The sequence below is a fragment of the Cyphomyrmex costatus genome, unplaced genomic scaffold (genome assembly GCF_001594065.2).
Source record: "Cyphomyrmex costatus isolate MS0001 unplaced genomic scaffold, Ccosl1.0 scaffold5, whole genome shotgun sequence".
In the NCBI taxonomy this organism is placed as follows: domain Eukaryota; kingdom Metazoa; phylum Arthropoda; class Insecta; order Hymenoptera; family Formicidae; genus Cyphomyrmex; species Cyphomyrmex costatus.
In genome coordinates, this window is record NW_017279267.1 from 2,820,341 (window position 1) to 2,892,429 (window position 72,089).

A 72,089-nucleotide genomic window follows, 5' to 3' on the forward strand; every position below is an offset into this window, starting at 1 on the left:
TGCTTGAATTTCGTTATTGGTGCCAAAATGATTTTTGAAGTATAATAAGCGGAAATTAAGTATGCAGGAGTCTCTTATATTTTTTTAATTAATTTCAAAATTAAAAACACATTAGTTATCGAAACTTAATAATACAAGTCTATTTCGCATATAAATGGTAATTGTTAAACTCATCTAAAAGACGCATTCAAGTAATAGATTCAATTCATTATTGACTTTTCACGAAGTAATTAAAGTAGTTTTTAGGCATTTTAACATTATGATATAAAGAAGCATAAGACATTTTTTATTCAAAGAATTCATAATATATCTATTGCATTGCCTAAAAATGTTAACTATTCTATCAAATACAGTAAGTCACAGGATGATGCCAGGTTTTCATGCAAGGTTACAGAACGCACGCAAGCTGCAATCTAATCGATGTTATACTCGTAATTCTGAATATGTCGTAATCCGGAAAGCGAGCATGCAAGTCTTTTGAATTTATTTTCTCATTTCCCAACGATCAATGATCATACAAGCGTTTATATATCATATGTGCCTATATTCATACATTTTTCACAAATTTGCACATGCGGATCTTTTCTATTATATCCTTATATTTTAACTATTTTAAAAATTATCCAAAAAAAAATATTAAAGAACATATTTAAAAAAAATATCATATATTAAAAAATATTAAAAAATATGTCTTCAAGCTTTATTTCAAAATTACACGATATGTATCAACAAAAGGTGATTTTAAGCCATGTAAAGATCGAAGATTCCCGCAAGCTTTCAGAGATAATGTTTCCTAGAAATTTGAATAAAGTACACGGACAAAGTGATCGAAATGCCTCGCGAACTATCAAAGTGTCACCATACAATGGCGCGACTTCAGCAAATCCCTTGATCGCAGTCGATCGGTCTTTCGTTATGACACTTCCAAATCGATGGTTTCCGAGCGTCGTCCAAGCGATTTGCGCCAACACGAACCGTCTATCACGTCGAACACCTTGAGATATTCATAGTCCTACGTATCACCGTCTCGCTATTAATACTTGAAGCAATTTTAGTTTTCAAACGTATGCCAAGAATAAATACACAGTTGTGTCGCGACACGTAAACGTAAGTATAACGGTGAATTTATCTCTCTGAAAAAGTTCGATCGTGAGAGGCAATCGCGAAGTCAAGCAAAGCACACATCGTCAAATCGCTTAAATTCGAAACCATTTATGTCCGTCAATTTAAAGTTTCTATAGAAGTATTTTACGATTCTCTGTAATCCCGTGCCAAACTGCATGAATGAAGAAGGCCAAGTAGATGAGATAATATAATAAGAAATAAAATAAAATAAGAATACCATGAAGTCCCTAGTTGTGAAAGAGATAAGTTGAAATACTTTTAGGGATACACATTCAAGAATTGTTTTATTGGAACGACACGCTTGCCAAGTCGGTGACTTAAAGTATAAAAGACTATGAAATGCAACAATCGTGACAGTTGAGCGTGGCAAGCGTTTTCCGCTTTCGATTCTTTGTTCCAACATGCATGTTATGTCGTAACTATTGACCCGTGAAAACTCTCAGGAAAAAAAGTTACCTTGTCAGTCACGAACTGTGTGATTCTTGGCAGGTAAAGAACGACGGACGACGTCAGAAAACTACCAATTCCGTAGGGAAAAATAAAAGTTCATCATTCGTGACCAAAATTTATCACTCACAAATGTTATATTTGCTGATACATTGCAAAAGATTTATGCAATCACCTTAATAATTAAATAATAATAATAATATAACTATAATTATAAAATTTAATTTAATATTTAAATAATAATAATAAAGTAATCACATTTTAATTATCATTCTAGTTATCTATTTATTTATTATGTCACTTTCAAATAATATGATTACTTTTATTTTACATATCCAATAAAAAGCAACACATTATATTTAATCTAGTTCTTTCATTCATTCTTATAAATTAATTTTTGTGAACATATTGTACATATCAAACTATTTTGTATTCCACAAACACTACTCTCTCTGCGAATACTTTTTTTCATCTCAACTCACAGACTTAGAAACCGTGACGGTAATAGATAGAGTTCTATCATATGCAGAAGAATGCGCTATTTCTGTTTATGATAATCGGTTCTTTTCAAATCTTTTTTTTTATTTGTATAATAAACGTAAACTTCGCAGATGTTCATAGCACTAAAATGTCACATTTCTGTAATTAGCGCTGTAATTAATTATACGGATATTTAGAGCAATGTATTTATACATATATGAAAATCTAATCATGCAAATAAACACTTGGTCGTACGTTTAATCCGCCATTACTCATGTAAAACGTGAACCATTGTAAATTTTAATTGACATTTAAATAAAGATCTTCGCAATTTTTACTTAATGGATCGAATTTTACCAATCCTTATTTTATTCTAAAAATTCCTACACACTGAAAATGAATTAAACATAATATTATAAACAGCTTATATACTTTTTATATTCAAAATTATTCGAATAAAGAATGCAGAAGTTTGTCGAGAGTCTTTAAGTACGTCAGAAGAAAATGCAAGATATCTATAATAGATAATTCGAATATACACATTACGAACTCAATTTTATCTACTGGTCAGTGATTTTACGAGCGTGATAAGAAACGTTTGCATGTTAGTAAATCCAAAATCGCGTTTTCGGCTCTCAGAGTCTAATTTAGTGAACATTCATGACGTCTTTGTTCTGTTCTTTACATACTTGCCCTCCTTTAAAATCGTATTATAAGTATTTCTTTTAATCTGTTTGCTTATTATAATATATATATAATAATTCATCATAATTGAAATCGAACGTATAAATGCACAAATTGACTTTGATAAAAATATTATATTATATATATATATAAATTAATTATATAAAAATGTTATTTTATTAAATATATATTAAATATATATTCATTATATATTAACATATATTTTATTAAATAATATCCTTTTGAAAATTCTTTCAATATCACAAGACCTCGACTAATTTTAAATCTGCTAGAAATGCTGCTAGAAATGAATATCCTCATTCACACATGCATCACTGGTAAAGATATTTTCTTCAGAAACGGATATGACAGCATCGCTTCATACGATTCATTAAGACAAAAATTTCTAATTTGATCGCGAGCGTCTTAGAAACCCAAAGTTTCTTCTACGCCAGGGTGTTTCTAAAATAGATATTATCATCGCTAATGCGCCAAATGCGACGACGCGCAATAGCTTAGTCGCTCCTCTGACAACAAAGAGATATTATCAGAAGTGCACACAAGAGCAATTACTTCGTGAATCGTGAATTAGGCAGACTTTCGCGTAGCGACTCCCACGTGTCTCGTGTCTCTAGTTGCGGCGCGTCGCGGGGGGCCGCGGTTTCCTCGACCCTGAGGAGCGTCGCGACGCTTCGTGCACGTTTCAGTGCAAGGGTGCCGTTCACTAAGAGTGCGCCGTCAGAGTCTCTACTCGTTCTGCCACTTCTCACCCTTTCTGTCTCTTCCCCGCGCACATTACCGCGCTCTTCAAAGAGAGAAACGCGATAGCGCACGGGCTTTCACTTGGGTCAACACCGTGAGTGCGTTTTCAGAACTGTACCCACCCTCGACTCCAAGTAGCAACGCAAAGGCAATTGCGCTTATCGAGCTGGCATCGCATGTCTGGATCAAGCGCAAGTCCGGACAAGCAGAGATAATAACCTTCGTGGAGGGACCTTGACGTATATCACCGTCGCGGCACACATCGCGTTACACAGTGAATATTTCAATACAGTATCGATCTACCACGTGTAAAATACGTGTGTCGTGAGTGTCTGTGCTCTGCTCTCAAATCCCGTGTCGTCGTGTTTTCTCATAGATAGAAAAAGCCTTCCTTTCATCTCGCGCTATGTATATTGGTATACCATTATACGCGCTGTCATCCTGTCACCCTGTGAATCCATCTGTCACGATAAAGTGCGTGCGTCCGTGTCACGCGTGTGAATATTTCAATGTATTATCGATCTACGTGGAACACGTGTTTCATGAGTACCAACGTGATACCGATCATTCTTATCATCTTGATAGTTCTGTGATCAATATTACCTTGAATTTTCCACGCGGTACTAATCTGCCTGAATGTCAACAGATTACGTGAAGTAGTAAGATCGCGGTTTGTGCACAACGGTACACTAACTTTATCGAATCGCAAGATCAAATTACATTTTCACTTCAAAGTTAAGAAGCTAATTTTCGCATGAAACACCAGTCGCTCATTTAAATCGCGGTACTTAAATATGAAACTGATCCAAATGTCACAGCGTGACCGTTACGCCGTTTGTTTAAGTTACCGCAGAGACGCCCGAATTCGAACTTCGCTATCTAATCGCGTGTAGTGTGAATATTACAATACAAAATCGATCGACTGCAACACATGTTTCATAAATGCCTCTGTACAACCTATCGTGACTTTATTTTTCTTCACCTGTCTACGGTAAATCAAGTAAACGCGTCAATTCAATGCCATTGAGTATATCCGATATGAATGATAATTTCCTTTTACACGGCGACACAAATTACGTATTGAAATTGTGCGGCACGAAGTTTAAACTCTTCGGGCAAACGCTACAGTCACAGCTAATGTTGGAAACATAAATAGAAAAAAGTTCTTAACAATCGTCATTTTCTATTATTTCATGCTTTATCCTTGCAACGTGCGCCTGTGCACTCACGCCAATCAAGTTTCTTATGAATATTTCAATATAACATCGATCTACCGAAGCTAAGCAGATATTCCAAGTATTCGCTCTTTTATAGCAATAACGACGCCGCTGTTCCCGATGTATTGCATAATCGCGATATAATTCCATGCAGTTTTATGCGTAAGATAATCTTCTATCACCCTTTCATCAAACGTTCAATAAATTAAAGCAATGCGTCCACTTTCTTTTTTATCGCATTACTTCTTACATTTATAACTTACTAAATTATTATATCCATACAGTATATTTCCTATATTATAATTTTATTCTATTTACACACGACAAACCAACATTTTTCATTCATATCATGGATTTGATGTTTGAACGTTCTATATATGAATATTTAATACGGATCAACTCTATGTGAATTATCCATCGATTATACTTCTATCCATTTTCCCCGCTTTCGTTCTCGTCGTATAATACTTAGTACATTCATTTGTCACTCACTATGTTCTCATTATGTTGTAAAAAATATTCATGGATCTTTAGATCATTCCCTATGTATAATTATAGTTTTTAATCAACTGTGAGTTTTATGTCGGTGTTGTCTCGCTCGTAATGACATTCCGACAGCGATGATAGACGACCATCTCGCCCTTGTACACTCACGTACATATGTATTATCGCGAAGACAGCTGCTCGCTTGCTTCCTTCGTGTAAAAGTTCGAAATTTGCATGGAGTTTGACCGACTGCTTCCTTCAGTAATCTCAACCGTTAACGATTGGTCAAGATAGTGTGACTATCGAAATTTCGTAAGAAAATATTTATACCTTTTGAGTATAAAATTATCTTCTTCGAAAAAAAATATTAATATCGCACTAAGCATTTCGTACTATTGTACGAAAAAAAAATTTAAATCATGATTAAATTAGAATAATTAATCAGAATTAAAAAATTAAAAAAAATTTTCTTGCTTGGCTCATAGTCCTTTATCTTGTCTTTTTAACTTTTAAAAAGATTTATTTGAAATGCGGTTGTTAAAATGGTTTATTGTGAAACTATAATATACGAGTATGTTAACTAAAATAATAAAAATAAAAAGAATGCGTTCGATTTATAATTTAACACTAAAGTGATTTTAAAAAATTAAAGAATGATACAATCTTGAATTAATCTAAGTCAACTTTGTGTTCAATTTTGATAAGTAGAATAATTGTAATTAAAACGTGATTAACATTTTATGTCTAACACTTAAAATTTAATTAGTTATGATAATGACAAATTAGGTTATAATGATGAATAATATTTAGAATAATTCATAATATATATATATAATGTTTACAGCCACACTTTATGACAGTAATGATATAGCCTTTAGTATAAATGTAGGGATAAATCTTGATCTCGGCACTTGGTTTACTACCAAGAAAAGTTGAATTTTCTCCACGGTACGTGACTCGATAGTAGAACAAGATCAAAGGATTTTGTAGAAGCGAGAGATAAATTTCAGTAGTTCGTTGCTACAGCATTGCAGTATTCGCGCAATTTGTTTTTCTCGTGTGTAATTAGTAACTAAAATGTTCAGCCAATTGAACCACCTGTTTGTTTGCTTGAAATAAAGTAGACACTCCCTTACACTTACTCTCTTGCAACTTTTTACAATTCATACATTTAATTTTAGATTAAAGATCAATAAATCGTATGCACAATGTATACATGATTAGAATGTATTAAATCAAAATATGTCAATAATTAAAAATTTTTATCATTTTTGTTTTATATATTTCTAATTTTTAATTTCAAAATGTTTAAACATATTATATTAAAATTAAATGGATATAAAAATGATGCTATAGCGAAATTTATTAGAACACCTTTCCTTTTATTTAGATATTCTACTATTTTTTAAGACATATACGTCACTTTTATTGTAACATTTTATGTAAGTAGTAGAAACGACAGTCTTGCTTTGAGTTCAATAACTAATATAAACTCACGGTCACGTACCTCTTCCTAACTATAGATCAAATAAAATAGTAAGACATTTACCTCGTTAACTAATTATACCTAAAGCGATCAGGTACGCGTTTAAAGAAAAAGTTTAAGCAGAAAAAACTTAATCTCATTTCCCAGTCGAAGAATTGATCCTAGAATACTGAAATACTGATATCGATTTGTAAGACGTATTATTGGAAAATTATTCGAAAACATATGCCATAAACTTTAACTATCGAATCAAATGGTTTAGTGAATATTTTTTACATATTTAAAAAAAATATTTTTAAAATTCAAGTACTGTAAAAATAACATTCCAGCAAAATTCCTTAAAAAATTATTTTTATAAAAATATCATATATTTGAAAATTATACCGTCGAATTTAAAGCATCGTCAAAGTGTTATTAATATCAATTTGAGAATATAGCGGTTAGTATTTTAAGATATGAGGAGATTTTATTCATCAGAAGATTGTAGAAAATCTTCTTGGCAGTGCAGCCAATATATTCTAAAAATATTCAAGAAATACGAGTCAATACAAATTGTATTCTTCTACCTTCGTCATTATCAAGTAAAATATTGAATATTAAATTGAATCGAAACTAATCTCTTGTTTTCACGCATTTTACCTTGCACATACATATATCGCTACCGTGACAAAGCAGTCTACTTTAAATCAATCGAGAGACTCGCTATTAAAGCTCGTGCCGTTTCTACGACGAGACAGTTCTCCCACGAAGAGGCAAACGTTAGTTGACGCGCGTGTTACCCGTGCCACTTTTAATCTGACGTTGTGCGTTACCACTTTGCGGTTAATTGGAACTTTTTATTTTTATAAATTTAATTTTTTAAAAAAGTGAAAACATCGTTAAGCACACTTGATGACTTTAAATCAAAATAATTTTATGAACAGTTAAACATTAAATATATATTAAATATTAAAATACTATATCAATGGATATAATAATCGCAAGAAAATGATAATACAAACTTTATTATGTCATTATTTAGAACGTGTCGAACTAGAAGATTATATAAAAGGAATTTATGTGTGCGTGACTACCTTGTGCAATAAAATTATCGTCCTCTTCGATGATCTTGGTTTAACTAAAGAACTTCTCGATTTTATCAAAACTACCGAGTTGTACAAGATATACGCATAGAGCAATAAATCACTGTTTTAAATCAAAAGACGAATTGCGACGTGTTCTCAGATAATCAACAGTTTTACGCTTTAAATCGTTCAGCGTTTTCCGATTTTCATAATGTTTCTCTCGCGCGCCATAGTGAAATTTATTGAAGTGAAAAAATTAATACGATGATATTAAATGATCCGTAATGTGTACATTCGTTCAATTTTTAGATAAATTACATATTTATTTATTTATTTTTATTCTCTCTATATCAGTTATATACTAAACTTTTCAATTCATTATTAAAAAATGATTCTCTTAAGTCTACTTTAGACTTTTTCTTTAATGCTTCTTTAGACAGTAATTCATATTTTGTGATAAAATTCTACATTTATCATATATTTTAGAATAATAAGAAAAAAGTCAGAACATACACATGTGCAAAATACGTACCCAAAGAATACTTTTAACTATTTAAGAATATTAAAACATATGTTATATAAAATTATGAAGAGAATTCTGTATTAAACTTTAATGCGAGTTATCGTTCAAATTATCATGAAGATCGTCCAAAGTGGATTTAAGATAGCCTTGGCTGCACTCCAGGCATGGAATGACTCGGATATCTCGGAAAGACCACAACCTGTACTCACATACGTGAATCCCTGAGGAGGTAATTTTCAAAATGCAAATTTTAAATTAAAAGTTAAACTAAAAATACTTTAAATTAGATGGGTATATATATATATAATGAATGAGATATAACATATAAATTTCAAAATTGCATTCAAAATGCAAATTTTTAACTAAAAGTTAAACTAAAAATACTTTAAATTAGATGGGTACATGTATAATGAATGAGATATAACATATAGTGAATTCTAATCTTTTGTTTCTTTTTTTCTTAATTAAACTTCTTCGTATTATTTTTTTTCTTTTTATATTATTTTTTTCAAATTTTTTTTAGCAATTTTAACTTTCCTTAATCGATCCTTCCTATTTGATCCTTTTTATTCAATGTTTTACTTTTATTTTTCTTTTTCTCTCTCTCTAGATAGATGTTTCATATTTTAATTTTTCAATCTTTTATGTGTATAATTTTCTTTCTTATTTTTTTATTTTCTAATTATTTTTCTTCAATACATCTTATTTTTAATTTGTCTTTTGATCTCCTTTTTCTTTTTTCTAATATTCTTTTTAGAATCAAATTAAAAATTAAAAACTAATAATAACAAAATTTCTTTCATTTTGAAGCATTTTTTAAATTAATTTAAGCCACGCAATAATAATTGTGTGTGCTCATCTTTATATAATTAAATACTCTTAATATAAAAATTTAATATTCCACATGCTGTATAATATTATTTTTACAGTAATGCTGAACAGATATTATTGTAAATTTCACAAAAGTACCTTAAAATGTTACTTATTAAAATGTTAAAACTTAAACTTATTTTCATTTAAAGAAATTTTTTTATATATATACATATAATGCGTAGATTTTACTTATTCTCAGTATTTTGGGGTCAAGCGTCGATTATCCTTCGAGAAGTTCGACCGAATCGCGCGGTAAAAGATCGTTACTATTCTTCTTGTTCGACCTAGATCAACTACGTGAGTGCTTTAGAATTACACGGCAGCAGGAAGTCGGTAAAAGTTAAGTGCACCGACCATTCGCTGCCGGGGTTCACTGTCAGTGCCATCGTCGCACGAGCAGTTTAAATCCCGATCCCAATGTCGTCCGACGTTACACTACGTCGGTTTCTTCTGTGTTCGAGCGCGACATCATACGCCCAAGTTGGCGTTTGTAACGTGTCAAGATCGTTACACTCGTAGTATATTTCGCCATGAGTTAAACGAATCAGCGTGTCCAGAAATCGTATGAAAAAAAGGAAAAGGAAAGGAAAAAGAGAAAACTCTTGTCGGAGAAATCACAAAGTCTAATATGAAATCGTTTAACGAAATTTAGGAAAGGATTTAAAAAACGCTAAAACATCCCTCGTATCCTCTTGTGATTGTCGCACACCGCCACCACCACCACTGCCTCTCTTCCACGCGCATTCTCGAGCACTCGTCGAATCGACCAAGCGTATCGAATGGTCGAGTAGAAGTAAGAAAAAGCCGAGAAAAAAATAACACACATACACACCACGAGAAATACGCCGACAGCGACCTGAGATCGTGTACCGAAGTCAGTCATGAATCTTATGTTCCGCAAGAACTTCGGCGAGAAGGGACTCGGTGGTGGCGGACTAGGTGGAGGAGGACTAGGGGAAGTTCGGCCTGCTCTGAGCACCACCACTACTTACGGGACCAGCGGGGCCTCATTCGGCCAGATAGGGACGCGTTTTGGCGCTACGCGCGGTGGTATCGGCCAGTCAGTGGTCAGTGGCGTGCGTGGACCCGTACGACGCAGCCGGGAATTCGGATACTTTCCGTTAATGGGCGATCACGAGCACCAGGGACATGGCTACCGTACTCACTTATTCCTATCACCACCTGCAGGTGGGGCACTTGGTTCACCGCCCGAAGAATCGGGCGAGCGACTGGGTCCACCGCCACGCCGCAACTCGGGCTCCCATGTGATTAAATGGGGTGGCGGTGGGCCTGTCAGTTCCACGCAAAGCGGCCAGACTGGCAATCAGATCAGAAGGAAGCAAAATCAGATCGGTCAGCAGAAAGAGCCTTCCGACCCACCAAGTCCGACTGCGTCCAGACAGGTCAGTACATTTAAAATCCATGAGAAACTAACAAGAAGAGATTAAGAAAATAACTTGGATCTTTTCTAAGAGCAAGAGCAGACGACAGATAGATAAAGTGTAACTGTTGTGTAGTTTATAGAAAACAATTCAAAATGATAACATTGTATCGTATGGGGACAAAATGTATTAAATTTTAACAAATATTTATTTGAATAATACAAATTGAATATTCATTTACAATTTACTTAATAAAAAATAATATTTAAATTAATGGTTCTTGTACTAAATATAAATATGTCTTTATATTTAGTAAATATTTAGTTAGCACTATTCAAATAAATGTTTTATTAAAATTTAATACATTTTCTGTATATCCATACATATATTATCAAGGATTTTCTATAAACCACGCAACAATTAATCGACAGTTTTTCTATCATGTGGTTTTGGCCTAACGTTTAACAACGTTTCTAATAAAGTTAAGATTTCTTAATTTAAAATTATTTAAATTTTCCTTTAAATGCGTATTATTTCCGAGCATTTATGCTATTTTTGTAAGCTGCATAGAATATTCCAAAAAAGATAAAAAACAGAGGACTATTTCAATTTATTTATCTATATTAATCTAAAGAAAAACTTGTTAAATAACAATAAATTCATACTGTGGCGTACGATATAAAATAGCACGCCAATAAACTATCAAGGGTATTTATCTCATAATGTGAGTCACGCACGGAAAACTGTTGTAACATGTATATACCCTGTATTTAAGTCTAATTACAGTCATTTGCTCTACACAATCGACCAAACCTGTATGAAAACTGAATTATTAATCTACAATTGCTATGTCGCTCTTTAGGACGTTAGAATTATTCTATTTAACAAGAATGTTGGCGGGTTGTCTCTCGCTGTTCGTTCAATATATCTTGTTACTCGCAAACTGTCATCTACATAAGCGCAAGAAACTTTAACATTTATACATATAGAAAAACAGATCAATTTACCGCCTAATTTATAAGATTATTCAATAACGGTTTTACCTTGTAATTTATACATCATTTTTAAAATAGAAGATAATTCTTTTTTCATATTAAGCGTGCGTGTCAATAATTTTGTGGTTTATTATAGATGTAATTGAATTCAACGCTTAAGTATACGTTTTCTATCATAGGACAAAATTAGTTATATTTCCTAAGAATAAAAGAATTAACTAAGAAATTAAAAGGATATTAATATAATAAATCTCGGGGGGGAAGAGGGAGGAAGACTTCTCGGCAGACTAATTGCTTTCTATTGTCAACGTTATTGAACCAAGTATTATATCGCCATTTCTTATAATAGGCCACAAGATAGCGAAACATTTTGCAATAAAGCAAAATTACAGAGAAAATAAGAGACCGTTTATAGAAGGGAAGACATAAAGTAGCACCTACACGCGCGCTCAAACGGCACGCAAAGTCGTTATCTTATTGCAAGTCTTGCAGACATATAATCTGCAGTGACTCCGAGAACATGCCACAAATTCCTCGCGGCAAATGTTCGTTAATTGTTTACTATCAACCCGTCCAAAACCCGTATCACATTCCATCATCATGTTTTCGTGAACGTTCAGTGCACCGTCTCTACACACAAGAAAAGACATAAGGTCTGTTCTTTTTGACTGAACTTTTGCACAAGTTCATCTTTCTTTTCTCTCCAGGAGAAGAAAAAAAGGAAAACAGATGAACTGGTGCAAAAGTTCAACCGAAAAGAACAGGCCTTATATTTTCGAGCCATAAACACTTTACAATGTAATGTATCTCATCGCTTGGTGCGATTAGGAATTCAGGGTATATTGTTTTATCCTTGTTGTTCATCAAAAATTAAACAAGAATAAAATGATTCATAGATGCAATGAAATTTCTGAACGCAGGGCAGAATTTTACTCTTTTAGTAAAGTAAAATTTAGTAGGAGACTGAAAAGAATAATATTTCATGTTTTTTTTACGTAATAATGTTCTTGATTATGAAATTGAGAAATAATAATGTCACAAACTCGTTAAATTATTATTGTTATAATAATTCTAAACGCGCGCTTGGCTTAGCGCCGAGACACTACCGTGTCTCCAGATAAAACATGTAATCAATTTTAATAAAAATATTTGTTTAAATAGTACTAAACTAAATTTCATTAAATGTAAATAAATATCTATTTGGTACAACATTAATTTAACTTTAATTTTTTTAGTAAATATTTATTTACTGTAAATAAGTGTGTAGTTAGTATTAAAAAAATATTTTAAAATTTTAATAAATTTTTTCTCAGTGTAGTAACATAAATCAAGCAATGCTACACTGTCTGTCACATTTATCTTAGTGCTATAATTATCGCAATTAAACTTAGAAATGCAGTATTGATCAAAAATATTGAAAGAATACGGTAGAAATTCGTTATAAATCTCTTGCTAAACTTCTCGCGTGATCGAAAAGAACGTGCTGAACGTGCGAGATATAAGTGCGGAAATTCACGATTGAAGTATCGCTGCAGCTTTCACGATCTGACAAAGACCGCAGTGTCGTGCAGTAACCTGTGACCTTTACGATGCGCACCGTGGACATTTACCATCATGTGTACTAAACGCAATGTGATTAAATATCCAAACACGCATGTTGACACACTTTTTCTATGTATTGATTGAACTTGTGACTGCAGCAAATGCATTCCAATGCAGAAAACACTATCAGCGCACATTACGTACTGCAACATGTAATGCAGAAAATCTGCACTTTAAAGGTACATACAAAACGAGCATGATTTGTTAATTAATTTTTTATTTTCTATTTATTTAAAATTAATATATGTAATATATAACAAATATTTATCATTTAATAGTTTACTGTAGGTTTGCACGCGCATAAAGACAAAATAAAAATTGAAAGAAATGTCAAATGATTTTCTCTATATAAAAAACAAAATAAATTATACATTGTGGACATGTTTAATAAATAGAGAATCTAATTAATATCTAATTAAAATTGTAAAGCTCAATTAGAAAAATTTCATTAAAAATGTCATAGCATAAATTTAATTTACAATTAACGAACTAGAGTATATTTGTAATATCAGTTTTAAAAAATTTCTTTTTTTATATCTTTTTCAAATTTTTTATATCAAATTTTCCTTATATTATATAAAAAAATCCATCTTAAGAAGTATATTATTTTCGGAAAAAATACTATGAAAAGTTTGTGCCAAATATTTTCAATGACACATTGGTAAATTAGCAGTCTGATTAATCGGGCATTATACATATATGCTGTTTGTTTATGCTGTATACATCTTGAGTATATTGAGGATTGAAAAAGTACAGCAAACATTTCCCAATGGAACTATTATTGTGAAATAGTCGGCATTCGATGCCTTAATTAATGTTATATATATATATTATATATATATATACATATATATACACATGCTCAATGTGTGTGACATGACATTCGGAATTTAACAGCTGTTTGGCATAAGCTAATATAGAGTGAACCACAATGGAATGCAATGCATGAGTCGACAGCTTGTTCATAGATGATTAAACTCTTTGGTTGTGCTATTTTAATTTGATTATCGAAGTAAAGTTATATGTAAGTTATATACAAACGTCGGTGCGTATCGTGCGTGCAATCGCAATGCAAGTAGAAGTTTTGCCATAGTTACTACAACGTTATGCGACATACTATTTTTATACACTAAACAGCATGCAAATTGTTATTGATCGTGGAAGTTTTTCGCCGCATGTGTACATTTCGCACAATATTAACGATGTGCACACATGTATTTCCTATGCATGCACTGTTACAATGTACAATATTAAATTCATAGTGTGCACATCTCTGTATACAGGAAGACACGAAGGGTATTCTTGTAATAATTTATAGCGAAAACATGACTGTACGATAAAAATTTTAATAATAAAGTTGATTAGAATATATTACAATAAAAACTGAAGTTTTATTTTGTATAATATAAAAAGAAATAAAAACGATAAATTTATTATTCTTCTAAAATATATTTTCTCAATGCATTCCTTCTACTCAGTCTCATGGTTACCGGTCGTGGGATGAAAAATTACGAAGCAATGTAATCAATCGCTAACGTCGAGTGCATTTGCAAAGTTGACATGCAACGTAAATCGCATTGCACAAACTTCAAACGTGAGCTGTAAGTTGTCAGATCTACGAGACTTTACGTGAAACGACGGGAAAAACGGTGACCAAGCCGAAACTACGACGATAACTGAGCTTTGACGCAAGTAGTAAAAGACAGTCGAGTCAGACTCGAACGCTTACGTGCAAACATCGGCAGCGACGTTCTGCCTACATCCACGGCCTATTTTCATTTTATTTGGACACGTGTTACCTTGACATCTTTACTATTACTGCTATAAACGTATTTGCAAGATATGTCTATGCTCGTGAATTTACCGCACATGTTGCATACATTGGGATACCTCTTGGCGCTTTTATCTTTAATCCTACAAAGATGATATCTACAATCTCATAAGCCAACATTGATTCTTTTAAGCGCAGTAAAATGTTTTAACTTTATAAGATAATTAGAAAATATAATGTAGAATTTATTTCGTATCCGTAAATGTAAAAAAAATCTTTTTCTCATTAAAAAAATTTATAGCAACATCGTCAATCTGAGATCACATCAAGATGAGTTTTTATTTTATGCATATTTCGAATAATGTTTCATATACTCATTTCTAGTAAAATCTGACTATCAGTAATGAAATTACTGATATTCGTATTAGACTTTACAACAACCTTATGTATTAGACTTTACAGTAAGAGATATTAAATGTGTGCGAGACTAATTCTGTTTCTCATGATATGTAGACGATAGTAGACGTTATCTAGTATAATTTTTATATTTAGTATACATACATATTTAGTATAATTTTTAAATTATGTTATCGTTTTGCAGGTATCCTTCAGCGGAAATCGTACTTCCGGTACCTACACACCTCTCGTAGTTTCTGGAAACAGCCCGCCACGAGGCGAACCAATCTCTTTGGCCACTTTGGACCGTGACTGCTTTATTATACCTCTCGCTTCTCTCGAACGTTTTTTACCAGCTGGTGTACCAGTAAGTTGATAAAATATATATATATATATGTTTTTTTAAGAAAAACATATAACTATAGAATTAGTGGAAAGTAAAAACGCGCAACATTATCTTTCCTTTTCAAACAACAAATATATCAAATGAATAATGAGATGCTCACCTTACAGTTGCTCCTTTCGTTGCTTGATGCCTTCTTGGCCTCTTCTTCCTCTCTTATTTCCCCGTTATTGTTTTTTTCTGGTATACACAATATCTATACATGCAGAATATACTAATTATTATATTATATACATAATAATATAATCACGCATGTAAACATTAAGAGCTAGAATACAATGATAACATTGCACTTTGTACGGCACTTGGTCCCGCGCGACATTAATCGCACGCGACGCACACTTCATATTCCCAAAGGACACGATTATAAATCGCTTATTTGCTAGAACAACACAACTTAAAAAACAAAGTTTAATTCTTAGAAAACAAATTTCAATTTTTAAATCATTAAAATTTTATAATATTAATTTTGGAATACAATTTTGGTAATAACTGTAAAAGAATAAAAGTACGTGTTCTTTATTTTTTCTTTAAGTTTCCATTCTTTTTCTACATGCAAGGAATTAAAAAAATAACAATTTTTGCTGTAGCAAAGGAGCGATATTTTAATTCGCATATCGTGAAAGGAATTAGTAAAATTTAAAAATTTGCTAATTAAAATTTCAAAGTATTGTAATATTCAAATTTTAAATCATTGTAAAGCAATGTTACTTAATGTTTTCATTAAGAGTAGATTAATTTGAAGTATCACAGAAAGTATCAAGAAAATACAGAGCAATTTATATAAATCAAATAAATAAAAAATCATTCTTTTTCTCAAGCAGTTTTTAAATTTTATAAAATTGGTGTACCATACAGTAAAATATAATTTAATGCTGCTTGTCAAATTGGAAAATATTAAAATGAAAATATTTAGTACAATTGATAAATGTGTAATTAAAAATTCTGAGCAAGCATAACATTTGCTGAAATTAGAATGGTCAAGCTATTGGCCTTAGACTCTTGCGAGATGCGACCTTCCTTACGAATATCTAAAAATAGATAAAATGTGTCTACTAGAGATACTAGAGATGTCTAAAATAAAGCGTAGTAAATCACGATTCTGAAAAATGATATTTAATAAAACAGTAATTACATAATTATATCTTAATACTTGTAAAAGAGACAAAATTTATATAAAAAATTCGGCGTGCAATTTAGGGGGACTACGTATATTAGTTAATTATTAATTTAATTTAATATTCGTGATAGTACCGCGGTAGTTTATATGTAAGCGATTAAAAGATCCAAGCTAGACTGTTATAGGCTTCGTATTTGTATTAGTTATGTTCTTATACATTAACGGTCTTTAATATTGAATATTATATAAAAAAGCTGTTAAAAATATTTTTGCTTTTTTACTCGCTCGGATAATAATTACGATTCACTTCAAATAATAATTACGACAAATCAAATTACAAAAAAAATTAATAGAGTACATAAATTATAAATTACGCGTAATTGATAAAATCTGTGTACTCTACTCCACTTTCTTTGTAATTTGATTTTTATCGTTTATCAAAGCATGCTCCTGTCGCTGATAAGAAGAGACCGGGAAGTCCTCTGTCGGTTCTCGAGGTTGAGGATCCGAAACAATGTGTTCTCGCGCATTTCATGACGCCACTAGAACCTCTGGACCCGCTAATGGAATCTCCAGTGTCTCGACCGTTAGTCTTACAACGCGACACCGCTGCGGAACTAGTCGCCGAGATAGCACCCTCTGCTTCGCAAAGTATTTTACTTACAAATATGGAGAAGAACGGTAAGTAAAATCAGATTACCTACATTTAAAGACAGCGAGATAACGACAACAAATACTTTTTAAGACCGTTTAGCTGAATTTTCGTGTGTTTCAGCGGACTTCCCGTTTATTACGTATTATCTAATAAATAAGCAGAGCACGGACCCTGTAGATTTTTACAACGAAGTGCAATGCGCGGCTCTACGTAAGTTCGATCCTCGAGATCTTAGATACGCTGCCAGTCACACGTTAGATCTGTTCAACGAGGTAGCGACCATCGCGAGACCGCCGCTCGAACCACCCGGTGGAAGACCACCTATTCCATCCACCGGTTATATAGTATCGATTTTTAAAGTTTTTGAAGGTGATGATGGCCTCAAATTTGAACAAAATTGGCTCTATTGGACAGGTAGGTGTTATGATTAAAATTGAAAATAATTTAAAACTAACCTGTGTGATGCGCGAAGTAGCAGAGTGTTGTAATAGAGACTGGTCTGTAAAATACATATATATTTAAATTAAAGTCTTATGCAATATAATAATTACTGTATAATTTTCAAACTCTCTAAATTCTTTGGAGTGAAAGTTTATTCTAAAGAGCAAAAATTGAGACAATTTTGAAAAATATAAAAGTGTATATAAAAATATAAAAAGGCCTCCCTACATGGTTAGTAATACTGAGTCAGTATTACTGATCAATATTACTGACAGTATGCATTAGTTTTTACAATCTTATACGATTAGGGCCCATATTCTGTACACGGCTATCGACAGTTGTCGGTGTCGTTAAGTAGCGATAGCCAATAAGAATCGCACTTTTCTCCTAGAACAGTCCTTACCATTGGCTATCGCTACTTAACGACACCGACAACTGTCGGTAGACGTGTACAGAATATGGGCCCAGGTATTATTGATAATATTTCACTTTATTTTGACGTGATTTGACGTATATTATTATCTATGGCGACATGGATCTTAAGGAAAAAGCATGTATTTAAATCCAAATCATTGTCAGTATTCTATGTCAATCCATTAATATTAACCACACACAATCAATAATATTGTCAATATTCGTTGATACTGACAGTATTACTGACTGCGTACAGAGGCCTTTAGAGAGAATCGAGAGAACCTCGGAGAGAACAAAAGCTTGCTAAATATTAATTTTTATAAAATTTTATAAATAAAAATTTATTTTTATTTTTTCCGATTATAAACATATTGAAACATTTGTATGTTTCCATCAATATTAAACCTCTTCTATGAATATTTTATAAAATATTTCAAATATTTATGTGATAATAATATAACGCGATATCGTGCAAACAATTTCATAAACAATATAAATAATAAGGTACTCACTTAAACTTAAAGTTAAATAAATAATAAGGTACTCACTTCATAGTTGTCCTACATTTGCTTCATGCTTCATCTGGTCTCATCCTCTTTCCATGTTGCTGCTCTTTTTTTATGTGGTACACACAATACCTACAATATACATTAATATTAATTGTTAGTATAATCATGCATGCAAAATCAGAATACAACGTGCGGTACTTTACACTGTACTCTCATTCAATCGCGACATTAATAGCACGCGACGTACACTTTATATTATCAAGAGATTAAATAGCTTATGTGGCAGAAGAACAATAACACAAAAAAGTCTACCGTGCGTGAAATATGATTTGCCGTACTTATAATTATCGAAGATGGTTAGATTGCGAGCAACTTGAACAACAGATTTCGATCGAATAAATCTCGCGAAATATACACTTTTGCTATTAACCTTCAATCGAGCGTCAAACTTACGTTAATGTGCAGTGGATGAATATCGAAACATGACGCCTGCATTTAGAAATTAAACGATGCTGCTTATCAGAGCTCACTCGAAGTTCATCCGCGGGCGTGAAGTTCCGTTAACAAAGATGGCCGCCAACTTTACGCGCGAAACGATAGAAATTGCATGCAATGGCAATAAGACGCGCGATAAATCGTTCGAAAATATTAAACGCGAATTTCAATGTCGCATGTGTAATATATTCTTTCGAATGCGTAAATCTTCCGCGAGATACACGTATTGTTGAATAAACGACCATTAGGGATATAGATATTACAATTTTTCGAGCTATTCGAGCACCTGTTCAGCGCGGACGGTCCGTGTATTACTCCGCACATTTAAACTGAACAAATTGTAGGCCTGTTCTTTTCAGCTGAACTCCTTGCATGATTTATCTTCTCTCTTTTTTCTTTAACGTAGAAGAAAAGGAAGATGAACTGTGGTCAGGAGTGCAACAAAAAGAACAGGTTTTGTGACTTTTGCAGTCAGGAGTGGGAAATAGAGCGATAGTCAATCAATTTACCGCTTTTCCATAAAAGCGAAGGGATGATTGGTCAATTTCGCGCGGCAAGCGTTCCCGCCACTTATGAATCACACGTAACTTTTTCTCTGAAGTAAAAACGTGAAAAATGAAATTGATAAATTGTTATGTATGTATATATGTACATCTATGGTGAAAAAATTTGCTGAAATTATTCCACGTTTTGGAACATTTCATAGAAATAATCTTTTCTTTCAAAAGTGCACATGTGTACTCGTTTCTTGTGATTCAGATCTGATAATCCTGGACGCGGATATAAATGTTAAGTTTAAGTTTAAATAATAACTTTCAGCATCGCCAATGAAATAATTGTCATCCGTGAACATCGCGACGAAATAGCAATTTGTACTTTCCGTTATCATACGACTTTAAATTGCTCTTTCTTGTGTATGTAAGTAAATTAATTACGCCGATTGCTTATCTTAAGAAACGATTGCCCGTGCCATCTCGAATAGCTCACGAGTCGTTAATCACAGTAATTGATCGATTGCGTGAACTCACAATAATTGATGATTCGTAGAGAATGATTGTGTCTAATTTCCGCAATCACTTATTTGCCGTTCCAAAAGTATAACAACACAACGAGAGGGAATGAACCATGCATCGCTATATCTGTTCGCTCGAGCCAAGCCCCGCAAATGATAACAAAGCGTGAACACCGCATGCTGTGTATATAGACACAAATCACGTCATGCTAAACAGTTGTACGAAATATTTTACATACGAAATGCGAATATCAGGGAACACAACAGTGTCTCAGTGCTAAGAGCACGAGCATTATAATAATGCAACGAGAGATAACTATCATTGCTATCCATCCGCACGAGCCATGCCGCACAAACAGTATATGTGTCGTGTTAAGTAAACAATTATACAAAATATCCTCTGCATACTCTAAAACTTTTAGAAAAGTTGTTTGTGAATCCCACTATGAAGAGTGAAATTTAGCGTACTTATAGATTGAAAAGTGAACCATTCTTTTATAAAATTAGCTCAATTATCATTCTTTAAAGTGAGATTCTACTTCAAAGAATTTAGGAAGTATAAAATGTTCACCGAATTCATTTCTCTTCCTTAAAATTGGAAAATTAATTTTGAGATTATTATATCGCACGTTTCGCATTTTACTTTAAAAAGTGTCGTTAATATACATATGTATGTATAATATAGTCTTATTTTGTAATAAATGTGTTCTTATCTTGTGAATTAGACGACACTAATGAATCCATAAAATAATAAGATAACTTGCTTATACAAACATATTATACTAAAAAAATATAATTATATATAACATATATGTTGATAAAGAAATTTGATAATAAAGAAGTAAATAGCTGAGTAATTATTTTATTTCAATAAGAATTATTAAATATGTTTAATACTTACTTAAAGAATAAAATTTTTCTTTATTTCCAGTTTTTCGCAAAAATATTTGTGTAAAAATAAAATTTTATCGTTATTTTTAAAATTTTGATATATTTTATAATTGTATGTGAAAAAAAAAACGAATTTAGTGAATAAATAATTGTAGTTTTAATAAGAAAATGTGATTTTAAAACGCTACGGCACAGAATGTAGTGTTTTAGTCTCATTAATTCAATTTATTAAAATTATATTTTTTCTTAGGATTAAAAGTATAACTTTAATCAATCTAAAGAATATCATGTTAAATATTAATATAAAGATTAATCTTATAATCATACACAAAATAAATATTTTATACAAAATCTATAAAATGTTTTATCTATACAAGTACAAATAATTACACAAATAAAGAAGCAAATTTATTATTCTATAGTGTATCAAGACATTATATTAGCATTTATCGTGTTGCAGGCGCGCGGATGATGTATCGATACTTGCCAAAAAGCGTGGGTCTCAGACGTATTACTTTGCACAAATCGATGTCACAAGGCGATAAGATGTATCTGTTGATCTGCGAGTGTTCGCAGCTACAAGACAATCTATCCGCTGCGGCAATACTTCTGCCGGCACTTCGTGCACGTCTGTGCGGATACACCGGACTTTACAGACCTTCCGTATGCTTTTGATTCCTCACCCAGCTGTTAGAGTCTGCGAGAAGCATCCTTTCGAATCGCGTTACGTATAACTCTGCAGAAAAATCCAAACGAAATGGTGTCGTATCAAATTTCAATGTTTTACTTCACGATTCTATTTTTAACTAAACAAATCCATACCAATTCTTTGAGTTAATAGTGAAACAATATCGACAAGCAATGGTATCGATCAGCATTTCTATTTTTAATCAGAATTAATTTTGATTGCAGGAACATGATTAATATTATAACGGAAGAGAAGACGCGATACTAATTTGCAGGAACTGATGATATATCGTCGCAAATATCGTTAACAAACGAGACACTGTGATTTCTTATCGTACTACCTATTATAAGGAGCGCAACTTCGTATACGCTTTAGACGAGTCTCGTCGATAATTGACGAGACGGCCTGCATGCTCGATTAGATATGCAACTGAACCTATTTGTATTTTTCGACTTTACTATCTCGTTCATTACGCAAGCGAGCATTGCCCAAGTAGGGTCACCGAACGAAACGAAAATGAAATGTATACAGAAGGAATAGTAATAAAATTAATAGGTTGCAGAAAGTATATTATAACATATATACGTAATATAAAATATAAAACGGGTGTCCGATCCATCTCATACAGATGAAACGCCAAGGACTCTCGACATTTAATTTCCTGAAAGAACATTCTATGTATTAACATGGAAAAGTTAATGATATACGCGTGTTGCCGATTATAGAGACGTTTGGTCATCCTACGGGCATCGCAATATACAAGCATAACGATATTCGCAACATACTTTTATTACTATTGATAACTATCGAATAATCGCTAATTACATATCATACTCGATAAACTGTGATATTTGAACCAGCAGCGTATATATCACAATGGAAAACTCCTCCTGAAAACCTATTCTTGAAAATGCTACTCTTGAAATCAATTTAGGTGACTTAGGCACAAGGTAGTGGAACTTCGAAGGCCAACGCGGTAGAACGTAATAACTTCAAGTCCTTTATCGATTATCTCAATATTTGATATTATATGTATATCCGTATACACGGATTTTATGCTCGCGAAATTCGATCGGCAGATGTTTCATGTGTGTGTGGATAAGTTACATTTAAAAAAATAGAAATTTGAATGAAATATATTTTTTATTTCTAATTGTTTTACTTTTCCCTTTTTTCCATTCTGTGTAAAATAAAAAAAATAAATCTTATTTCAAACAATAATTATATCACGTCTGAAGGGGAGCAGATAAATAAAATATACATATTATCTTATTTGAGAGAAGATTTAATAATCTTGTATGATTTAATAATATTTTCTTGACGTCTTAATTATTTTTTTAAAGGAACTTAAAAATGTACAATCGTATAAAAATAATTTTTATTTGAAATCATAGTTCAATTTAAGCTAAGCAATTCAAGAATTTGTACTTTATTCACATACAATATAAAGATTCTTTCCATATATACGGGAGAGAGATGAGAGTAAAACAAATATGCGCGGGAAAAGCTTACAAATCCCATTTTTAGGTGCCTATTTTAGAGAGTGAAAGAGTAGCGTGAGTTGGCATTGTAGTACAAAAAGAATTGTATAGCCAATATACGCTTGTTGCATACAGACAATAGATAAGGCAATTACGCAGGCGTGATTGTCATTGTAGATTTATACAATAAGAAATACAAGTAATAAAATACAAGACCTATATAATGGCGTACTTTATCATACGCTCGAACCGTATACTCGCTGAACACAAAGTGGAACAAAATGCTCTTAACGTAATAGAAAAAAAAAAGAGAAGTTAGAAAATTTCGCAATTTTACTGTGATCATACGCGTATCATGTTCGATACACGCATCCATGTGTGCGATTCAACACGACAAACAAGTGCAATATTATAAAATATGACAAATGCTACAATGAGCCAATATTGTCCAGTCTATATGTATAAATCATGGAAAAGAAAAACAGTACATTATAATTCAAATGCGTCAATAAAATATTTGATCAATTGCATAATTCTCTTTTCTCATCATTATACAATTATACTGAAACATAAATTCCGATTATACATGGTATTTTGCACATATGTAGGGAAATTTTAATTATTTTTAAAAACGCTGGACATCGTAACTCTTTCAGTAACCAATTAAATACAAGAGCTTTAACAGATAATTTAAGTTAGAATTTGAATTTTAATAATTTACATTTATTATTAAAAATAATTTTATTAATTTTTATTATACTATATCAAATTTTGTATTTATCATTACAAAACTCAAAAAAATTAATATAGAATGTTTTTCCACAAAATTAATAAAACATATTTTTAATTTGTGATACTGAAGAAAAAGAAGTACTGAAAGAGTTAAAATATGACCGTTTTTGTTCTTCGAGAAGAAAAACTTTTGCCTACACACAAAAAGAACTTTTGCTCTATATAGAGGAGTACACCTCCTCAAAGTAACAAGCATACGAAGCTTCATATTTCTCAATTAGGCCTGGCAACAGATTATCAAGGGAGTAAGAATATCTCTGGATATCAGGATACGTAAATAAATGTGATGAATTGTATGATACATTGTTACTTCGCAAGTATAATAGATTTATTAAATCGTGTACAACGAATAACAATAAACTACTTCTAACATTAAACGTTATATATATAGGTGATTTTTCCCTTCCTTATCAATAAAACATAAAACATATACGATTATAGCTTCTTAAGTTCTTTTTGTATTTAATATATATACATTTGACATTTATTCACAAAATATCTGATAGAAAAAGGATATAATTTTCTATTAAAACATAAATTATATAATTATATAATTATATTATATACATATATTCATTTTGATACTTAATATCCTTTAGGACCTCTAAACCGCCGTTTACCATCAATCTGTGAGAAAGTAAAAAGTAAAGCTACATACATTATATACGACATACATATTCCATATAAGACTTCTCCAAAGAACAGGAATACATCTTCTTTCCTGATATTAGAATGATATTCCTGATATTGAATATTTAGAAATTATGCAAATCCGTTTATACTTACTATAGAATGTTTACAGTCAAAGAATGTTCTATGTAAAGCAAAACATTCATCAGGAACTGTACCATCGTACGATCTAAGACAATCTTTGGGGGTACGTTTGTACTGTCAAAGAAAATAATGTTTTGTTAAACAATAGGGAGGACAATGTGTTATGTTTTTAATATATACGTCAGACTAGTTTAAAAACCGGAAGCTTTGAGTATGATCAAATCCATATAAAGATAATTATCGATATTATTAAAAAATATATATAAATGACAACAACAAAAATAGAAAGAATAAAGAGATAAAATTTTAGAGAATTATTTTTACAGATTCTATGCACAAATAATTTTTTTGAGAATATAATACTCCAGACTAAAAAATTTGGAAATCGAAATTGACAACTTTAGATATGATTGAATCTATATTGATAGATCTAATTAATCGATTAAAAATATAAAAAATTAAGACAAAAATGGAGAGAATAAAAAACAAGATGTATTATTGTCGTAAAACTACTCATACATAAAAAAATTAAGTTGTAGCGGCATTATAGGTTATGGCAGTTTCGTGTTCACTTACGATTTTACAACAATCGCTTTGAAGCAAACACATTTTGAGATCCGCGCGAATGTTCGCGCATCGGGATTTATCTTTCAACGTTTCACCCTCTTCCTCATATCGCATCATCTTGAATAATACTTGATTTCCACGATTGCCGAAAACACATTGCTCAGACGCTCATTCTCATATCCCATCCGCTTTGATTTGCTTATGCCTCCTACAGCCTACAGCCACAACCTCAATGCAATATGTCTAACCTAACCTAACTCGATTCTCGAATCGGTACACAATACACAACACAAGTTTCTTGCAGCTTGTCAGCTTGCTTGCCTCGTAAGTAAATATACGTCCCCATCTGTCATCTGTAACAGCATACTTCTTGAACATCATATGCATACGTGAATAAACGTTAAAAGGGTGAACTTATTCCAAGCATGATCACATTATGCCGCAAAAATTAATGAATTCGACGTTCGAGGAACAAAAAAGTGTTAGGTAATTTTTAAGGTTATGATTATCTGATTATAATTTTGTCACATTTTATTATTTATATAAACTTCTTGCAACATGAACATAAGTAACATTACATACAATAAATTTGTAAATAACATCAATTGCAATTAAATAGTGCTTATAGAAAACATGTTTTTTTTTACAATGTAGAAAATAAATTAATACCATAAAAATGGAAATTTTTTTTAAATTAAGAATTATTAAAACATACTTTTTAATAATAAAATAAACTCTCAGACAGACGATCCATCTGCGTGGAAGAGAAAGTTCCCCACATTATGTATTTTTACATTCTGATGACGAAGATAGCGCAGATGAGGATATTATTTCTTTGCAAACTATTAAACGACCTACATCGTTACGTCGAAAAATTCAGGTGATCAATGTACAAGTAAAACCTGAAGATACTCTACAGGCATTAGCTCTTCGATACAGATGTACAGTGAGTAGAAAAACATAATACGTGGCATAAAGATATTTTTTATTTGAACATCACTTATATTTCTTTTCTATGTTGAAGAGAAAAATAAACTGTGTAAGAAGTTTAAATAAAAAGAACAAATCTCATATTTTTGTTTTCTTTTATTCATATAATATATATTTGCATAATTTTAGATGTACAGTAGTAAGAAATTGTGTACATATACGTGACATAAAGATATGTAATTATATCCTTAATGCTTTTATTCATAATATGCATCGCAAAATTTTAGATATCTGAACTAAAAAGAATTAATAAAATCGACAAAGAGAATGAAATATACGCTAAGCCTTATATTAAGGTTCCTGTACAACCATTTTCTATTTTAACTGAGACGTCGTATGAAAGTCAAGGCAATAATGCTATTATCACATCTGAGCAATGCCAAGAAGAAGCACCTGCGACAACGAATGAACAATTGATATATTTAAACACCACATCGACAAGCACGGAGTCCTCAAACACGGAAATTAATACAATCATACTGAATTCAGTATGTGAACCGTTATCATCTTACAACAGTGCCAATGCGCCTGAAATTTTTCACACGGAACACGATGCGTTACTTGAAGATGTTGAGAATACAGGAACAGCTGAATCCTGTGAAACAAATATGTTCAAATGTTCGGGCGATAATTGGGGATTGTCCTGGACACAATTGTTGGTATTTTCGTTACTATTAAGTTTTGCAGGACCTATTATATACATACTTTATATAGCGGAATATTCAACTAAAACAAATATAACTGTAAATAATTGATATTTCGTGTAAAGTAATATATAAGGATAGTCATAGGATAAGAATTTATACTTTGCAAATAGACATACCTACATAATTTTTAAATTGAATAAAAAACTGAATTTTTATGATTTTCTAATCATAAATGTAATTATTCTTTTACATATTATATAGATTTTAAAAAAACAATTTGCCAGCGTTTTGTTAGCAATTGAAACTACACAATTTGTACAGTTATATATTTAAATCTCTATATCGAAAATATATATATTTTCTTATCCTATTTTTACATCATAACAGTTTGTTCAAAGTTTTAGAACTGTTTTTTGTATTGAGTGAGATCTTTTTATAGTTATAACTACTATTAATGCAATTGGTAAATTCTAATATTAAATAATAAGATGTATTAAAATTATAACATTTTTTATGCAAAGAAGTTATTAAGTTACTAAGTAACTAAGTTACTATACCAAACATAATTGTGATAAATTTGTGACAAAATTAATTTAATAAAAATAATTGAAATCAATAGAAAATAGTATAAAAAATATTGAATACATAAAAAATATTTAGATAAATATTGGTGCCTTTATAACTCGAACTCTCTATTGTTGATCTGTAAAATTTTAATATAATACTACAAAATAAATCTGTCATACTTTTGTGACTGGAAATATTTAAATTATTGAATATTGTAGATTAATTCAACAATATTAATAGCCACATATCACACAATTATATGAAATTAATTTTTACGTAACAAACTATTATCTTTATTATAAACTTTGACATATTATTATTAAATATATATCTTTTTTTTTTTTTAAATTAAATATTTTTATAATTTATCATACAATATGTACATGCCAAAATACTTGTAATTATTTTTATATATGTTAATACTTCTTGTTACAAAATGCTGAAATATATTTTTTAAAACTGTTACGTTGTTATTTATTAATTCCTCATTTTATCATATGCAATATGTTAAGTGATTAAAAAAATTTTTTTTATTATTGATTTCCTATAATTGAAAATATATTAGAATATATTAGAAATACAAATTCTTCATTAAATATGCAAATTATTTTATTAAAAAATACTCATTCATATATCTATTGAAGGAATAATATATGAAAAGGAGAGTATACATATATGCTATCCATTTCATTATTTTTATAGAAATTTTATTTTTGTCATTTTGCCAGATTTCGAATATGAGAATCATAATACAGAATTGTGTAATCACATTTGGTCGCTTTGCAATTTTTCTTTACCTCATTCTTGAAATCTGCCAAAAATGTTCTGTAACGAAAATAAAAATATATGATAAATATAAATTTTGCACAATCTCTCGTATATATTAAAGTTCATTTTAAGACTGATATTTCATGTGTCATACGATAAGACTTTAAGGCTATTGATTAGCTACAAAACAGAAAGGTTCTCGGATCTTTCTGTTCTACAGTCAATCAACAGACTCGAAATCTTTCTCGTACTGACACATGAAATATTAAATATGCAAAAATATTCAGAAAGTATAGATAATATTCTTCAATATATCTTCAGAAGACCGTCGTGTTTTCATCATTTGAGTTAAATTTCAATAGAATTCAATTTATTAAATAAATAGTAATACAAATAATGGACATTATACAAACCATTATTAAGATAGATGTTTAAAACTTCTTGAAACTTTTCTTTGATCCTGTTCCTTTCGAAACCTTCAATACGTTAAATCTTACTGTCTTGCTCAAAGGTCTGCATTCTCCAATGGTGACTACATCGCCGATTTCTACATCTCTGAAATATAACATAAAATTCGTGAATATCAATGATAAATTGCAGATTCTTTTTTAAAAATTATTTTATAATTTCAGATACATAATGATCATCAAAACATCTCAGTAGACCATCGTGATATAAATTATCATCACAAAAGCAGAAATTAAAAAATTTAATTCTATTTTTTAAATTTAAATTTTACTTATAATTTTGCTTCAAGAATAAAATTATTTTCTTGTCTATGTACCTGAAACAAGGACTGAGATGGACACTCATATTGCGATGACGCTTCTCGAATCGATTGTACTTCCTAATATAATGCAAATAATCCCTGCGAATAACTATAGTTCGTTGCATCTTCATCTTTTGTACAACGCCAGTAAGAATACGTCCTCTAATCGACACATTGCCAGTAAATGGACATTTCTTATCGATATAGGTTCCCTCAAGAGCCTGCAAAGATTAAACCAGCAAAATACACATATAAGGTATTTTATATATTCTTTACCAATAAGAAATAAATGTAAAAACATTCAGAGAATATAGACTCTTCAAAGTATCTTCAGAAGACCATCGTGATATTTATTATCATCATTTAATTTTGATCATATCTATAATAACAGTAATATAACAAAAATGCTCTACAATAACAGCAATGTAATAAACATAATTATAGAATTATACTAAACAATCTAGTAATTAACTTTAATAAATTATGTTTCTAATTGAATATACCATATTTTAACCCAAATGTATTATATCCTATTTGAATAATATTCAGAATAGATTGGTTTTTATAGCTGAATTAGTATACATTTTTGAAATTTAGTGTAAAACAGATGTTTGATATTCAGTGAAAACGAAAAAGAAAGTTCTAATAGAACCTAGCAGAGAAATAAAAACAAATTAAATCTTTGTATGTTCAACTATTTTCATTTCGTATATGAAGTAAGTTTCTTAATTCATCGATCAATTACTTTATGCGTAAATGCAATTTTATTCCATGAAAGCTACATTTACAATTGATTATTCGATAAATTAAAAAACTTATACTCGCTGAGTGAGGCTGCTTTCCTTTTATGAGACACAAACTTTGAAACATTGTTCTAGTCTTCTTGACATTAATGAATAATAAAGATAAAGCAGTATTGAATGTGTCTCCTAAAAGGAAAGCAACCTTAATCGATATGCTTCTTATACATAAATGTGAAATAAACTAATAATACATGAAACATCTATTTCAATATTATCGACCAAAATCATCATATCAAAGCAATGAACATCAGAGAGCGTGGCAGATTTGTACTTACTTCACGAGGCGTTTTGAAACCGAGCCCGACATTGCGGCTGTATCTCATAGGCTTCCTGCGCTTCGGGCCCAGACCTTTCTTACGGTTAAGAAAGATAGTGGGCTGTTTCTGGAACGCGCGTTCGCTCTATAACAAACGAAAGCGTGTGGATTACGTGTCATTTCTACTTCTTTGAGTCTGGATTTTTATGCATGTGGCCGACTTAACCACGTGCTACGCCGACAAGCTTTAACCACTCGAACGCGCCTCAATCTACGATCTTATTTGATAAATTACTTTTATCAACTAATGTTAATCATAATGAGAGCAAGTTTTCACAAAGTAACATTGTGACGTAAACGAGAAAATCTATTTATTTACTATCGCGGAATCAAGCACGTACCTGATCAGCCATCTTATTAGTCTGAAAGGTCTGAAAGAGCGACGAAAACCGGAAGAGTGAGCAAACTTTACAAGTACAGTGTAGCCAATATAATAGCGTTTTCGGCCCGAGTTTGTACCGTTTGTACCAACTTGAGTAGGAAAATATTTTGCTATTGGTGGACTTTTTACGCTCTACCAATAAGAGAATACAAAACGTCATAAGCAATAGCTAATAAGAACCGCACTTTTCTCCTAGAACAATCCTTGCCATTGGCTATCGCTACTTAACGATGACAAATGTAGGCTGCGGTCCACTTATGCCCATTTCCACCAATGCAGATTAGGGCCTCTTTCACCAACGCCGATAAACTTAATCGACGATTAGTCCATTGGAATTGACCAATCGCATTTATCATTTAGTTTTGACGACAGACGCGATTGGTCAATTCCAATGGACTAATCGTTGATTAAGTTAATCGGCGTTGGTGAAAGAGACCCTTAATCTTGGTTCAATTTGCTCTTCATCTTTTTCTAATTTTAGTAAGTTAAATCGAGATTAAAGTTAATCTACATTGGTGGAAACGGGCATTAGTGCTTCAAACGCTACAGAGCATTTGTAGCACTGATATGACTGGTTCATTTGACGCTTCAAAACGCTCCCAGCAACTCTGATACGTCATTTATACGTCATAGTTTTCGCTCCAACTGCCTCACCTGTCACCTCGGAAGGTGGGTTGGCTGGAGCGTTCACGTAGTAATTGTAGCATTCGGAACAGTAATGGACCAATCCAAGCATGGCGTTTGGAGCGTAGCATTGAAAGTATTTGGAAGAAGCAAGTAGACCGCAGCCGTAATGCCAGCTGCACACCAGCGCGATGTTCGTCGCGCGCGACACGCGATATCCAATGAGCGTCTAGCTTTAGAATGAGAACATCGGTAAAGCTGTACGCTTATTGGATATCGCGCGTCGCGCGCGACGAACATCGAGGTGTGCAGCTGGCATAATGCTTAGTTCACACCAGGGAATGGAAAGTTACTTTTTAAAAGTAACTAGTTACAGTTACTCGTTACCGAGTAAAAAATGTAACTAGTTACAGTTACAGTTATCGCTTTTTAAAAGTAACTCGTTACAGTTACCGTTACTTGAAAAATAACTTTTCGTTACTTTTCCGTTACTTTTTTAAAATCAATTTAAAAATGTACTTTTGCATTTTTTTTTTATATGTAATACTGACAAATATATAGTTTTTTTAAAAAAAAAAAAAACAATGTAGAATGGCTCAAATAATAAATTAAATAAAAGTAAAATGAGAAGGGTTACGAGCCAAAAATGAAACAGTTTATTTCCGATAAGAACGACGATGACAATGTAATTAAATGTATAAATATATATTAGAACAATACATAGATAAAACAAGATAAAAACAAACGACGTTTCGACACTTATTGTCATCGTCTTTTAAACTGTTTCGCTTTTGGGTTCATAGCCCTTCTCATTTTACTATTATTTAATTTATTTTTTAATTTTTTTTAAACACAATTTTGTAATTCTAAAACCTGTAAAATATGCAGCAAATTGAAATATTTGTATGTCCTATGTATTACATAGAAGATAGAAGTGTAAAATAATTACTGAATCATAACGGCCGAATGTCTAAGGGCTTTCCAGTCTTATTGATAAGCGCTATAAATAGCATGTATCCAATCGAACCGTGTTCAATCGTGTGCAAAGTAACGACAAAAGTAACTGTAAATTTCGTTACCGTTACCCAAAAAATGTAACTCGTTACCGTTACAGTTACCAAAAAGAGAAAGTAACGCAGTTACCAGTAAAGTTACCAAAAAAGTAACTTGTAACTGTAACTTCGTTACAAGTAACGAGTTACTTCCATTCCCTGGTTCACACTAGGCGCGATGAGCGATGCGCGACGAGCGATAAGGGGTTACATGGGTCTTGATATTTCAAAAAATTCATTTTTTTGATAATTTTTTATATAAAAGTACAAAATGTCAGGAATATGTTCCCAAAGGTTCAAGTCGATCGAAATTAAAATGAGAGAGTTAACAGCCCGTCGTCTTTGTCATGGCTCAACCGGCAGCGGTAGGCAAGACGGCGTCGAGCGTCGCAGGTATACGGGCAGTTGCTCTATTGTTTACATTCGGTTTTACTTACCTGGAAAGGTCGAATTGCTTACATGCGTTTGAATTTCGTACGTTGGTTTAGTTTCGTATCGCTTGTTGAGCCGTGTGGTCATACTTTTGCTCTGCGATTTGTGTGCATGTTTTCGGTAAAATGAAGAAAGAAGCATGCAAACGAGTTTCAATCGAAAAGACAGGCCAGTAAAAAGAAAAAATGTTTTTAATCCGAAAGCACCCGAGAAAAATGATGCATCATTCTCGAGTACTATACATCGGCGAAAAAACTGAAAAATCAAAAGGAAATTGAAGTACCAGAAAACTGTAATATTCAGTACGCAATTATAGATTTTTGTTTAGTGTTTTCAACTCTGGCTAATTTCGTAAAGTGCTCTAACGTTGTGAATGAAGACGGAAACGAAATACTGTGTAATGGAAAAGTAGAATTTCAACAGTGCTCAAAATTAGGCCTGGGTTTTAAAATTATGGTGAAATGTGAAAAATGCAATCCTAAGTACATTTCATCCAGTGACAAAATTGGTCAAGCATATACGATAAATCGCAGATTTATATTTGTGATGCGAGTGTTGGGTTTAGGTTTAGCCGGTTGCAATAAGTTTTGTGGCTTGATGGACATATGTTCTTCTTTCCTAAATCAATCATCGTACGATTTCTATATAACTAAAATACATGAGTGCATAAGTACGGTAGGTGAGAAACTTTTATCCTTAGCTGCCGAAGAAGAAAAAAATATATCGTGCGCTGAAAACAATATTGAAAATACGACAAATGCTACTGTCTCAGGCGATGGCACTTGGAAACGACGTGGATTTGCATCATTGTATGGCGTGGCAACTTTAATTGGATATTATTCTGGAAAAGTTTTAGATTTATTTGTGAAAAGTTCTTATTGCAAATCATGCGAGACCTGGAAGAGAAAACTAAATACAGCAGAGTATGAAGATTGGTATAATGATCATATAGAAAACGATGAATGTATGGCCAATCATCAAGGAGCAGCTGGTAACATGGAAGTGACATCAATTGTTGAAATGTTTAAACGCTCGTTTGAAAAACATGGTTTACGGTATAGTAATTACATTGGAGACGGCGACTCCAAGACATATTCCGTAGTTTTAAATGCTAAACCTTATGGCGAAAATTTCGAAATAAATAAGAAAGAATGTGTAGGGCACGTTCAAAAAAGAATGGGCAAGAATTTACGCGAGTTAGTGAATAAAACTGTAGAAGAAAAAGTAGTAAAAGGAAAAACGATTAGAAGAAAAATTCTTTCGGGCGAAGGCAAACTTTCAGGACCAGTAATCGATAAACTGACGGTTTACTACGGTCTAGCTATCAGAAGGCACAGTAATTCAATACAAGACATGAAGAATGCTATATGGGCGACTTACTACCATTATAGCTCAACGGACGAACACCCACAGCATGATAAGTGCCCGAGCGGCATTGACTCTTGGTGCGTTTGGCAGAGTGCTTCGGCTGCAGATACGCTATCGTCATTCAAGCACGACAAGCTTCTATTATCGAAAGACATTTTAGCTGCAATCAAGCCAATTTACGAAAATCTCAGCGAGGATGTACTTTTAGAGCGTTGTCTCGGCGGCTTTACCCAAAATAATAACGAAAGCCTAAACCAGTTAATTTGGAAAATCTCGCCAAAAGTACTTCCGGCTGGTTCCAAGATCGCAGAAATAGCTGCATATATCGCTGCCTGCATCTTTAACGAAGGAACATCACTACATCAGCTCTTCTAACATTTCTACATGCTATGGATGTGAAACTTGGACAAAACTGCCATGAATTTGCAAGAAAGCAAGACGACCAACGCATAATTGCAGCTGAAAAAAAAGCACAAGCTACGACGCGGGAAGCAAGAATTCGACTTCGGCAACAGCAAAAAAAAGAATTTGACGACGCAGCTGCAGAAGGAGTTTTACTATATGGTCCTGGAATTGATGATTCCATGTAAGTTGAAATAAAAAATTGTTATCTCTGTTTTATTCCTCTTTTAAAACTTTAAACGCGTTTTTCTCAAAACCACTTTTTCAACATCGGTAGTCAAAATTTCTCCAAAACTATTGCACCGATTGACTTGCACTTTTACACACTTCTTTTAAACATGTTTTTGTAGTCCCTGATCGAAGGATTTATTTTACCTTCGATTACAACTCATTTTACAAGCCAATACATAGCCTAATTTTATGCAAAAAATGACACTTTTTGTAGAAAACGCTACAAAAAATTCATTTTTCAACTTTTTCCTTTTTTCATCGATCAGGGACAATAAATACTCATCTACTTTAAGAAAAAATTTTGATTTTTGATTTCAGATGAAAATTGACAAAGTTATGCTGACTACCGCGAGGGCACTTTTTTATTGACAGTCTACTTCAAAATGTTGCCAACGCCTTAATTTTCAATATTTTTCATTGTAGTTTTCACCAAATATTGTTCACATGTTGTACTTTACATACAAAAAAAAAAGAAATTGTCTTCTTCATTTAGTATCTTTTAAAAAAATTAGACAAAATAAGCTTTTTTTTGGCCTTCAAGACCCATGTAACCCCTTTGCTGCCTTGAATGCGAATAGAGAAGAAGAAGAAGAAGGAGTAGAATACCTATAATAGAGAGACAGGAGGAGTAGAGTACCTATAGTACTCTATTATAGGTACTCTAAGGAGAAGAAAAGGAGGAGACGTTTCTTAATTGTTCATTAAAATCACTACTTTTCGACCGCTTGTATCTCCAGAACGGCTTGACCAATTAAAAATTTGTTTGGCTCAATGCCGCCTTTCAGGACATACAATGTTTGATTCAAAATTTTTTATATTTTAGTTATGCACCCTCCAAAAATGAACTTTGGTGGCTCGGAATAAGAGACTTGTCCTTCAGTTTTTGAACATGGCCGGAGACACTACCGCGTCTCCTGATTCACGCGTTCGCGTATTACAAAATAATTAAAATAATCTATTCGTCACAATTTTACTGTTCATCGATAATTACAATTTATTATATGATAGCGTATACTAGCGGCGCTAACATCCATTTTCGAGCTGCAGGAACTATATATTACATTCATTTTTGTGACACGCTGATAAAATAATCGTATCGTCGAAAATGAATGTGGTCCACAAATTATGCATGAATGTAAAGAAAAAGTTTTTTTCGATGTTGTATGCAAATTTATTTATCAACAACAATTTTTACATATAATACAACTCTCATAATGTGATATAAATATAAGACCAAAGTATCGTTCATGTATTATAATTTTGCTAACAATTTTAATTGCTAAAACTTTTAATTGCTATACGACAAATATTTGTCGTTCATGAACGATACTTATCAATCGTTATTCTTAATAAGACCCCTTTTATATGTAGAAAGAGTGTTATTGCGTTAATTGTAAAGCGGGGAGCACAGACTTTTGCATAACGCATAAAGCATGTGCATAAGGAATTTCATTGGTCCATTTTCTTATGCATGAGTCAATGGACCAATCAAATTCTTTATGTATATGGTTTATGCGTTATGCAAAAGTCTGTGCTCCCCGCTTAAATCTGGATGATTCAATTTCTGTCTGTTAGAAAAAAGGACGAATTAGAATTTCTTAAAAAAGAATTATCGAATAAGAGAGGGCAGTTAATATATAGAACACCTTATTGATCGATTGAATAAATTTTTCTAAGTAAATAAATCAAAATTTTTTATCTATCAGATAATTAATTGTCGATTTTGTCAATCGCATTATACGTATATGTCGCCTTTCCGTTGAATCTACCAGAATTCCATAATGATCAAATAAATTTTTCTCGTAAATACAGGGTTATTAATTAGATAAAGTAGAAGCGAAATGCTTTGAAATAAATAGGTCAAATAAAATTAATCAAATACTTCTTTGTATGAGAAATCTTGTCAATTTCATTACTATATATATACAGGGTGTCCCAGTAACTCTGTTACAAGGCAATATCTCTGTTACCGTTAATGATACGCGAAAATGTCTAAGGAAGAAATTGTTTGGTTCGGAGGGGAACATGTATTGGTCGCCTTGTTTCTTTTCTAGGTGGAGGCGCTAAAAAGATATGAAAGTCACCTCCACTTTTTTAAATGGAATTATGTATTTTTTTTTAGATAACGTGATTCCTCTAATTATTTTGCATACAAAAGTATTAAGGTAGAGATACCAAAAAACCAATGGTTTTCGAGATATTTTACACTTTATTTTTGGTACATTTTGACACAAAATGTTAAATAACTCGTAAATTGTTGACTTTTTGATTATCGTACCTTAATACTTTTATGAACAGAATAATGAGATAAATCAAATGGTGTAAAGAAAACACATAGTTGCGTATTTAAAAAATTATCCATTTTGTATACATATTTTTTTTAAGGCATTATTAGGTGCACCTAATAGATGCATCCAGAAGCACGACCGCTCACTAAGCGCTCAATGAGCTTTTTTATCTGATTGGCATATTCCATTAGATCTAAAAATATAAACCAAACAGGTACAAGAGCTCACTTAGCGCTCAGTGAGCGGTCGTGCTTCTGGATACACCCATTGTCGCGCGCGGTATGTCCGAGTCACCTGAAGCATTACCCTTGCACTATGAAATTTTTCTGTTAAGTTCAAGCTCCAACGACACAGGCCCGTTTTGTAATGTTTCAATTGTTAAGTAATTACACATTTGTTTTATATTTATGTTAAAAATAAAATTGGCAAGTTTTCTCCACAAAATCGCGTTTGATTAATTTCTTTCAGCCTACTTATCGCGAAAGACGTTTAGTTTTACATTACTCCTGCTAGTCACTCTATACATCTACAAAATTCTATTTCATGCATGATGCATTTATCTTTGTTGTTCGTTGAATGTAAAGAAGTAAAACTGATCATACGTAAAATACCATCGTTTATTGTGCTATCAGGTACTTATGCATAAAGTGTTTAAAAATTTGGATAAATTTCCTCTCTTAAAAAGGTTAAAAGGAAAATTTGCTACTGACAAACAAATTCGAAAAAGGTAAAAAATTATTAATGGTCAAAAAAAGATATTTTTGTAAAAAAAATTATTCACAATCATACTGCGCGCGCATTTTATTAGTTGTGCCATGTTACCAATCTCAGAAGGCAGAGATATCAACAGAAATGACATTTTCCCAAAATTCAGGTATTACAGATCAATTTTTTTTTAAATTATTATTCGGTAAATGTTATATTTTGTAGTTTATGTGTTCGTTGGACATTCTAGTTTATATTAATATGTTTTTTATTTCATTCTTGTTATTATAAGAGATATTATACTAGGAAAATGGTCAATTTGAAACTTAATGAAGAATGGCGGATTGAAGAATCAATGTTTTTACTTTTATTTGTCAGGTCCGTGTCCAATTTCATGATTCTGGGCTATACAGAAATGTAAGTATATATGTTGTAATCTTAACATAAAGATTACAATTTACATTTTTATATTAAAAGATACGTGTTACATTGTTACTTACATTTTTAAAGCAAAAAGCGCATTCGTTCATATAATCCAATACTACGAATTTTTGTCATATATGTATATCTTATAATAATTATAAATTTTCATAATTAATAACAAATGCAACATCTCGGTAAGAAAATATAAGTACTCATATGATCATAAAATATCTCATATGAAAATATAAGTACATATTATACAGTTATATAAATAAAATCTTCTTGTATTTTTTTTCTTCTTCTATTCTATCTTATATTTAAAAAATAATTAAAAAAAAATTATATATTAATTAATAAGAATAATTAATAAAATTGTGTATTAATTTGAAAAATAACTTTTGAATTGACTTTTTTACAAAAAGATTATATAATACTCTATTGTATTATATAACATACGTATATCATTTTAAAAAGTAATGTCAAAATTATTCTTTTAATTATTTTTAAATTTTATATTTGTTATTATTTTTTTTCTGTATAATTATACATATGTAGTTACACAGGGTAAAGCCAAAAATTTGGATACAAAAATACGCTAACAGAAATATTTTAACTGTAATTTTTTAACTGTAAAAGAATTGAGATTTCCTGGTATATTCAATCAAACATACGAAATATACATAATTGTTGCAATTCAAAATAGTGTATTTTTGTATTATTGAATACATTATGCGACCTCAATCTTTTATACAATTAGAAAATTTAAAATTACCCCGTTTAAATCTATTTTTTATTTAAAAAAATGTTTACCGAGACGATCATTGTTATACGTCAATATTCCGATTCCAATTTTATCATTATGTAGAATTTGATACTTACATATTGAAATACAACTATATTCAAATTGTGACTTTAAGTTATTAGTAAAGAAAAATAATTACAGTATCGGAAATGTCAAAAAAAGTATCGTAAATAATTTACGTATAAAAATACATATACAATCAAATACGTTGAACAATAATTATTATATCGGATACATTATAAAATGGACAAAACTTTTCCGGACCGATATTCTTCCCCTTTCATTCTTTTTAGGAATAGAAACTGTTTATAGCTGCGGCATCTCTTACTTTTTCTTCGCATTTTAGAAAAACTTGCACCGGTGTCATCAAATAAGTGATTTTGATATAAATGCGGCTTCTACACTTGTTGCATTTAGTTTTCCCGATGCTCTTTTTGCGATCGCTAAAAATATTCAAAATAAACGAACAATATGTAAGTTAAATTCAATCAATTTCTTTCAAATTCAACATAAATTTAAGTAGTTCTTTGCAGCTTTTTGCAATTTATACGAGTAACTTACATTTCAACATAGCACGCTCTGCTCTGTTTACAATATGGGCATGGAAACAATACTGAAGTCTTGTTTAAATGATTTTCTGTTTTCATGCTGCTTGTTCTATTTCCCATTTTCAAGCACCTAAAAGACGCATCTTCCGTTAAATTGTTTATTACGCGAACATTGAAGAGTAATTTTAATAATTGTATACATCAAGTTTTCTAGTTTCTGTTCTACAATAATATGTTTATAATGTAATTGACTTAATATTACATATATGTGTATATAATATATCTTCCAAAAGTTGATCATAATTTCTACCATTCTGTAGTTTTAAGATTTGCGCACATTTTGTGTAAAGCTTGATAAAGTTGAGAAATAGGGAATAGACCGGGGAATAAAGGGCCACTTTTGAGATTTTTTGCTATAAAATAAAAAATATTAACTCACACGTCGAATAAGCCTAATTTCATCTAAATCGGAGATGAAAATCGCATTCTGAATAATTACCTGTCTCTCTGCGTAATGAACACCACTAATGTTGATTCTACAGTGAGTCGATAATCGGAAGTAATCGGTAACGTTTCGTATTGTTAGCTATTGGTCAACTTCACTGATAAGACTTAAGATTATCGACTTGTTATAGAATCAACATTAAGGAGGCTCTATCGGTATTCCGACGTCAAATGAGGACTACGGAAAAGTGTGGAAAAAACTGCTTTTAACACTCATAAATCTTATTTCTAAAATTATAATTTTATTTAAGATAACTGTTAAATTGATTAATTTGAAGTGTACACAATGTATATTATTTATTAAGTAAAAAATACAAGGCTTGGTTGAAGAGAGTAATAACCTCTGGAGGCTCTGAAGCGCATGTGTGTGAGCTCGCGACAGCAGAAGCGTTATAACCTATACACTTTTTACAACTTCTTTATTAAATATCTCATTCACTTCTTCGGCAACGTATTATTTTTTTTGCTTTAAATGATAAACGAGATCCTACACTTTCAATATATCAGTTTGTTATTTACTTCTTGACACATTCTGAAAAGATATATCTTTATAACTAATGAATTTTTCATATCCCCCATAAGACATGTGTATTAATCGGACTTTTCAAAAGCGTTTTTCCTGAGTTTGAAGTCGGCAACCCTACCTAAAAACTTTACCTAGGACTTTAGCTACTTTTAAAGAACAATATTTAAATTTTTTCATATTTTTCTAGTCACCTTGCCCTAACGATAGAACCTCCTTAACGAACACAGAACAATCATAGCACTTTTACCCCAACAACCATAGCACTTTTTACCCCAACAAGACAAATAAACTTTGCGGCATTGTTATTAAAAAACTATAATAGCGATAACCATTTTAATAATCACGCTGTTAAAACAATAGAATAAGATTAATAAATACACTTATTTAATCTATCTAGGTGCAAAAATGATCCCTTCAGACCAAAATAATTGCAGCGATAATAGGTTACTTTTGGCTGTCAAACACATATAGGCACATCCGTGCAAGCTTTCTGGCGGTTATCAGGTAGCAACGAACTGTGTGACATTAGATTCTCCATTCTTAGTTGACAAACTTTGTGGTGGAATTTTCTAGTAAATGTGTTATTACCGAGATACAAGGGGTGGACCTTTTTCTCCGAGGATCTTTACTCCCCGGTCTACCCTACATTTAATAATAATAAAAAGAAAGGTAGCAGTATATTATTATAATAAAATCTATTGTCATCGAAGAAATTAAAATACACTGAAAAAATCTTCAATTTTAAAAGTTATATTGTTGTAACACATTTTTACTTCACAAATATCTACTTGTTGCATTACGTTGACTCAAACTTTTTGGAGAAATATACACACAGAGACGAATAGTAGCTATATTGTGACAAATATTTTTGAACTATTATTTAATAACGTATAATATAAAAATTTTGTTGTTAGATATTTTTAGTAGGTATATGGAGATACGTACCGATTGAATTGTCCGGATACTATCAAAAACTGACTGAGTGATTGCGTCCTATACTTGTGTATACTGAAATATTATGATAACAACTTACCTATGTTAATATACTGATGTTTGGATTTGTTTTGATACGTTACAAAAGTAATTAAGCTAAATTTTTCGAAATATATTATACAATGTACAGTCTAACAAGATATGTGTATATTTATTACAAAATTATGTTGAATTTGCTTTTACATATTTCTTAAATTCAAAATATCACTCGATTAACGAAATTTTTATTAATTACCATTGTAAAGAGTAATAGAATTTTTGCCATTTAATATCGTTCAGTGCCTATATTAAAATATATTGTGGCAAACAAGGTCGTATAAATTTAACAATTATTGCTGTTAAAAACGAAGGTAACACACGCTCAAAAATTATTCGCAAGTATTTTTCGTGAAACATATATCATATAACACCGCATGCAATCATTACATAATTGTTAATCAATATCCAATAAACATCAACTAACAGAATATTAACGTTATAATTTTACATTCAACAATGTAATAGAGCATATGTTGCGCGTAATAGACGGTAGAGTTATTGAATATAAAATTTATGTTATTGAATATAAAATTAGTTAGATGGTATTTATTTGGGCATTGATATTAAAGTGGAATATTTCCATCGATGAATTCTATAAACTTCAAATACGCGGAGCTTAGAATTGAAAAATTAGGCCCTTTATAAAGATTAATTAATTATTTCTTCAAAAATGTATCGTATCGAGATTTTCGAAATCTAAGCGTTTGCAAGCTGTGAATTGGAAACTGCGTCTTCGCTTATATTAGAGGTGCAGAAAATAAAACCCTATCTGCATTTGTTATACCCGCCTGGCAAATTCACCAATGCGAACAATCGCGTTCAAGTCGCGTCCGCAGGAGGTGTTAGAAGCTGTCATAACGAAATAACTTGACTGAGTGAGGGGCAATATATTGCGGTTACCCTGTCCTGCGGTTATTTACGCAGGAGCGCAGACAATTTCAGCTTTTATGATCTCTCGACGTGACAAGTGCGAAAATATTGCAGTCTATGCTGCACGCAAGTTTTTACTCGCGTTATCCGTATGAAGCGTGCGTAGACGTCGCCACGCATAAAAGAAAATTGCTGTAATATAACGTTTTATATTTGCGGTTGTCATAACTATTCTCTCTTGGTTCGGTTTTCACGCGGTTAACATGGAATTTGATGAAAAACGTAAATCTAATATTTCTGCGTTTATTATTTGTAGTGTATTGTATCTTCTTATGCTTCCAAGCAGTATAAAAAGCTATATACGAATTTTGTGTCGAGAGACATGCTACGCAAAACAAACGCATCAATAACTAATACATTCAGCAGAAGGAATGGCTTTTGCAACCATTATAAAATTCTTATATAATTATTGGTTTATACAATTTACAGGTAAGATGGTAACAGACTCGAACATGGTATATAATTCTGATAAAAATAAAATTTGAATCCAATTTTCAAGGTTTATGTTTGGTAACTCTTTCGTTATATGGAAAGTGTGAAGAATATCAAACAGGAAAACACCTTATTTAAATTGCGAAAATTAAATTAAAATTTTGTTTTACTCAGAATTGTTCGAAATATTGTACTATCTTATCCTATTTAAATTCAACAAACAACTAAATAAAGAGATCAATTATTAAAGAATTTTACAATGGTTGCAAAACTGCTTTTAGATATATATATACATATATTTTTTTAGAGTAAAAATATTTTGTTTCAAATTCAATATGAATTTTCATTATATGTGTGTCATCATTTTTATGATAAATAATGTAACAATTATCTAGAAAATATTGTACACCTTTATTACTTGATATATGCTATTTTAATTTAAATATTAACTACGTAAATTTATTACAATATTACTCCTTATTTATTATTAATAATTGTTATTATTGAGCAAGAAACTTTATCAACTGAGAATCTTTCTTTAAGTTTCCATTCAAGTATTAATGTATTCCGTTCAGATGACGCCACGTACCTGCAAAATTGCTTTTTCTAAAACGTTTTTAATACTTTTTTCATTATCAATGCTTATCAATGTTTTTCTTTTATTAATAACGATAGATAAATTTATTTGGTATCGTTATATTTTTTAATATCTGATGTTTTAATTGGAAAAAAATATTTACAATATGTTCATTTTCATAAAAATTATAAGTAATAGAATTAAGCATGTAAGTAGAATTTAGCATGTTAGTATTGTTTCAGTAATATGGCGTTTAGGAATTAATAATAATTAAATTACTATAAAATTAATATATAATAAAAAATTAATTCAATTTTAAATTTATGAACAGATAACTCAATTTCGTAGAAATCGTTTTAAATTTTGGATATGTAAGAAAACTTTTTTTAATACATTAATACGTTTTTGTTGTTAGATACTTTTTGCACAAACTATAATTTTTTATTTAATTGGAGATACATATTTATGAGTAATTAAATCACCTAGTTTCCTTTGATGTGCGAAAATAGCATTTAGCTTACATGAAGTCCTATCATTGCTAATTAATCTAACGTTCAAACTTTGACGTTGACGATCCCGCGCGTATGTTTAACACAAACACTTTCGATTAAGAACTAGTTTCACCTTTATAAGCTGCGCACGTGGTTAAGTAACAGCAAGAAGTTATTAACATTCTTTCAATTTTTCAGCAGTCCGTTCAAAGGCGCGCCCGTTCTATTTCATTGATAGCAATGATTCATGTCTGCGATAGCTAATATCGTGTACAGTAATTAGAGATCCACGAGGTCGTAACGCGAATCCGTCATTGCCGTCACTTCCCAACAGACGGTCTAAGAAGGAAGGAACATTTCGCTCTCGAGACTATCTGTAATTAACTGTGATTGAACTTTCATTGCTCATTGAGCACCGCGCCGATGTTACTCATCTCTCGTGCGCGAGGTTGTGTTTATTTTAGTTAGTGCTCGTATTTTTCATTGCGCAAAATTGTGCGATATAGATACAAGTCTTGCATTTCATGTAGACGTAAGAATAATTCCACACAACGCCTACAAAGCGCTAAAAAAGCGTAGGCCTATATATCTAAGCGCTTTTTTAGTACTTTGCAGATGCTTCTTCGGATTTCTGTTTGACTAGAAAGCCTTAACCCTTTTCATTTCGTGAGCGCGACCGCCATAAAGGACAAGGTCATGTTTACGTCGCACGAAGCTATATAAAACACGAGAAAAATCCAACTAGCTGGACGCCGTCGAAAGTGGGTTTTTATGAGGCACTCAAACACGTACTTAATTAAATAAATTTGTATACAGCCAACTTTATTTCGTCGTTTGCGCAACAAACAGTCACGCGAAAGATGCCGCACGCATATTATCAAAGGATTTCGATATAAAATAATTTAGACTGAAATAAAATCGCCTCTATCTTCAACGATCGGTGTATTTCATTCGATTTTAATACAATATCTACCTCAGCACAGAGAGCATTGGATTCGTCTGTGCCATTCGCCGCCATCACCTTGATAGCCGGCGCAGTCCATCAATTTCCTTGATAATTAGTGACTCATATAACCGTAGGAATCATTAGCTTCATAGTCATGCTGCGTAACACGCTTTCTTCCGATTCTCATTTTTTAATTACGTCGAACCGTCGATACGCAATCATAGAAATGAGGTGAACATACTCGCATCGAAACCAGTTATGATTGATCGCGTTTCGAACGCAATACTAATGTCTCATTTTAAACAGCGATTGATACTCGAAGAGAATGATTTTACTGAAGTAAAATTTTAATTGTTATAGGTACAGATTCGAAAATAATTTTATTGAATTATCAAAAGTAATTATATGTATGTATAAGCTGGTTTGTTAGGATATTAAAATTTTATACGACAGTGCTCATTATGTTTATTTTTTACATAATTATTTTAATAGTTCAACAAAACTATTTTTAGATCTGTATCTAATTAAATTTTTTAATATTTCAATAAAATCGTTTGTTGATATCAAAATATTGTAAATTTGACAATAAATACAAATAAGAAATTTGTTTCTTATATAAAACAACTAAAAAAACAAAATGACCAATGTGAGTAATAATAAAATGTTAATAAAACATCTTTTTATTGATCATCTTTATTTTGTTCTTTTTACAGAAAAAAAGATTTGTTAAAACAATTGAAAAGTTTATTGATTTAACACCATCGTAAACAGCCAGTTTTCTATGTTTTCAAATTTGCAAAGTTTTACAAGTAAATAAAATTAATTACAGACAAACATGTTTATTGTAATAGCATAACCAAATATTAATACAACGCAGATAACTTTCTACAAAAATTAATTCAATTTACAGATCAAAATTTTTAACAAAACATGCTAGCTATAATAAAATAGCATATACTTTTGTTACTATAATGAAGTAAACTTGTTACATTAGCAATCTTCATTGTAGCAAAGAATTCGCTGAATCAGCATACTGATATTTGCTTACAGATATAATTTCTTTATTAAACCATCAAATCTTGTTAGTTGTAGATGTTGAACTCGCCCAGCAATTATATCTTTGCTGAATCACCCAATCTATTTTTTCTCTCTTAAATTTGACAGTTTTAAATCAATTAATTTGAGATTTAAATCTGATCGTAAGATGATTTAGCCAAAAGTCTTTATTGCTTTGTATTGACTTGTATTTACTTTAACCAAGATCTATATAATAGATAATACAATATAAATATAATACGTATAATTATAACGAATAGATTCTAAGGAAGATACACTTCTGCAACGTCGACGTAACTACCTCCGGTCGTGATCAAGTAACAAGAAATAATTATTATCGACACGTACGTGCTCCCATTTCGTTTCCGAGGCTACCAGAGAACAGCCGCGTTGTGGGGAAAAATGTGTGTCCGCAGACTCATCGTACGCTCCGTTACGCGATCGCTCATCTTTTTCGTGTCCGCCTGTGTAACCGGTCTTACGTCACGGAGGAGGCGGTACGTCTTCCGTAGAATTACGAGCGGCCGTCGAGCTACGTGAAAACGTGACACGGGCTATATCGCTCCGTCTTGTTCGAGATACTCTCTTTCCGTGAGATGCTTCTTCTCGACCTTCGCGTTCGTATCACGCAGGAAATTTAATTTTCGTTGTCCACACACACACTCGGCTCGAGTATGTCCTTCCGTGAATCGATGACTCGACTGTATTACGCGCTTGCAAAGAATATTAAACGCGGAGAGAGAACGGGAGTGTCGGGATATGCTCGCGCTTCCAAAGCGTGATTTCTGTCGAAGCCTGTAATTAGTGGTAATAGGCGCGCCAGGAATAGTAACAGCATGATGCCTACTTTGATGGGAGGAGGAGAAGGAATAGGATTCATGAGACGACGATAAATTGATAAAATTTTTCTCAAATGCCAAGGCTCGATATCATTAACAAATTCCATTTTTTTTTTTCGAAATCTGCTAAATTATGATTAAAGCCAATGGAAGTTATTGAAATTCTGAACATAGTATATTAATTAGATGTATTCATAAATTAATAAATAACAGTGAAGAAATACTTGACGAGAACAGATACTGCTCGTATCATGGACTTTGAGCAGTGCATCAAAAGTTCGCGTAAATAAAAGTACCTTTATTGATACTATTTAATAGTTAATTAATTCAAGAAATTGGATTGTCACTATATAAAACAATGTAAAGCTATTTATTTATGCAAATTTTTGATTCACTGCACAAAGTATTATTTTTAACTTACATATGTGTGTAAATCAATCTATTTTTGTCAATCTATTTAAATTACTTAGTTTCAAAGTAAATAACAACAAAAATCTAATACATTACTTAAGTTAAATCGTTAACGCCATTGTTTTAGTTAATGACATATTGTGTAGGTGCTGTGGCGACTATAGGAATGATTAAAATTAATTTAAATTGGGTATAATTTGATATTATAAATTTGAAAGTATTTGAACGTAACCGTGTCTTCTGATTCGAATTTTACATCGGCCAGGGAATCACGTAACTTGTGGCTACTTTCCTAAAGTAAAAATTTTTTATATGTATCTCAGCAAACACAAAGTTATACAAGTAATGTTCTTGTTAGTTGTAATTTCCTCAACAATATAATTGTAATTTAACACGCGTGTTTTATATTACAGTTATATAAGTGGGAAATTACAACTAACAGGTATCTGACATGTAATTTTGTACTGGCTGAGATGTGTATATGTACATACAAACATACATAAAAATGTTCCCTTTTCACGTTTCCACCCTAGAAAAAAATTTACATGATCGATACTCAGAGCATGGTCGTTGTGTGTCATCGCGGTTCACAAATCGCATTGACAGGAATGCGTGCCGTGACGAATCGTTAGAAATACGAAATTAAGTCCTTCGAAGACTCATGCACGCAAAGCGACGAGCTGATCATTTATCATTCGTTCGCACGCTTCTTCTTCTCCTTTTTCCGAAAACCGTCGGCGAATCGACGGAATAATATTTAGGTATTCGTCTACGGCTTGGTACTTTGACCTCGGGGTAAACTCCGTATATCTTGCGGTTAAAATTATGCGGGACTGGATATACCGGCTGCCGTTATGGACGAACAGCGAGAGTGTCAGCGATAACGAGTATATGGCAGTGTCGATGCCTGCTAGGACGCTACTAAGCTAAGCATTACGCACTGGCTTACACGCGTATCTACACTAATATATTATTGGCGAGAGCTGTGACTCTTTCCAGTATGCTTGAAACGTGAGACCCAAAGACAAAGCTTACAATTTTTGTGTAAAACTATTAATTCATTCATTCTGTTATTTAAGGCTTCTAAATACTTTTACATTTTATTTTTTTTATTAAGCTTAGTACAACCTTAAGTAGTTGTATAGCCTTTTCCTTCCTTTCTTTTTTTAAAATCTTTTTTTTATAAATACATAAGCTTACAAATATTTTTTAAAGGTGTTAAGTTAAGGTATATACTATAAGAATCAATATATTGGTAAAAGTGAAGAAAATTAATCCAGACAGAGGAACGATCCATCGTGTGTAAAGTAGGACTAAAAAATTATCCCACATATCTACTAAGGATTAGTCAAACAACTCGGAAATAGTTTGATTTTATTTTAATGATTTAAAAAGACAGGAGTAGTTCTCTGTAGAAGTGAAATACAAGAAAGGCCTTATGGCACAGTCATAAATGAATGCTTAGAAAAAAAAAAAACATTTTGTTGTAGCGCTTTTAAATATCGCTAATTAAAGAAGTAGATGATACACGATGACACGCTTGTTGCGCACATTATTCAAATTTTTTACGATGATTTCAAGGTAGATTGTATATTTTATACGGTGGGACGGGAAGTTTCATTGTCGACGCAACGTAAGCGAAAGAGAGCAAGAAACATGGTTTCCTTTGGGTACTAGACCATTGCATGTGAGCGACAGAATGCTGTTAATATATCCCGAAGAGCGAGATACATGACAAACAGGTTTCTCCGTAGCGTTGTATAGCGTTAAGAAGCCATTGAAGCGAGCGGTGCCAAGTTCCTATGGCAGGTGATAACACGGCTTGAGAAGATTCTATCGACGATACTGCCGGATTACGCGGAGAATCATTTAAAACTATAACGTTACACCTATATCAACTATTGTAAGTGAAATAGAGTGAAAGACAATTGAACCTTGATTAATGAAACGTTTTGTTTTCTCAAATTTAATAGAAAGTGTTTCCTTTCGCAGATAACAAAACTTTGGCTATTCATCATAATTAAATTTCTCTCTTTCTTTTATCATTGAGCTTTTGATTAATGTGTCTAGACTTTAACAGCCTAACGCATCCTATGTACAAAGCGTTTGACTTTGAATCATACGTTTGTAAATCGTAGGTTCGTATCAAGTGAGTATATACGCGTCCTCGTCGCTCGTAAGCATCGAGAGATCGTACGGGCAATGCCATTAACACTGGGAATAGTTCTAACAGCGGCCTTAGCCAATCGGACTGCAACTCGGAGTCCAAGTCCAGCGCACCCTCGCACGTAACACGGCGAGGGCCAGCCACTTTCTATGCAGACAGCAGCGGCAGTAACAGCAGCCGAGTGCGTGGCGGACAAACGCCTTTCCCGGCCTGGCCCTTGAGGTCAAAACTATTTTTCACCGTGCTTTCAGATAAATTATGCATGAATCGTGACCTCGCGGGCGCAAGTATAATGCCGTTAAATACGAGCCATGCGTGACTCGCGAGCTGGGTAACGCACACAAGTTTCGAATCAGTTCTCGGTGGCCCACCCGTGTCCTTGTCCAATTTTATACACATCGTCCTTTCATTCTTCCCGGTTGCGTTCCTCTTTCTCCCCGTTTCTCCTCGTAAAGCTGCTGTCGCACGAAAGACGTCATCTATACAAACGTCTTCCCCGGCTTCCGTCACCTCACGCTTTCGCGACTCTCCACGGTCCTTTCACATCTTTGAATAGCTCCGTCGTGAGACTAATTTAAGGAGTATAGTCAAGTGTTAAAAGCCTTGTGTACCGACGTTAGTATTTGACTGATAACTCATCCCGTTTCAAACGTACGTCGAAGAACCGCTAGAATGGCTTCTTCAGACTTAACCAGGCCTATTATGTATTAATAATAGCGCACTATCATTAATCGTAGTACTGTAAAAGATTCTTTGCATTTAAAGAAAATTTTACACAATTTTGCTGAAGTATCTAAAAGCTAGACAGATTTGAAAATAGTTTTGTTGAATCATTGAAATAATTGTGTGCGAAAATTTTAGTCTCGCCTTCGGGATGACTGTACGATCAACATTATATGTTGCATCGCATTTCGTAGTAACGTACCGTTGGATATTCACACGCAGACACGAAAATTGTGAGGAAAATTAGTGGGTACTGAGTGGAATCATCGTCGTTGAGGCGAGGTTATATCATGGAAGAAAATCGAGATTTACACTCACAAAATGATCAAAATTCATTTCCATAATTTTCTTACAACCACGCGCATCACTAAGTATAGTATCACTGTAAAAAACTCTCGGCCGATTTCTCATCGAGACATATTACTTTGAGTAAAACATGAAACAGTGTTTTCGATTTGTTTGCTCTTATTAGCATTATATTATGTTTGATTGTATATAATATCCTTAATCTTTTTATATAATTTTAATACAAGACTTTGTGTTTCAATAATTATACTAACGTCTTTATTTTTATGTAAATGAAAACACAACGACTCAAAGATAACTCTATTTCGCAATTTTGAAAGATAATGTTATGTTGCTTCGAAGGAAAATCGTGTCCAGCCTATCTCGTTCTCGGACTATAAATAGTGACGACTATGTAAAATACATTTACTTACACGTATACATATCTATAATATATCTAAAAAATAAAATTTACAATAATGCTGTTGATTCTGCGATGCAATCAATTGATTAAAATTGAAAGGGTTTGATTGTATTTACATGTAAAAAAAATTTTAATCCTCTGACAATTGTTTATCGTTCGGTGTCATTCGACATTGTCCGGTAGTTTTGTAACAACGAGTGCTTTTTATTTAGTGACACAATTCAACACAAGCATTATTCCATCTTTCTTTACATTTAGTAAGTAATAAAGATATAGAACGACATTTTTGCAGATTGTGTCACCAAATGAAAAGCACCTAATATTATACATATAGTATATAAAGTATCACAAAAAGATTCACGATTTGAAATATAGTACGAAAGTTCTCGAATTTAACGTTATATTTGTAAAAAAAAAGGAAGCAGAAAAAAAGAAAAAGAAAACGATCTTCTTGTATTACGTATTTTAATTTAAAATAACACTCCTGCTTTTTTATTAATTAAGAAATGATTTTATTTTGCTGATTAATTTTTTTATCGTGTATTTAAATCGAAATTAATTAGAGGCATTTCAATTAAAATGAATCGATATCATTTAATATTCAGAAATACTTTAACATTCTTCTTACATTTGTTGTGAAGTTATTTGAGAATATTTTTTAACATTTTTTAAATTATTAAGCGATATCTGATGAGATCATTACCGAAAGATGTGAAATTGTAGGGAGGTACAAGGTGGATTACTTTGTATACATCATATTTTTGCCCATCATGTGCATTCAACCCTTATTGTAGCGGTTTTACGGACATTAGTGTAGACCCCTATGTTCCTGCGCATTCTATTATATCCTTGAATATCGTACTTAACGTCGGAACAGCCCGTAATGCTGTATAATTCCATAATGCGCGCAATATAATGTGCTCGCGAGTTTATCATTATCAATTCATAAATCCTGCGTTGGTAGTTATGCGTACAAATTTTTCGTTGCATAAAACAACACAAATTGTATTAAACGCGAATTATTTAAAACAGAATAATATTTAATATAGTTTAAAAAACGTGTATTTTTACAACATATTTTATCTATATATATATATATATGTATAATATATATTGTAAAAAATTTACTGAAATAAAATAAAATCTAAAAAAATTATTCGTTTTAATTTTTAAATACAGTAATATGATATACATTATTATACGTATATAATAAGATAATTTGTGCCATAAGATTTTCTTTATATCTTGTAATTTCACATAGAGACTACCATACTTTCAAATTCAGTTCATTAAAATATCAAATTTTTTGAAAAATTAATATGGTTTTGCAATAATAAATGCAAAACAAGTAAATTCGAAATATGTAATGTTTAAAAAGTACATACAAAATTAAGATTTCTATTCGAATCGTCATTAAATTAAAAATAAAAAATCTGAAAAAAATTAGAATAGTTTAAAACAAAGTTAAGGAACGTTACTTTTCGTAAATAAACATATCGCTATTTTTTATAACTTGAAACGCTAAGGTTGTGCTAATGCTGGAAAAGTCGAATTTTCCAACTTTAGTACACAATCTTAGCGTTTAGTTATGAAAAATTGCAACGTCATAATCAAATCGTTTATTATAAAAATAGAAGAAGTAACGCTTCCCAATTCTAGTTTAAAACACTGAAACTTATTTTTTGAAAATTATTTCAACTTTTTTAATTGTATCGTTATTGTAGCAAATGAACGATGTAACTTGCAGTTTTCCGGCGCCTTGTAAGGAAGAGTTAACGCAGAAAGTTCTATCTCCGCGGTATCGGCGCGCTCGCGTAAAGCACGAGCAAGTTCTTCATTATCGTCTGCAGTCCAAATTGCGTAGGCGTATCCGTACCTTCGTACATACACGTTACCTTGACGTATGTACTATCTGGTACTACGTACACACGCATGTACACGCACAACGGTCCGCGCGACGTGATACGTGCGCCACACACCTTCGCAGGGCGAACGCGCGCCGTATCAGCCGTATGTATTCGGATAGTGGGGAACGAGCCGGGCCGAACGTCAACGGAAACGACCGAGCGCTCCGGAGCCGGTTGTGTCGCGCGGCAGGCGGCAGCGAGTCAGTATCGCGTCAGTTCCGAAGTGCAGCTGGTCAGTGATCTGTGTCAGAGCAGGGCCACTCTCCGCGTCCGTCACTCTCTTCTCTCTTTCTCTCTTTCTCTCTCTCTCTCTCTCCTTTTCTCTCTTCCTGTTTTACGCGGCCTACGCCTCCCTTTCGGTTCTCTTCACTTCGCTTCCCGTCGCCACGTTACCGCGCGTCATCTCCGTTTCCGTTCGCGCGTTCCTTCCGAAATCGATGTATCCCGGTCTCTCCCTGGGTACCCGCGAGATACACATACACGGTAATTCACAGTGCCACAGTGTGGAGTTGTTACCAGTGGGGAAAGAGCAAGAATTAAGTTTACGTGCGGACGTGTCACGCACGACGACCTTGGTCCACCACAACAACCCATATCAACAACCAACCGACACTCACTGCAGGACAGCTTAGTTTTATCAAGTAAGTGCATAGGGTTTTATATTCAAAATGATCTTTCGATGATCGTGCGAGATCATCTGTCACAATCGTGATGTCAATTGGCGTTGTTATTATGAAAAACAAACGTGCGTGCGAGCGGAGTTTTTCAGAGTTGGCTTTTACAAAAATCTGAGTGAATTCGGTCACTTGCATTGGAATAGTGCAAGTGTGTACTAAAAGTTGCTGATATACGTGAAGTTAGCAAAGTTAAATGTAAAAGCGTGTAAATATTTTAACCGATTAAATACCTAAATGACATTGTCATTTTAGGTTTGTTTGCGCTGGTTAAAATTTTTGCATTTAAAATAAGATAAATTTATATTTATGTTGAAAAGAAATTGTAGATGCTATGTGCAAAAAGTGCAAGTAATGCAATTAAACCTATTATTTAGTAAGGACTGTATTAAGTAGAACTCATACCGCTCCTATACACAATTAAATCGTTGCCATTTTACTGAAGCTTTAAATGTAACTTATAACCTAATCAATTGAATTCTATATTCTGTTGATTGCTGCTTCGATGGCCAATTTTCTTAATTATTTGGGTCTGACAAGAGTTAAGAAATTCTTTTTTAAATACCGCCCCACCCCTTAAATTTGTCGCCTTTATGCATAGCTTAAATTAGCCTAGTTGTTAATACATCGCATTTATAATGGAGTTGATTTGATGACTTCAAATTTGATTATATTTATATCACACACACACATGCCACTGTATTTAAATACTTTACATAAAGCAGTCTTTAATGTTCACCTCGATGTTCACTGAACCAGTGTGAGCGATCAAATTTACTAAATCATTAGCCAATTTAATTCTAAAAGACAACAATTAATTAGTTATTTTAACCATTAAAAGCATAAAAGCACTAAAAACTCCTATTAAAAGCAAAGTTGTTCAGTACTCTTTTAGTGCTCCAAATAAATAATTGATTATTGTTTCTCAATAATAAATTGGCTAGTATATTAGATTTATATGGTCCGGTTTTTCATTATCTGATTAACTTGTTTAATCTTTTATAATATATTTTTAATATCAAAACATCATATACTACGTTATGTACCATCGATTCATGTAGCATAATGACTTGCCTTGCGAAATTGCAACATTTTGTACTTTCCCGATTATAAATTCAATTTTTTGTGATTTTGCTATGTATTGTAATTTTAACTAGCATCACGGATTTCTCGCTCCAAAAACTATAAGAAATAATATCTATTTTAATTTATCAAAGCACACTATTTTAATTTATAAAAATATTACAAGCCTTTTCGTAATACTCTTCATTCTTTAACAAGATGTGCCTCACAGTTTAAGTAATATAATATAAATAAAAATTTATATTATTATACTTATGAAAACACGCGAACACTTTTATCATTGTTCTTCGTTTTTTTTTTTAAAGTTTTCTAATATATTTCCGTATGACTTGAAGATCTTTTTATGGATAAACGTATAATTGTAACAGTATGTATTTTCCACTTTTGCATTCTATATGAATACTGTGATATATCTTTCAAATAACGATAAATTATTCTTTGTTCCGCTCTATATTTAATAGACAATTGAGCTATTGAACTTATGCGAGTGTGAGAGACGATTTTTTATACTCTCTCTCTCTCTCTCTCTCTCTGCGTGCGGATAATGTATTCTAAATACGCGAATTGAAAGCGCGACTTGAATCACCATACCGTAGCTAAAATCAAATGTGTGTCACGTTCACCGCTACGGTGGTGATTAGTAATCGGAGCACGAGCACCAATTACACTTGAAAAAGTCAATGTTACCGGGAAAGGTTTTCGTGTGTGCTTATGCAATCGTACGCGATTCAACCCGTTGTTCCGGGTTTATCCGACTATAGAGAAAGTGGAGGGCAGTCAGACGTTGTCCTCTCTGCTCACTGTGTGTGCCATAGAGGTCGAATCCAAGGTAAAATGAATACTCGTCGGCGAAACGAACCAATTCCCATCTCGTGAAAATTTCTTTTTTTTCTGAAAAGCATACGTGAAAGGCACTTGATGAAAATAATACTCTCTCATATAATGTAGCGGAGTAATGCACTTTTTTTTTTTAATCTCTATCTACAATCTGTGTCTCTTGTCACAAATTTTACTCTCAAATTCCTCATTTTTGTTCAAATTGCAAATTTTTATTGAATAAAGATTTTTAACATATAAGTTAAAAATTATTTATTAATGTAAAATAGATGTTGAAAAGTAAATCTGAATTTTCTACATATTTTAAAAATAAAGAAAGAACAATAAAAAAACTTAGCACAGGCAAAGAAATCTAAATTGCTAATGGAAGGAATAAAAATGTAATTGCAGATCGAGGATTTATAATCATTTATTGTGCGTCGGTTTCGCAGATTGAGGATTTTCTTGTCATTATATTTCATATGCTTCACGTTATTATCATTTCAGACAAATATATAAGTCTAAATATACGATAAAAAATATGATTAAAGAGAGTAGAAGAAATGTGATCGCACAGACAAAGAGTTAAGAAATATTTTTAGAGGATTATTTTTAAAAAAAGGTAAAATCTTTCGGAGCATAATGTAATTTAATTTGCATGAAATGAAAAATATGATTTTATATTTTTGACTAAAAGAGCCGATGGGTCGCAAAAAATTCACTCGTAAGCCGCATATGCGATTCGCACATCACTGATGTAATCCACAATTTTTTCATCAACAGTGCATATATCTATCTTATTAACATTTTAAAGTTTAGAAGGTCTCGATACTACATGGAACTTCGAAATAAAATGGATAATGCATAAATTAATTATATCATAAATATATATTTTTTTATTTTGTCTATCAAGATTCGTCTATCACTCTCACTTCAACTTTCAATGTTAGTTAGCAATATCGTAAATAAATACATACCGGAAGTATCGATTAAAGTGATTAAACGTATAGCTTTATGTAACCGTTAATTATGAGATAAATAAAGACGCGATTTTTTCTCTTGCCGGATATGTGGAGAACATGGAATAGAGCGGTTATACATTAACGTGAAGTGAAAATCTCTCCGACGGTTTTATTTCCCTTGTTAATTATTATCCATCGTTGATCAAAGCGTCGTTCGTCTCGACACGATAAATATAAAATAATTACGCGCTATCGACGTCACCGTAGCGACGGTAACGTTCATTAATTCGGAGTTATTCTCGCGCGAATTAACTCGATTTATCGAGACGACTCGACGCGTCGAATCGTCTCTCGCCGTCGCGATTCTTCGCTTCTCCTTTTTTTTTTTCCTTCATTTTTCTCTCCCAGCGGGTAACTACGCTTCTCTACGTGCAATATCGCTGCACGCCATAAAGTGTCGGAGTCTGTAAGGCGGCCGTGATTGCCTGACATATCGCAATTGAATGTCATAACGCGATAGGCACGCTACACAATACCGCGCGGCCGTACGACGGCATTAAGCATTATATGCGTAATTTACGAAGGTTATTTACTATACAATTAGATAGCCCGCGCCAAGTATTACGCGCGCGAATACGGTGCGCACGTATGGTGTTTGCGAACGCATGTGCATACACGCGTACGCGCATGATGCACCGCGGACGTGCATGGTAATGGTCCAAGGGTCTCATCAGTGGCACACAGGGCGAAAGAGAGAGAGAGAGAGAGAGAGAATTCTCACTTTTTCCTCCGGCGTATCTAGGATAATATACGATATATACGATGTAACGAGGTATGTAATGGGTAATAGTGCGTAATGATATAATGCGCACATTCCTCGACGTACATCTGCTATAACAAACATTGTTAGGGAGAATACGTCGCTCGCGCACGCGTCAGGAGGATCTCGACATTATTCTTGACGCGTGGTCCTTGGTAGAATATATGCGTTTTACCGTTTGCGAACGAGAGCATACTAACGAGGCCGCGTGTTAGAAATGAAATTACGTGATTGTATTAATTATGATTGTTGACCACGAGGCATTTACTTTTCTCATGGCCGTGCGAGTGTGACGATCTTTCGATGCCCACACTGATCCCCCGAACGTTCCGTTATCGTACGGTATTTTTCTACGTGCTCTTTTCTGCTGTCATTTTACGTATCCGGCGAGAGTGATCAAACGTTTCTTTCTCTGGATTGAGGTCACCTTCTTTTCTACGATAGGATAGGTCCGGAAGAGTGTTATTTCGCATCTTGGCAATCGATTGAAGTCAATGAAAAACAAGGTTCAATTGTGTGGAAAATTACATTTAAGAAACGGGTTTTATTCTCATTAAAGAAATAAATTGGATATAATAGCGTATAATTTTTATATGTATAAGTCTTTTATTAGTTTATTTATTGTGTCAAAAAATTAATTCTTCTTTTATCTCCTACTTATTGTGTGGTATAACGGTCTTATTAAAAAACTTTTGTATTTTTCTTTGTTTAATATGGCGTTATCTGGCGTAGTTGAAATTACACGTTTCATCTCACATATCTGCAAATTCGTTTAATAATGTAATAATGGATCTGTGCACGTAAATTCCCCGACTGCTTACCATTTTATACGTTTTTTAATGGATTATCTACAGACATAAATGACAAGAACACTAAATTTTATACATTCTGACTTTTAAATTTTATCTTTTTGACGGAGTCGAAAACGTCTGTAGCTACTTATATCATTATTATTTAAATTAAAATTTTTGGTTACATTGTCGGCTCTTTGCCCCTTTTTATTAGCAGTGTTTTATACATACAGAGCCTTATATTAATTAATATTTTCTTTTTTTGTTTGTTTGTGCGCTAACTGCGATTTTCTATATATCGGTTGAAATTATACCTTAGTATTTAGTATTTTTTACTACGATATTGCGCATATGATAATAATAATGCGAATTGTGTTCAATGAAATGTAAGGTTTAATCTTATAATTTGATTAAATAAAATGAATGACTTTGTGTATTTCGTTTTAAATTACCGCGTAACTTTCTAATTAGTTTTCAAGAAAAATTAAGCTGACCGATAAGAATAATCTAGAATTTAAAAATAAGCGTTAATCAATCAGTATTATCACTTTAGTGTAGATAATGATGGAAACATAGAACCCCGCAACTCCGATGTTTACTTGATGTTGCACTATGTGCAGTGTAGGTCTGTTTGCATTTACTGTGGATTCCAATGCATCTGCCGGTGTACCTTGTCGAATGATAAAAGCGATAAGAAGAGCACGCGTTAGGACCGAATTACGCGTGCATCTACGCTATCCCGTGCAGAGAGTCGACCATATCGTCGAACATTGTCGGTATATTACACGATAAGATATAGAACTGCGTAAGGGAGAGCTACCAGAGGCTAGGTAATTAGACTTCTTTTCTGCTTGCTTTCACCCTTGACTGTATGTTATCGTATGTAACGTATAATTGTCGAGTGCTATAACCGCGATTTGCAAGAAAATCCGTGCGAGAATATACTGTCATGTGCCACGGTTATCTATAAAGGTTGCTGCTGCGCAGTTTCTATGTACGAAGACTTTTCTTCCGATATTAATTAATAAGCTACGGATAAGTTATTAAATTTGATATTTAAGTTAAAAGAAATTAAAAAAGAGGTAAGAGATGATCTTGTTTTTCATTGGCTAATGGTTATATGATTACTCCAAAGTATAATAAATAAAATCATATCTAAATGAGAGTCAAACGCAGAAACTTGTCATCAAGTTTAAATTAACTTACTTTTTCGCTTCTCCTTTGAAATATCATAGCAACGTTCCACTTTATATCGAATGTAAATTAGACAGGCTAGTGCTGTTTTGTATTTCAATTTACGAGTCGATTACTACAGAATATCAGTAAAACTTTCTTTCGTTATGCCAATAACCCATTACGTGAACGTCTATTTGTTCTCGAGAATTATTAAATCTATACTTAAAGAAAAAATGCAAACAGCCAAAGGGTTCAAACGAAGGTCTTGGCGAACGATGTTCTTGATCGGCTTTAATTTCAACTTCAGTTGCAATGTCAGCCCGCGGCGGCAAGAATGCATTCAAATAAAATGTAAATCGCGGAAGTGTGCGCTATTGTTTGTGCACGGCTTATCTGAACAAGGTTCTAGTTTCATTGTATTGAAGTGTTATCGGCGAGAATGATAAACGTGACAAAGATACGGTAGATTAGTCTTTTACTGTAACTGTACAGTGATTATTCTTTTTAAGAGAATTGCTTGGAGAATTGGTAGATGATATATAAATATAATCTTCTGTCGATGCATAATTTTGTTACTTCTTTGTTATTGTCTTTATGTTTCTGTTAAACATAAAGAAGTGAAAAAAGACAAAATCTGTGCAAAATTATTTTTTTGTTGTCTGAAGGGTGGGAAAAATTTTGAAGCGTTATAATGAAATTTACACAAAAATAAAAACATTTTTATTGTTTAGAATCTGAATTACTTGATACATTGACTAAAGGGTTAATACAATAATGAATTAACAACTAAGAAAACACAATAACATTCATTCTTGTATACACAGTGTTCTAGAATTTTTCATATAAACTTTGGCAATATGTTCTACGAGCTAAAGAAAAAAATGTTATATAAATATAAGTTCTTTATTAATAAATATAACAAAAATATGAAATACGTAAGAAACAATTTTATCTAACAATAAGTTTGCATTTTAAAATGTCGTCCATTCATGTCAATAAAAGCTTGATATTATGTGATTTTGAATTTATCACCTTTTTTTACGAAAATACAACAAATTTTCATATTAAATCTTTTTATTTAGGTAAAATTAGGTAAAATTTTTTTACACACTTTATGTTTTTATTTTAATTTTTTAATAAAGTATTTTAGGACTTATGTTTATATAACATTGTTTTCTTATATTTCAGCTCATAGAACGTACTGTTAAAGTTTGTACAGAAAATCCTGGAACCCTATATATTATATAAAGAAAAGATGCGGTTTATATTTGTTGGAACGAATTTATGTAGTTGTCTCTGTAAAACGGCACGAATGCCGTTTATCTCCTTAATCTTTATCTTTACGATTCTTCTTTTTCTAACATTCGATCTCAGCATGGAAATCGTTTCGAGACGTTCTCGAGAAATCTACTTGAATTAGTTTATGTGATTAGATAAGTCACATAGATCGACAATAGCGGAAATCACTATTGCTCCGATTTTTCATTTATCAATTGATACATCGATATCGACTTTACGATGCGGTGCTTTTTACTGTAATCGCTTTATCGCAAAACCGTTAATTCTTATATTGCGCCAATATTCGATTAATCGGTATATCGCACGATTAGTCATTCACAATACAATTGAATTAAACGTATAGAATGCATAGTGTTTAATCATTCCGTAACATTAGTTTTAATTAACACGCAAATTGTCAGAATTTCTTAGAATGTATTTACTAATATCACCACAATGACGCGATAATGTGTCACATACGATTTCGAAATCTCACAGTAAAAAATCAATGCCATTATCGATATTCAATTTATAAGAGACAATTTGTACAAACGATTAATTGAAATTTGATTACAATGGAAATATTTATAGGCTTATGTGAGAGACGACACAATTATTTACAGCGTTATTCCATTAGTAGAAACTCAATTTACGAGAGATTAATTCTCGACTTTTCTTAACATCGCTATATACTTTCGCTCATCATGAGAATGTTAATTACGGCGCGACATGAATATTTTTCGTATATAAATACCGTCTTAAAATATAACACGTCGTCTATAAGACTTACTTAGACTGAGGCAAGTTCCGTTAATGGTACTCGTCGATTTCCATATTCGATTGATATGTCGTCGTACCTAGGTTCACGTATCTTTCTGCGATGTCTACAGCAGCTTGTCTAATGATTCCCGTTTAATCGAGGAGTGTTATTAAAATATTAAGAAAGATCTTTTTTTTGCACTTGAACTCGGAGCCGGAGTATGAGAGACTCGCCTGTCTGCCTGATTGCCTGGGGCTTTTGCATCTACTTTCGATCGTAGAACCGGAAGATCGAGTCGTCTCTCCGGTCCGGTGCTCTCGAGGAAGGGAATAAGGAGTGAGTTTCCATGGCCCTCGTAAACACCAATTACAATAATTACGATAACTGTGGCGCCTAGTTGTGCGCTGCCCGGCACTACTTTTATCCGCGTTTACCAACCCTCTCTCTCCCCTTATTATTAATCATGTACTTAATTAATATTCTGGGACGTTACTCGAAGTAGCGATTAGCCGCGGGGCGTGGTCAGTACCAGTTAGCATCTTCTCTAATATATGATATCTTTGCTGTATATATTCACCTCTCTCAGTTTTTATCAACTAACGGTGTCAATTCGTTCGAATTCACTCTCCGTAATATACGCTTTTCGCATCTTTTAATAAACGCGTTCTCCGATCGGTTTTCAACGAACATGTTCTCTCACACTTGCTAATAATGTTAATCCAATGTCGGCGTCAAATCTATTAAATCGTCTGATCGTTTAAGTCTTTGATTAATAAAAGAATTCACCGTTTTGTAAATTTATAATTATACCTTTATGAAAAGGTTGACTATTAGTGATTAATTAACTAATAAATAATAATTGATAAATTAATATCTTTTCTCTTTGCATTGCACGCAATGCAATGGTTGTTTTACCTTTAAAATATGTAAAATATCTGAAAAATTATTTATCTGATAAATGTGTCATAATCGTATACTGAAGAAAAGTCCGCAGGTAATAGCTAAATGTTGAATTGTTGAGTTAAATAATTCCAATCAATTATTCGGTTAATAAAAAAATAATTTATCTGCTTTTCTAAATATTTAGTGATTATTTCTAAACGGTTAGTTGTATTGTTATGTTTGATGATACTTATTAAATATTTAGAAAAATAAAATTATTTTTTATTAAATACGTATTAATGAAACATTTGATTGAAATTATTTCACTTAACATGTATTTGGTAGACTCTTTTTAGTAAACAACGACGTTATTTCGTTGATGAAATCGTTTTTGTTTTTCTCATAAAGTATATCTCTGGTGATTAATGCTGTAATATTATTTTATTATCTACAAGTCGGACGATCGCCCTACGCGAGAGCACGATGTGGACGTTCCTACTGCAAAAAGAGAAATCGTTACGCAGGATGTGAAGTTTAATAACCGGGTCGGAAGCTGCTTAGGACTTTAACCGTGCGAAACTCGGTCGTCGTTAACGCGGATTAGATATTACTCTAGAGCGTGCACCTGCCGCGTGAAGAGAGAGCGTATCCGCGTGACCATAAGTGCCAGCTGCAGGTGCGACGGCCTGTCTTCGCGTAATAAATCCAAAAGACAACTCGATGGTATACTGATGGCGACTTCGTATATTGGCCTCCATTTTGGATCGCGAAAATGAAATTAAAATTAATTTTTTGCAAAATTAAATAGATTAAATTAATCGTTGGAATCTTACTTCACTTGTAATTCGTACCGACGTATTTATGAAGCTTATAATTAAAGTCTGAAAATATACATGTAAAAGTTAATGTAATATACAAGTATATAAATACTCTACGATTTTTATTCGATAAGAGTGCATTTTCAGAAAACTTACTATATTTAATTTATACTGTATTAAGCCGCCTTTTAAATCAATAAGTTAAATATAAATTCCACGCAAGTTATATGTTACCCTGAACTTTCATCGATATCGATGGTATTACCGAACTTGTTTGATTGGAAAATACCAGTTTATGCGGAAGTTGTCTAGCCGTTCAGACACTGCGTTTGTAAAAATATCTCTCACTATCATATATGCACTACGTAGTCCGAGAAATTGCTCCTTAATTAAACAACAAAATGAATGTTAACTGAATAACGACGATATAAATATTTCATTGCAAGGCGCACTTTCGTTGAACGCGGAATCGAATACTCTGGAGAGACTGCTTTTCCATTTCGAATTCGCTCGACACGCACGAATTGCTCCAGGTTGTTCCGTTTCCTTAAAGCACAGGTATTAGTTGCATCTGTTCGACGTACACCTTGTGTTACTTGCCTCTTTTCTTACTTCTTCGACTTCGCGCACGGAGCGAAGAAGTGAAGCACCGAGCTCTGCTCGCCTCTCACCTCTCCGTCTTCCCGTCTCTCTCTCTCTCTCTCTCATTATCTCATTCTCTCTCATTCGATTTATCTTTCTCGCGTTCTCTGCCTCTTTCTCTCTTATGCGTGGTCTCACCCAGATCCCGCGGATCACCCAGACACCGTGGTTGAAACCATCCGGCATAACAACGGGCAAACGTAACCTGGTTCTGGGGATAAGACTCTTCTACCTTCCTATTATGGTCGTTATATGCCCCGGGAAACACACACACAGTACTCCTGGTATTTTTTCATTGCTTCGTTACCAAGAAACACCGCGTGTACTTAAAATGCGTACGGTCGCCCCCTTCCTTCTGCACGCAGCCGCATGTGCGTCTTTATGCGTCTCTGACCTTCTTCTTTACCCTGCTTTAGAGCATCCCTCGGCATATAAGAATAAGGTTCTAGGAAAAGATTATTTCTATCTTGTCATGGTTTTAGTCGACGAGTGGATTGGTAGGAAATTTCATGTTAAGAGTTAGCACATGAAGGAATGATTTTGCTCAAGTACCTATAAAAATTTAGCTATAGATGTGAAAATAATTTTCTTTGACTATTAAAATGATTATGTTAAACGTTCAAATTGGGTTACTAAATTATCAAAACTTTTTACTCGTCATACTTGAGTTACCTATATAATTATTATGATGGTCGAATGAAATTATTTTTAGATATATATTCTACATGTACTTCTTTCTCTCTAAAAGTTTTACAGTTGTCACTCAAAAGTATGAAATCTCTGCACTCTTTAAATTGAGATTCCACTCCAAAGATTTTAGAAAGTACCTAAATTTTTAATTACTTCAGCAAAATCATTCTTTTTCGATCGCAAATTTTTTTTCACAATTCACTTGATTGTTAAATTAAATTAAATTTATGTCGTTTTAAATATTCGATTTTGTTAGAGAATGCGTGGGAAATGTAACGTGAGAAATCTTATTTTTAAATTTGATTTAAGGAATGATAAGGAATTTATCTTTACGTTCCATGTTACAAAGTTCGTCGGCTCGAGGTTTCATGGAAAGACAATAGATGCATTTTTTCTCGGTCCGAAGGAAGATAAGGTTATGCACACGCGTCTTACTTGCATTGCCCCCGTTTCATTTTCGCGTCGTTCGTCAGGCAATTCTACCCGTTTGACACAGTACAGCCTTCGTGAGACGACCTTCGCGAATAATACCCACGTTCCGCGCAGAGAGCGCATAAAAGCACTGGTGAATCGCGTAGCATATGTCCGTACTTTTAGCTACCCGTATGCGTGTGATTACTAAGTGCAACCGGCTATTATTATTCCACGGTGAAATTAATTCGTGCGTTTGTGCTAGTCGTGTAATGCAGTGTACATACATTTACGTTAACGAACCATTACGACTTCTTGAAAAAAAGTCCAACATATGTACCTTTATTCGTTTTATATTTCGCACGTATTTTAAATGCGTTTTTTAAAATATTATGTTAGTTTTGCACTTATATTTTTGCAAATTTATTCTTTGTTTCAAAAATATACAGTTTTTTTTTTTTTTTAGAAATAATCGAGTGAGGTATTAAAAATACTTTTTTTTTATCAAAATAGTTTATAAATTTGTGTTAAATGATTACATGATTCAATACGATTACGATTTCTACTTCCTGTTATTATTCTCCATTTGATTTTCGATGCTCAGGCCCGATCTTCGGCTAAAAAAAAGACGATTGAAAAACAGTATATCGTCTACTAATTTTGCCGCCGGTGTTTCAGAGAAACGACCGGCTTAATCTAGCCGGCTCTTACCGTGGTACGATATACGTGGTGCGATCCGGTTTGCCCTCGAAGATGTAACCTTCTACTTCTTAGAAACTAAAGGAACCAATTTGCCGCGAAGGGTGCGGGTTAGCAGCGATCCTCTCCTTCTATTATGCTACAAATTAGCCTCAATCGAAGCGAATAGATCCGCCGCGGCTACGATTTGTTGATTATGAGCGAATGCCCGGGGGGAAAACGTGTAGATCTTTTCTGCTCGCGAGCAGAAAAGGACACGTAGGAGAGACGAAGGTCCTATTTCAGCCGCAGGGAAGGTCGGTGGGATCCCGATCGGAAATAATCTAATGGATCTTCTTGATCTGTGTGACATGGGGGTGGAGAAGCCTTTAGATCCCGCCCGCGAGCTTCTTGGAAAAGCGACGAACAAAGGACTCCTGCGAATCGCATTTGTCTCGCTTGACGTTTTACGACGAAGATAAACGGCTCGAAAAGTCTCGTATGTCAGAGATGAATGTATCGATAGGTACCAATAGAATGATCCAAGTACAAAACATCGATTTCTACATTATATTACACGCATATGTGTACGAGAGAAAAGACAGAATAAAGTGCGACCCGTATATTAGAATTTGTGCTCTAACAAATGATCAACCTATTTATTTATATCTATATATATAATATAGTGTTATTTTTAATAGATAATTTTTTTAAAGGTATTACAAACTAAATGTTTTCAATGATGTCTTCTTACTAAAAAAAAAAAAGGATTCTATCTAATAATAGATAGAATACTAATGGCGATCAAATTAACTTATACAAAGATAAGGCTTTATAGTTGCAAAACGTTTCCTCTAAACACACGTGACACGGATATTGACATTATGGAGATTTAAATGTCTTACGCAGTTGGTTAAGATCTCTCATATTGTGACGATCAATGTGACATACTTTCACCCGGTCTGACCGGAAATCTTACGGTCAACCGGTTGATCAGCAACTTATCACGCACGCTTGTAGATTCAATGGTACCTTAATCAGCGTATTCAGGGTCAATTTAGAACCCGCAATCTGTTTCATCCGTAAAATCGTTATATCGGGGAATCAATTCTCCTCGCCGCGAAATACTTTTTTCGCGTCTCGCATAATCTCGCGTTAATGCTTTTCACAGCCTTATACAAATCCATAAATCATTGTCGTAGAAAAATAAAGTTGATAATGGCTGTATTTTTTTTGCGCGTGTGCAATTAACCGCGTTACGAAACACTCTCTTTCACCTCGGCCGATCACCACCGATTCGAATTACTACGGTTTGTGCAATATAGCTTAGCAAAATCTATACGACGGATTGTCATTCTTTCAGCTATTGCCTTTGCCGGTTACCGCAGATGAATTACTTCAGATGAACGAACCAGATAACGCTTGCGGTTCGCGTATAATCACGTTGTTCGACTATCACACAGTCCATGTAGAAAATGATTCATGTATGCCGCGTATAGTTAGCATTGCTGAGATTCTTATTCCGTTTTCTTTTTCTTATCAGTTCGCAATGTCCTTAAATTCAGCACGTACATGCGTCTCTCGCATACGTTTGCCGTATCGCTTGCGTAATTAATAGCTCTTTATCGAGCGTGTGTTTCGACACGTCGAACATGCAACCGGATTATCCATCAACGTAGCAACATGATCTACAAAAACATGTTTCAGTATAGTATTTAAATGTCTTCTTTCTGACATGTTCGGCATGCATGTATACATGCTATTCACATGTAGTGTGGTATCGTATCATGATTTCACTTCTTTATTTAGGCACATGTATGGAATCATTTAAGTGAATTTAATATCTATAACTTATCAGTTAAGTACATGCTATTCACATGTAGTGTGGTATCATGATTTCAGTTCTTTATTTAGGCACATGTATGGAATCATTTAAGTGAATTTAATATCTATAACTTATCAGTTATTTAATGGTTATCACCAGAATATCAATGTAAAAGTTTATCTTTCCAAAAAGTTATAAAATGATGTGTAATGTTATTTATCAAACAAATCCTGAAAGAGTAACATAAGTAACAAAAGCCTATCTCTTAATTACTGTAAAACTTTCTTAATGTTTATCAATGATATATTTAATTTTCATAATATTGTTTTTTGTTTAATTTTTATAGAAACTCGTCAGAAACTCGTCTGTAAATCTGCTATTAAATAATAACGAGGCAGTTGCAAGGCAGCATGTACTTTAATTTTTGCATCTTAACTTGAGCACCTCGTGATAATGTTAACAGCTACCTGCGGCGATTTTTACTAACGAACTTTTGATTACGTTAATTATTCGCCGTGTGTTAGACGTCTCGGATCACGAAGCGCATTCTCTGATCGTTTCTGCGGTCAATAATCAAGATGTTTCGATTGCGAACTGCGCGTCCGAGTAGAGAAACCCGTGAAGTATCTTGTCTACCGAGTATACATTTATACATCGCACGTAAATGGATTTAATAACATTGCTGCGAGCAAGATTGACAGCTGTAAACGAGCGCACATTGCAATATTGCGAAGCAGTGCGTTAAGTCGCTCTGCTGAGCGTAGCTCTCTCTCTCTCTTCGAGCATCGCGAACATTATTCACCCTTTTCCACGCAACCACGCCTTTTTCATTATCATGATTTTCTGTGCGAAGTCTGTGTACCTTTCGGTGTAAACAAATAGAAACAAACAAATGTGATTTGTTATTTCGACGACAAAAAAAATATGCATAAGCTTGAAATATTTAGATTCTATCAGATTATAGGAAGTGAAGATATTTTTGAAAATGTTCTACTTTATGCTGTTGCAGGTATCTATAAGTACAATATAATTTCTTCTTTTACACGAATATTTGTGTTACATGTTCTTAGAGGGAACATTTTGCGACTCTTATTCTTGTATAAATTAACTCGGTCGTATTTCATTTATCAAATAATATTGGGTAAACCCGGTATATACGCCGCGTCAGCAAATACGCCGCAGAAGTCAGAAAAAATAGAAGGAGTGGGGATAATTTTCCGTCAATTACTTTGTTACATGCCTTTATGGTATATTAGTATTATGTTATGATTTCAGTTCTTTACTGTTAATATTAATGAAATTATTGCGAGTTAAATCGATTTTTTACTGTAATAAGTAGTGCCATCATAATTTATAATCTACATAAAATGATTATTATAGAGCGTGTAAAAGACTTAGTGGTTATTTTGCAATACATATGTGTAGAGGAATAGTAAAGCATGTTGTATAGCAAAATACAAGTGCTTTGCTCCTGTATTGTTTGTTTAATTAGTTGTCATATATATCCTATCTATTTGGGATATACGGCATTTTTAGCGAGCGGGATGCTGTGCCGCAGCACAGACGTTCTATTTAAGAAGTTTTTGTTAATTCTAACAATTATAGTCTGCATTAATGCATAAATGTTGATAAATCTTGAACGTTTAAAGATTATTTTCAAAGATTTGAAGCTATTTTAAAAAATTGTGTTAAGTCCTATTTGTATTCTATTTTTCATTCTGAACAATAAAAATTGTCATATATTAATAAACAATGCAAGTTACGTCGTCATTTTACATCTTATTTATAGATTATTTGTGATTTTCTTATGAATTATATATGAGTAGCCATATTATCCCCCCCCCCTATGGGATAAATGGCAAAAATGCAGGGGTTTGAAAAAGTTACTTTTTAATATGAAAAATAAATTATTTTAGGTTTCTAATATTTTTTTTATAGTAGTAGATGATACAAAGTTTCTATTTATATAATTAATTTACTTTAAACATAGTAAATAATAATTGATAAATTAAGTTTTCGATAGGTGCGGCGTATATACCGGGTTTACCCTAGAATATTTTTCTTGAAGATTTAATTGAAAACCTTTAATTTGTTTGTAATATATCTTTAAAAATTATTCATTCAAAAATAATACTGTACCTGTGATGTGTTTTATACATAAATTCACATGAATTTTAGAGTGATTTTTACATTAACTATACCGAGAAAAAAAGTCAAAATTCACCAAAAATGTTACATGCAACATGTTTTCTTGATCGATATTAATTATAAAAAATTTGACTGATAATGAAATATGCATTTCTACAGTAAAATTAATCTCATTAATTGTAAAAAATGAAATTTGGTACAAAATTTTATTTATCGTATTTAAATAAGAATTAATTTCAAAGAAAGAAATATATATTTTATAAATAAATTTTTTTCTCAGAGTGTGGTTCCTTCTATCTCTTAGATATGGATTTTTGTGTTTACGTCGTCTCCATTATCCAAATTCATCCTGTTCAACGTTGAAGAAATCTGATTAGGTCTTTCCACAGGGAGGAAAAAGAGGAATATGGCTCCTCCTGTGATAAAAAAGACATTCGTGCATTCGTAGAGATCGCGACGTTATCGCGTCGTTACGCGCTCGAGCGCACCCGGCGAAATGACTTCCAATGAAATAGCAAAAATGGCTCGTTTATTTTCTGCTTCCGATATGTCGGTTGCAACCTAGCTTTTCTTCTCGGCGACACGCGGCGGGTTTAGCGTGACTCAGCATGACGATCGCGGAATATCGTCGATCGGCTAGGTTTGCAACGAGCAACGCTCTATTTGCTGAGAAATGTCAACTGCATTCGCAGAATGCAGCGTCTACGACCGCTTGTTTTTTCATTGTTTAAATGATATTCTGAAATGTCTCCGTGAATAATGAAGAATATTCGTACTTAAGCCATAATGTATAGTCAATGTGTGTGATTGTTTCTTGAATTAATTAAGTGCAATGTGATATGTGAAACACATTTTTTTTATAGTATCTGCATTTAACTTTTATTATATACGAAACAATAACGTGAATTATCTCAAAACAGAGCAATCTTTAAGATCTAAAATTTTAATTTTTGATTAAAAACAGAATGTATAATACTTACATCGTTTTGTTCAGTTCGTCTTTGATGCAACTACACCTTTTCCATTATCATAATTTTGTGTGTTAAATTTGTGTATTTTTTTGGCAAACAAATAGGAATAAACATATGTGCGTAGAATTCCGGAACATACTCTGTCAGACTATAAAAACTGGATGAATTTTGAAAATTTCTTACTTTATGTACGTCGCTATAGATATCTATAAGTAATTTCTTCTTTTACACAAAATTTACAGTAATTTTTATATCAATTGTTCTGCTGTTTGAATGTTTTTATGTCGTTTTCATTAACGCATACATTGCGAGTGGATGCAGCGCGGTTTGCTTCGTTCATGCGAAATCACACCCCGACTGCATTCTCCACACCGACAAAAGTGAACTTGCCTCCCACGCAATATTAAGTTTAATACCCTCCTCTGCAGGCCATTAGTGTCGATCGTTAGGCAAGTCTGTCTTACGTGCGGAACAGAAACGATCGTGCGCACGATTCGCCGCGAATGGTCCAGGTATCTCGTGCGCTTCTCCTTCGTCTGTGAGTAACTATATCGACTTTTACTGTGCACGCGCGCACGCATGGATGCATTCACGCCGGGCGTTTTGCTGCACGCAGCGCAGTCGCGCTCTCGCAATTTATGTAGGACTGGGCTTCGAAATTGTCCGTGGAGAATGGTTCTTATATGCATAATCATTGGTATTACTTAAGGTACAAAGAAAACCGAGGAGTTCATGATCAATCTCGCGCAATCTCACTCTCACGCTTTTGTCCCCGTGCAATATCATGGATATTTCTCTTTGCGTGCTCTACTCGTTTTATATTCGTGTCTCGCGTTTCGATATACGTAGATTTAATTTCACTTTTAACACAAACGAATATCTTGCCTATAATCCTATCAAAATTGAACTATTTCGTGCGGATTAAAATTGATACGATTTCGATAGGGGATTGATCTCTTCAATGCTATCCGAATGACGATATGATATAGATTGCGCATCGATTGTCGGAGTTCTGCACGCGACATACAGATCGCTTCCGTGAGTCTACATAATTGAAATCCGGATTCAATCCTTGGTTATTCGAGAATCAGGAGGTAGATAAAAGCGATAACCGCGATTCACCGATAGACGTGCGTGCCTAGGCAGAGAGGACGTTGAAGAAGTATATAGAAGATAGAAGGAGAAAAGGGGCCAGGAGATATACCGACTCTATTTCTTTCCTCCTCTTTCCCTCTGCTTCTTTCATAGCACATGAATGAGCACCGAGCGGAAGTAGGTTACTATTACGTCATGCACGGTACGTTCACAGAGCAGCCGGATAGTTTCGCGCCCATATTCGCCCAGATCTTGGCGATAGATTGCCGCGGAGAAAGTAATTAGAGAGGCTGGGAGGGAGCATAGGCGTAGTTTCCGCTCTGCTAAATTCAAGGTTACCTATTGTCGGTCTGGCCTACCGTGGCCGTGAATCCTCGCCTTTTCTTCCTCACGCTAATCTTGGAATGTGGTCAATGTATTATGAGCTGTATTATCGACGTCACCGAATAATATTACATGACAGTTTTAGTGAAAGTTCGATTATGACTATCATTTTTTTTTCAAGATTTTTCAAATCCCAGCATTAAAAACTTAAAAATAAGTAATTGAATCGTATAAACTAAAATCTTGTTAAAGTAAAAAATTGAAAATTAACGTAGAATAATAACCTTTATTATTTATTTTCATGTCTTAAAGCTTAAATCGCGAAGGAATCATAGATACCTAT

At 32.8% G+C, this 72,089-nt stretch overlaps 4 protein-coding genes across 6 annotated transcripts; 2 read left to right on the plus strand and 2 right to left on the minus strand.

The window, feature by feature from the left end:
* Positions 1 to 9,449: 9,449 nt before the first annotated feature.
* LOC108778312 (uncharacterized) lies at positions 9,450 to 23,054 on the plus strand. Of its 3 annotated transcripts, none has more exons than XR_001940845.1 (6): positions 9,450 to 10,550; positions 15,499 to 15,660; positions 17,260 to 17,497; positions 17,592 to 17,885; positions 21,694 to 21,993; positions 22,128 to 23,054. XR_001940845.1 is itself a non-coding variant. In XM_018545449.1 (5 exons), the coding sequence occupies exons 1-5, from the start codon at positions 10,029 to 10,031 to the stop codon at positions 21,906 to 21,908; spliced, it is 1,431 nt and encodes a 476-aa protein (XP_018400951.1). In that variant the 5' UTR covers positions 9,450 to 10,028; the 3' UTR covers positions 21,909 to 23,054. The 3 variants fall into 3 exon arrangements, 1 of the variants encoding a protein (XP_018400951.1); XR_001940844.1 differs by having other exon boundaries at positions 22,146 to 23,054; XM_018545449.1 differs by having other exon boundaries at positions 21,694 to 23,054.
* Positions 23,055 to 24,779: 1,725 nt separating this feature from the next.
* Positions 24,780 to 25,758, minus strand: LOC108778392 (cytochrome c oxidase assembly factor 5). The gene is made up of 3 exons (XM_018545565.1): positions 25,545 to 25,758; positions 24,981 to 25,082; positions 24,780 to 24,821 (listed from the first exon to the last, which is right to left on the minus strand). The coding sequence occupies exons 1-3, from the start codon at positions 25,650 to 25,652 to the stop codon at positions 24,780 to 24,782; spliced, it is 252 nt and encodes an 83-aa protein (XP_018401067.1). The 5' UTR covers positions 25,653 to 25,758.
* Positions 25,759 to 25,798: 40 nt separating this feature from the next.
* On the plus strand, positions 25,799 to 27,344 carry LOC108778391 (lysM and putative peptidoglycan-binding domain-containing protein 3). Its single transcript, XM_018545564.1, has 3 exons — positions 25,799 to 26,021; positions 26,277 to 26,481; positions 26,753 to 27,344. Exons 1-3 carry the CDS (start codon positions 25,972 to 25,974, stop codon positions 27,278 to 27,280), a joined length of 783 nt encoding a protein of 260 aa, XP_018401066.1. The 5' UTR covers positions 25,799 to 25,971; the 3' UTR covers positions 27,281 to 27,344.
* Positions 27,345 to 28,429: 1,085 nt separating this feature from the next.
* RpS11 (ribosomal protein S11) lies at positions 28,430 to 30,811 on the minus strand. Its single transcript, XM_018545512.1, has 5 exons — positions 30,737 to 30,811; positions 30,355 to 30,480; positions 29,292 to 29,497; positions 28,921 to 29,062; positions 28,430 to 28,564 (listed from the first exon to the last, which is right to left on the minus strand). Exons 1-4 carry the CDS (start codon positions 30,746 to 30,748, stop codon positions 28,939 to 28,941), a joined length of 468 nt encoding a protein of 155 aa, XP_018401014.1. The 5' UTR covers positions 30,749 to 30,811; the 3' UTR covers positions 28,430 to 28,564; positions 28,921 to 28,938.
* Between the last annotated feature and the right edge of the window lie 41,278 nt (positions 30,812 to 72,089).

Excerpts from the sequence above, each read along its gene's own strand:
- LOC108778312 (XM_018545449.1), top strand. The coding sequence starts at position 10,029 with ATGAATCTTATGTTCCGCAAGAACTTCGGCGAGAAGGGACTCGGTGGT. Across the intron at positions 10,551-15,498 it reads GTCCGACTGCGTCCAGACAG|GTATCCTTCAGCGGAAATCG; the intron begins GTCAGTACATTT and ends ATCGTTTTGCAG. Across the intron at positions 17,498-17,591 it reads TACAAATATGGAGAAGAACG|CGGACTTCCCGTTTATTACG; the intron begins GTAAGTAAAATC and ends CGTGTGTTTCAG.
- LOC108778392 (XM_018545565.1), bottom strand. The coding sequence starts at position 25,652 with ATGATGCGATATGAGGAAGAGGGTGAAACGTTGAAAGATAAATCCCGA. Across the intron at positions 25,083-25,544 it reads AAAGCGATTGTTGTAAAATC|TACAAACGTACCCCCAAAGA; the intron begins GTAAGTGAACAC and ends TTTCTTTGACAG. Across the intron at positions 24,822-24,980 it reads TTGACTGTAAACATTCTATA|ATTGATGGTAAACGGCGGTT; the intron begins GTAAGTATAAAC and ends ACTTTCTCACAG.
- LOC108778391 (XM_018545564.1), top strand. The coding sequence starts at position 25,972 with ATGCCGCAAAAATTAATGAATTCGACGTTCGAGGAACAAAAAAGTGTT. Across the intron at positions 26,022-26,276 it reads GAGGAACAAAAAAGTGTTAG|ACAGACGATCCATCTGCGTG; the intron begins GTAATTTTTAAG and ends ATAAACTCTCAG. Across the intron at positions 26,482-26,752 it reads CTCTTCGATACAGATGTACA|ATATCTGAACTAAAAAGAAT; the intron begins GTGAGTAGAAAA and ends GCAAAATTTTAG.
- RpS11 (XM_018545512.1), bottom strand. Across the intron at positions 29,498-30,354 it reads GTTTCAAAACGCCTCGTGAA|GCTCTTGAGGGAACCTATAT; the intron begins GTAAGTACAAAT and ends TAATCTTTGCAG. Across the intron at positions 29,063-29,291 it reads CATCTCAGTCCTTGTTTCAG|AGATGTAGAAATCGGCGATG; the intron begins GTACATAGACAA and ends GTTATATTTCAG.